The 72,089-nt window shown below is 36.5% G+C and overlaps 1 protein-coding gene across 10 annotated transcripts; it reads left to right on the top strand.

The window, feature by feature from the left end:
- The first annotated feature begins 12,085 nt into the window (after positions 1-12,085).
- Positions 12,086-58,531, top strand: LOC120768333 (Down syndrome cell adhesion molecule-like protein Dscam2). 10 transcript variants are annotated; one of them, XM_040094976.1, is made up of 14 exons: positions 12,086-12,233; positions 22,014-22,598; positions 26,882-27,286; positions 40,854-40,973; positions 43,313-43,504; positions 43,557-44,021; positions 44,083-45,435; positions 46,185-46,463; positions 47,690-47,868; positions 47,922-48,180; positions 48,260-48,349; positions 48,461-48,844; positions 51,092-51,179; positions 55,243-58,531. In XM_040094976.1, exons 2-14 carry the CDS (start codon positions 22,151-22,153, stop codon positions 56,222-56,224), a joined length of 5,244 nt encoding a protein of 1,747 aa, XP_039950910.1. In that variant the 5' UTR covers positions 12,086-12,233; positions 22,014-22,150; the 3' UTR covers positions 56,225-58,531. The 10 variants fall into 10 exon arrangements, with proteins under 10 accessions (XP_039950910.1, XP_039950909.1, XP_039950907.1 ...); XM_040094975.1 differs by having other exon boundaries at positions 48,260-48,844; positions 55,246-58,531; XM_040094973.1 differs by having other exon boundaries at positions 48,260-48,844.
- The last annotated feature ends 13,558 nt before the right edge of the window (positions 58,532-72,089 follow it).

The raw sequence follows: 72,089 nt of genomic DNA, 5'->3' as shown, positions 1-72,089 counted from the left end.
ATTCGGTGAACAGATCCAAAACAAACTGGCCACCGATTTTAAATGGGTATGTTAATCAACAAACTTGTCGCATTTGTCGTGAGTGGAGTGGAGCACATTCTCTCAGTTTCTAAAGGAATTGAAAAATATAGCCGAAAAGTCTCTGTTTGGTATACTCTATGGTTAGAGAGAATCATTAGTTCACATTTCTTAAAAAATTGCATTTAATGGGAAACGGAAATAATCAATTTATTGAAGGAAACTTTTGGTGAGTGCATTATCTCGTACACCATTGAAATATTTTTTGTGAGGTTATGTGAGGTCACCTGTCTACGCAGGTAGGTGCGTGACGATTGACCCCTAGGAAGATAATACTTGGCGCGTTGTTGCTGACATATGACTCCACTTCTACAAAAATTAGGTCTCTCGATAGCAATTTATTCGAATCAGCCGCGGAGGTAACTTTCTAAACTTATTTTTAAAAACTAGCCACTTTGAGTATGACACATTGAAGAGGACTTACTGGTGTTGCACCAACACACTAGCACTTACATACACACACAATTTATGATGAAGTGAGCTTTTCTCTCCTCGTGATGAACAAGAGTTATGTTAAAAACAATAGAAACCACCGTTGGTATGTTCCACACACTTGTGGTGATGTATTGAAACATGGAAATGCATGAAATGTTTTATTTCGAATTTCATTTTATAGTCTCAAAAGACGGTGTTTTGACTAGAATTTCTCAGAGAACAACAAAATGTAAGCCATCTAAGCTGTTTATCCCAGTACTGATAGATGTCCTGTAGGGCTACCGCATACGTTACTCCAAAAGGAAGACTATGAAGCTAAAAATATCTGGTACTGGTAACGATTTTGGTTTTATTCGTTAGTCACTTTTCTATTTTTTTATACCCTGAGTAGGTTATCTTAAATTTGTCATGAAGTTTGTAACACCTAAAAGGAAAAAATTTGACAAGGGCTCTTTTCTATGGCAAATTTCCGAAGAAATTGTTCAGATCGGATCACTACAACGTTTAGCTGTCATACAAACTAAACGGTCGGAATCAACTGTTTGTATGGAAATCATTTTCATTCGACGAGATATTTTTGCGAAATTAAGCACGGGTTAATTATTAGAGAAGGGTGTTGTTTATAAAGGAATTGAAAAATATAGCTGAACTATCAAAATCAAGATAAAGACCTTTTTATACCCTTATAAGTTATAGGAGATGCACCTAAGAACGGTATTATACTTCTGTATGCCAAACATAGTAAGGCTTTTTAATTTAAATTTCGCGCGAAAACCAATTCGTCGAAATATTTATTTTCTAAGTTAGTATGACTGTGTGCGACATCTCTGCCACTTGTCACATCAGGTGTGCTGCACTTCGAATACCTTCCGACTGGCCAAACTGTCAACAAGGAATACTATCTTTATGCGTCGTTTGCGCGTTTGCATTTATTCTTCGTTAGGTTTTCGCCAAATTTTCAAACAATATCGTCCCGCAACCACCGTATTCGCCTGATATAGCAGCGTGTGACTTCTGTCAAACTCAAACTATCGCTAAATGGAAAAACTTTTGAGTCAAGGCATTAAACGTGAATCGCTACGCGTATTGACCGAAATTTCGGAAATTGACTTTAACAACTCTTTCGAAGATTTCAAAAACCATTGCTATTAGAGGATTGAGGCCTAGGGGAACGACATAGATTTTGAAGAATAAATTAAGAATTTTAAGACTATAAAAAAGTCTTACTATTTTTTGCTCATAGCAGTAGCGTCGCTGTCGCCGTAGTTAAAAGTTTTTCTCGTTTTGAACTAACAATAAAACCAAATTTGCAAAATAATTCAGTATTGACATTCCTAGAGATCACACATCGTCTTTGGTATTTGTCATCCATGCGGTAGTGACAGTTTTGTCCTCATCGCTTTTTCTCCATGACTCACTTGCGTGTTAGTGGCTATTTTATGCTCTGGCAACATTTTACTACAGAGTTTTTTTAGTTTTGTTTTTTGGTGACGAAGGGTCATTGCCTTTTAGTTTTGCCGCCATTTTTTCGTGTCTGAATAAATGGATCGAAAATGTTCCTCAGCTATTTTTCTTCGATTTCGGTACGTTAGAAGCAGCGTATCTATCATATTTGATGCTTTTGCTGCATATTGAATAACTGCATCATGCCGTTGAACCCATTTTGTTTCACATAACTGTATAAGTTGTTCGTGAAGTATTTTTCCCAAGGCGGTCGAACGCTTGGGATGCTCTTGAAAAATTTGTCCCCTCTTTTGGTACTGCCTACCATCTCTATTAAACATATCTTAATAGATTTGAAAATACTGCTGTACAGTTTGTGACATTAACATAACTGCAGCATAAAAACACGCCGTAAAAATGCAGAATGGTTTAGCTGTCAGCAGTTGGCTTTTCTATGTTGAAAAACTTGGAACATAAACCGATGAGAATGTATCAATCGAACAGATCACAGATGGAGCTGAATCCGGCATCTATTTTTCCGCGTCGCTTTAAATTCAGCAATTTGAGTTACGGAACTGATTGGATTTGTTAACAATTTAATCTGCATACGTTGCTACACTTCGTAACTTCAGTGGTATCTTAGCATTGTTTATTATACTCAAAAATGGAGACAATCATTAATTTTGTTTCTGAATAAAAATGCCAAATTTCTTTATTATAAAATGTCTCCGATTTCCCCCTATGAAGCCACTGTATATATATAAATGATCAGGACGCAATAATAAAGCAATAAAACAAGATATGGAACTGTAACTTCACACAGAGGAATGCTGTAGCACGAAGCACCAAAGCTACAATAGCAAAATTTGGTCAGGACAATTCTTATGGGAACTGTTACCACTAGTGTGTAAATGAATGAAATCGGATGATAACCCCGCCCATAAAACGGTACTGTTAATGGTTTGATGATTATACAATTATCATGGTTTGGCTTTATACAATTCAAGTTAAAAATGGACGCTGGCGTGGCACCGCTCACTTTTAAGTAAATTTAACCGGAAACCCCCACAGATTCGAACTAACTTCTATACTTAACAGTTTTTTATTTTACACTGCACCCATATAACACAATTTTTAATTCCATCTGTCTCTTTGCTATCCTGTGTACAAAAAAACAAGAAGAACTTAATATAACGGGATAAAGCTTTCCACGAATGCCATCTTATTACCATAAATTGTTCGAGTCTAACAAAAACTATTCTAGCCCCTAGGTACCGAATATTTGGATCCCCGTACCGAAAGCTGACTTTTGACCGAAAATAATGGTCAATGTATAAGATATACAATTGAAATTAATAGAGATATTTTAATAGTAATAGTAAAAGTGTTAAAAATGAGTTGAATCGGATCAATATTTCCATCAGCCTCCATATACCTAATATAAAGATTTTCGAACTTCCGGGCGACTTTATACTGCATATATCTGCCAAAATTTGATAAATCAGTGAAAATTACTGAGCGTGTTTTACTTATAACTGTATGTATATCTTTATACCTTATACCTAAAATGAATAAATATGGAAAACTTGACCTGGCTCACATATAACAAACAAATATATAACATCCGGATGACTTTGACGTTTTGCACCTTAAGGTCCCTTACTTTGATCCTTGTAAGTTGCAAGATTATAAGATGTTCGGTTGCATCAGAACTAAGCTTTCTTACTTGTTAATGCTATAGATTATTGTTGTTGACAGTTTCGTTGTTGCAGTAGTTCCTGGTGGCTGCTGGGCCAAGCGACGAGCGCGTATTTTGCATAAATCGCATTTTGATGTTATGCCCGAGAGGATACGCAAATTAAAGTCATCGTCAGAGTTCTGCGCATTTGAAGTCTCCAATGCATCCGTCTTAAAATGTACGCCCCACAACTTTTTAGTCTGTTAGAGTATTAAGACATACATATGTTTGGCCGTCTGGCCTTCTCTTGCCGGTTGCGATTGTTGTGCTGGTATGTTGCTTTGGTGCTTTGCGTCCATACTCTTTTGGTACTCGTTGCAGCGGCAAAAGTGGTTGACAGCTTGAAAACTGCAACTGGAAAGTTCAATCGATCCTGCTGTTTTTGTGGTTGCAGTTGATGGTTCCATTGTAGTTTTAGTCATATTGCATATGTACGTTCCGATATACATAAGTATGTATGCCATCAACACAACGCAAAAAAATTGAAATCCTAACTTTGGCTTTGAAAAATACGCTCTATTACTTTGAGAATAAAAATCAACTTAAACATATCAGAATTTAAATTCTTGCAAAAAATGGTCAGGAAGAAGCTACTTTGTGTAATTTTGAACTTGTGCCGATTTCACCGATTTTGAGTATGAAGATTATGTTGATGTAAAAACTAGAAAAGAAAACAAGAATTTTCCAAAATGGATACCTCAGTCACACTTAATTATAATTAAACGCTGTAAGAATCCGACAGTTAAAGGTCAGATTGTTATATAGAAATTACATATACATATAAATAGGCAAGTAAATGTATGGGAAATTGGGAAATAAAACTTCGACTTCTTCTCTTCAAATTAACAAGTTAACGCATACACGTGCTGTACTCACAAGTATCAGTTAATAGTCAAAACCGAAACAGTTTCCAAAAAAAGAAATCAGATGGAGTATAATAGTGTATTGAAAACGATATATGCCTAGGTCCAAAAGGGTATATAAGAATAAGAAAGTAAAACGTAGTCCTCTCTTGCTTACAAGAAAATTAAGAAAAACATGAACTTTGGCAAAATCACTTAGGCTAATATTCTGCTAATTTAAAAAAAAGTGTTTGATTAATAGCTTACTACACACTACTTACTTACAGATAAGATGGTTTTCCAACTCGCCAATCAACACGACACGTATAACTGGCCGTGTGTTTTTTTTTTTGTTTCAAATAAAAGAAAGGACTAACAAGCAACTTGAATATGATTTAAACATATAATTACAAAATTACAAAACTACTATGAGAGTATAGGCTAATTTGAAAGATCGCTGGGTTTGAGGCGTTTGAGTCGTCTTGGTGGTCCATCTCTGGAAGTTCACATAGCTACTTCTTCGTTACAATGCTGTAGCAATCTTGCACTATGTGCTTTTGCCTTTTTAAATATTTCTGCATTAACCGAGTTTACGCCTAGATCATGCTCTATATCAGCCCATCTACAATACCAAGGTGCTTTGACAATTAATCCTCGTATTTTGTTTTGAAATTGTTGGATGACTTTCTTATTGTTTGCGTTAGTACATACCCAGAGTTGTGCGCCATAGCTCCATATCGGTCGGAGTATTTGTTTGTAGATAAGTAACTTATTTTCGATGGATAACACTGATTTATACCGATTCTCCAATTATAATTTCTGAGTCGGATGTCCAGCTCCTTACGTTTGTTTTTTACGTGAGCTTTCCACCGTAGCTTAGAGTCAAGCGTCATTCCTAAGTATTTGGCGAATTTAAAGTACGGTATTCGTGCACCGTCTATGAAAAGTGGTAAGTGCTGTATCTTGTTGTATGTGAAAACAATGTGTACAGATTTAGCTTCATTCAGTATTATCTGCCATTTTTTTGCCCATTGTAGGACTTTATTCACAGCTTTTTGAAGATTAGTAGTGGACTCGTGTTCTCTACCAACAGCAAGAAACGCGGTATCAACTGCAAATATGGCTGTTGTATAATTGCAGTCTACTGACAGGTCGTGCGTGAATAGAATATAAAGAAGAGGGCCCAACACACCACCTTGTGGAACTCCTGCTTTTACTTCCCTAAGAATAGAATATTTGTCTCCTTGTTTAACGCGAAAGTAGCGATCTGATAAATACGATTTTGTGATGACATAATGCTGTTTCGGTAAAATCAGTTTCAGTTTCGATAGCAGTACTTTATGACAAAGTTTATCGAAGTTTTTGCAACATCAAAAAACACGGCAGACATTGGTATTTATGTCAGGCATATAAACCGAAGTGGGAATGTGGAGTCCGCAAGATCCATGAACCATATTGGTTTTCATCACATCAGGAATTTCCGCAGAAATGATTTCATCACTTTGGTCCGGTGTAATCACCATCCACCCTCCAAAGAAGAATGTGTGCGTGCGGCAAACCTCTTTTCTGCCCCACAACAGAGTACATCCAGCATCTAACAGCACCTTACATATATACCATACGTTGCTTCAAGATAAAGTCGATCAAACATCGTAGCTGTTGTTTGAAAAGTCGTGCTGTAACATCGTGACGATCGCTTACTGATTGACCGCGATTCATAATTCCACACATATGTCATCGCATCCTGGGAGTACTCGATCATGTGTTTTGTGCTGCCAAGTATTAGGGGTTTTTATTTTGAAACCTTTCCCGATCCACAACGAACAAAACAAACATTCAAGAAAAGGGCTGTAGGGGTTTTCCGGCTATTATTTGAATTTTTCTCACCGTAAAACCATTTTTGAGCTTGAACAAATATTTAAAGAAAAGAATTAACCGAAATGGTCCAGGCATTGTTGAGTAATGCGTTTTTATATTATAGATATATTCTTCACTGCGTGCTGGACGTAGTCTGTCGGTCCTTCCACCTTGTGGAACTTCAGCGGTCGGTCGGTTATTATCCAATAATGAATGCAGGTTCTGCATGTGTGATACTGTTGCGAATAGTACGCTCAGTATACCGATTATGTTGACCATAAGTTGAGTGAAGTACACGAAACACATTCTCTACAGAACTTGAGTTTTCAAATAAGGTTGAACGATTTGTAAACGTTGTTCAGTCTTTCCATGATGAAATGGCAAAAAATACTGAACAGAAATAAAATACGCGTGATCTATCAAAACAAGGCTATTCAAAAAAGTACCTCTACTTGGATCACCTGTTATATACCTGTAACCTTTTAGCGATTGAGACACTTATTAGGAAAGGATTAAGCTTCAAAATTAAAATAATTTCTTTCAATCAAATCATTTTCTATATTACGGGTTACCCACTCGAAGTGTTACCTATTCAAACGACTATAATTTTTTAGTTTGATAATATTTTTATTGATTCCAATGACAAAAATGTATGAAAATAATCAAAAATTTAGAATCCATTCACTTTAGCTCGATATGGCCACCTTTTGACTTGACTATGGCCCTCAAACGGTCAAAAAACGAGTTGCATGCTGCACGAATGTGAGCTTGTGGTATTTTGGCCCATTCACGTACAATCGCTTTCTTGAGCGCATCCATACTGGTGTATTTTTTAGTCCGCACCTTGCTCTCTAAAATGGACCAGATGGAAAAGTCCATCGGATTTGCGTCTGGTGAATTCGAAAGCCATTGTGTCGACGAAATGAAGCGTGGAACATGATTTTTTAACCACTCTTGGTTAATTCTCGCTTTATGTGACGGCGCCGAGTCTTGTTGGAACGTCCATTCTTTCCGGCCGAAGTGTATACGTGCCCACGGCTCTAAAGCACCTTCCAAAATATTTTCACGATAATAAGTCGCATTTACTTTGACACCAGGCTCGATGAAAACGACTGGAGAGCGCCCATCAGCGGTCACGGCAGCCCATACCATCACTTGCGATGGGAAATTACTTCGGGTGGCCATTCGTAGGCTTAAATTCTCGTACGTGCGTTCGGTCAAGTAAACACGGTCATTTTGAGAGTTTATGAATTGCTCAATAGGGAAATTCTTCTCATCAGAAAACACAATGTTCGGAAATTCGCCACGTTCGTGCAAGTGTAACAACTCCTTCGCTCTTTCGAGTCTAACTTTTTTTGCTGCGGTGTAAGATTGTGTCCTTTTTGGAACTTGTAAGGCTTGACCTTTAGCTCATTTTTCAACAGTCGTTGCATTGAACTTTGCGAAATTTTCAGCTCTTTAGCCATTTGATTGCCACTTCGACGTGGATTTCGTTCAAGTCGAGCCTTCACTTTTCGAATCATCTCAGGTGATGTTGCTGTTTACTTATGACCACCTCCATGGCGTTTTGCGATGCTGCCAGTATCATTGTAACGATTTATAGTGCGATACACAAACATTTTGTTCACTTCGAGATGTTTTAGCTGACGAACAATTGCTGCTTGTGATTTTCCAGCCAAATATAAAGCAATCACACTATTACGTTTAAATTCCATCACGTATAACTTTTTTTTCACACGACACAGACTAAAATGTTTTTGTACGCTTGTAAACAATGGAATGATTTGTTATTGGTGTAAATTTAAGCGCGCTGTCATTAATAGTGTGGTAGTTATAGCAGTTTGAATTTGGTAACACTTCGAGTGGGTAACCCATATAGAATATTGTAAATATTAATTTAGGATATTTTTTGTCTTTTTCTGGTTACCTTATTCACGGCGCAAATATTAATTTAATATTTACTTTTGAGTCAACACTTTTTTTTATACTCGATAGCAAATTCTAAAATCTTTAACACCATACTTGGCATTTCCCCATAGAACGACCGTCTCATGATTGGACAATATGTCACAATGTTTGGTGATGTTATAAGCCATGTCAACATATCTGCAGTAAAGTCAGAAGATGGTGGCGAATACGAGTGCAAAGCAATATCACGGGCAGGTGAAGCATCGCATTCGGCACGCTTAAACATCTACGGTGAGTGGAGCTAATACAAATAAAAATATTCACACACAGAAATATTAATAAAACACATATGACTCCCCCAGACCAATTGACAGGATGCTCTAATGTACTTGGAAATTTTGTGAAAATGAACATCGCGCTTTTCGCTGAAGTTCATATATTTCATTTGTTTGCTTAGCTTTTTTACATACCTTACAAGGTTACTCAAATATATATTATTTTTCTCACTCACAGGTATGCCACGTGGGCGCATGATGCCGAAACTATCTGCAGCGGCGGGAAAGACCCTTTTTCTTAAATGCCCTGTGGTAGGATATCCAATCGACAGCATTATCATAGAGAAAGGTAAGCGTGCATGTACGAGTTCATATTTATTAATTTGCAAGCGCACATACAAATATGCACATAACATTCATATAGACTTTGCTGACAGCTCAGCATTTCTACAGTCGGTCGGTTTCAATGTGAAGAATACCTTGCGAACGAAATGCTCCTTCTGCAAGCATTTCCGCTCAACGAGTTTATTGCCTATTGTATAGAGTACGAATGTGGCATGCAGCATGTGGTAAGTGTTGCTTTTGGGGCTTTGAATATTTAGTTGGAACGCATCTGCTAACATTAGGGTGATCCTCAAATACAATTAAAACAAATATTCACTCGAGCATATATCGAAAATCAACTTGTTAATAAACTCAAGCTTTACCAGAGCTTGGTTGTTCCATTGCCGTGGATCTTTGCTTTCACAGTGCTGTCCACTGGTTTTTATAGGTTAGGCTAGGCTAGTCTGACTGAACCCTAAAGATGGTAAGAGACCGACCGCTAAGTAAAGTCCTTTGTAAATCCAGATTAAAAACTCATTTAGTTGGATAACAGTTATCGGCAAAGTGCCTTGAACTTGTCTCATATCTGAATATATGAGAAACGCGGAGTTGTAGCATTGATCTGGCAAATGTGTAACACTCGAGTAGGAAGTGCAGAATTTATTAAAACCAGTTCTCGCTAATATTTATTATGTTAAGATACCCTTGATTTAGCCAAGAATTTTCTCTCAGCCATGCATATCTATGCTATCTAATCACTCGGTAGTGTGAGGTGCCTCTACCCACATTCCACGCATTGCCCCATTCCCCACAGATTGTTTTTCACAATGAAGTTTAAAAATGAGAAGAGAGAAGGTTCTCCATTGGAAGGCCGTTTCTTGGTATACTACCTGTTAAAAATAGATCAATTAGCCTCTCTAACGCTTTCTATAGAGGATACAATGATGGATCTGATCTCCTTGGCGAGGATATAGACTCTCTTGCCGGCTTTCGGCATGAAGAAACCCTAACCTGCATCCCAATCTAAAATCGTTCACTCATCAATTTATTGAAATCTCGACAGCTCGCCGCAGTAACGCTGGTGTTATGCCACCTGTTGCAGAAATTTAAAAAGTTGATTGATCTTATAAATAGAGGAAAAATATTTCTGACTTGCCTTAAGACGCGACAACCGTATTTTGCATACTAATTTTTAACGGTTGATTTCGGTTAACGGTTGATTCCAGCGAAAATAAATATTTTTTTGTTCAATAGGGATGCTGTAGTTTTAGACGTGTGGCAATACTTTTGGTTTTTTGGCAGCTGTTTATTAATATATGCTCAGTTTCGTTTTACATTTCAAAGTAAACAGCCTTCTCCGGAAAAATGCAAATTGTGCAAATATTTGGCCGACATAATCGCCCGACAGACTCGGTAATTCGCTATTGCTGCTATGGATCAGAGTATCGAAGAAAACCCGAATAAGTTCATCCGCCATCACGCTCAATACTTGAGGCTGTGCCCATTCACCTAATGAAGATTTTGCCGAATGATATTGGCTTGTGGCCTTTCTAAAGCCAACTCCCCCAAGATTTGAAGGTGAACTACCATCTTCGCACGGATAGTGTTTTCAAAATAAAATTTAGCTTAGCCATTGAGCTCACTTTGGTTAAGTGGCTATGGAAATAAACAAAATTGTCGCATTAGGAATAATGATATTCTAAAAGCTATTGTTGAGACGCCATCACATCTTCAAAAACCCCGGTATGGTGTGCTCTATAGGCAGAGAAAATCATTGGTTCACATTTCTTCAAAAATGAATCCAGTCATAATGTTACAGTCAATGGATTAGAGGATGTTGATGTAGATGTAATTTGGTACCAACAAGACGGTGCTACATGCCATACAGTCGCTTGTGCACGCAGATAAGTCCGAGACGATTAATGCCTTGGAAGAGAATATTCGTCACGTTATTGCTGACATACGACCCTTATTGCTGCAAAAAGTGGTCGAAAATTTGGCATCTCGCCTTAAATTTATTATAGCCAGCCGCGGCCGCCTCTTGCCAGAAATCATAAAAAAAAATTATGATTCAGGGGTTTTCAATAGAGCACTACAAAAGTAGACCGATAGGGACTGCAAACGAAGCTATATATTTTCCCGCTCTTTTGACATTTCTCTTCAGTAAGGTTTACCATTTTATCACGGAAAGGCATACGATGAAACAACAAGTCGAAATTATCAAAATTTACTATCGAAATTCGGAGTCAGCGGCCACAACTTTTAAAGTGGGCTTTTCAATAAGAGCTTTCCAACTTTTTTTTTAATAAAACAAATCCGGTCAGAGATATCAATGTAATTTTTTATTCCTGTGAAAGTATTTGGGCCGGCGGCGTCATTCGGCCGTACTTCTTCTGTGATGATCAAGACCGGCACGTTACTCTGAATGGGAATCGCTACCGCTCAATGATAAACGAATATTTTGGGCAGAATTGGTTGATATGAACTTAGACAATATATGGTTCTAACAAGAAGGCGGCATAAGTCGAATTGCACAATCAATTTATTGAAAACCAAGTTTGGTGAACGTTTTCTCTCACGAAATGGCCCAGTCAATTGGCCGCCTCGGTCGTGCGATTTGACGCCGTTAGACTATTTTCTGTAGGGCTACGTCAAGTCTATGGTATATGTCAACAAGCCAAGCCGCGGTGGCCGTGCAAAAGAAATCGAGTTCCATAATAATAATTCCACCCAAATAAAGAATTTCATTAATATAGCAAACCGTTTTTGTTTTATTTAAAAAACTGTTTTAGAGCTCTTACTTAAAAACGTTATTTCTAACAAAGAAAATAATTTGACCACAATATTAAAATATAAGCGTTATATTTCCTCTTGAAAACTAAATAGCTAAAAACATATGCTTTAAAACTCTCTCTTTAAGTCTCTCAGACCGTCGGAAGTTGTTAAAAATATTCGAACTAGAGCATTTTAAGGTGCTTTATTCGCCCAGAGACGAATTGACTAGCAATATTTTATATAACTAGGTTAACTTTTATGATTAACGTCACTAAACAATTATAGGAAATTTTTTATAAAACAAACTACCCTAATGCTTCATTAAAAATCAAAAAATTCACGTAATTGTTTTGTTTTCCGCTACTCACTCACACATGTACGTGCACATTTCCATTGTAGATGGCGTCAGATTGCCAACGAATATATGACAGCGTGTTCAGAACGGCACCCTACTCATCGAGAATGTGCAACGCACCGCCGATCAGGGAACCTACACTTGCATCGCCCGCAACAAGCACAACTACACGGCGCAACGGACGGTGGAGGTGAAAGTTTTGGGTGAGTTAAGGTTGAAGTTGAGGTTGCAGTTGATGAGGCGAAATTTTCGTTGATAACATTGGTAGTGGTGCTCCGATGTGCTGCCCATGTTGGGTGGCTGCAAATTTGGAAATTTCACCAGACTAATTTTAATTTGTCTGGAGTAGTTAATGAAAAACCGCAAAATGATGAAATGTTTGCGCCTAGCTCCATATGAGTTTTGGTAAATATTGAAATTTGTATTTGAAACAATACGAAAATAGCTACGAAAAAAATACAATAAAACCCGCAAGTGGTGAACTCATTATTAATCGCCGAATTTTATTGTTGTTGGTTTTACGTATTCGGAAAAGTTATTGCGAAATCACTTATGTTTAGCATAACTAAATTTGAGCATATATTCGGAGAGTTGTGGCCAGAGGTTTAGAAACTTAGAAAGCGTTTTTAATTTTATTATATCATTTACAAAAGAAAAAGTTTTCTAAAAAAATAAATAAGTATTTCCTGAATGGGCAATATTAAGCTTGCCACGAAGTTTGTAAAAGCCAAACAACGTCGGAGACACTGAAAAGAAAAGAATCGTATATCTACAGGGTTTGTCCGGAAATTAATAGGACTGATTTTCTTCTGTCGCGACTGTACAGCGTAGCTTGCGCGCACCGACTGGATTCGGTGGAGGCCGTTCCAAACTAACGAGCGAGCGGCTGGTGAGTTGTCTCCGAGGATCTAGAGAGTCAGAACAAACATTTTCGCGCGACGTGTTTCTGTGAGTGGAGCAAGCCGAAGAGGCAGCGTTCGTTAGAGCAAAGATACGCGATTAAATTCTATGTGAAACTCGGTAAATCTGCGACAGAGACGTTTGATATGATCAAGCAGGCTTACCCAGATGCTGCTTTAGCAAGAAGTGGTGTGTTTCGGTGGCACCAAGCCTTTGTGGAGGGCCGGGAAGAGGTCGCTGATGAAGGACGTGCTGGGAGTGTGACTCGTCTCCGCAAAGTTTTGAACTCAGACCGTCGACTAATTAATAGTTTAATTACACAGATGTTAAATTTATTGACATTGTAATAGAGAACTTGTGCGCGAAGGAAATGCTCAGTGACGACCAGAAATTACGGCGAGTGTAAGTGTGCTAAGAAGATTTGAATATGTGTGAAAGTGGCCCCCAATTTTTGAATAACGTAATCACAAGTGACGAGTCATGGATCTTTGAGTATGATCCCGAGACGAAGTGGCACTTTGAGACGACAGAGGGGATCCATGCATGCACCTCGGCTCTCAAGGCCATTCCGGAGAATAGTAATAGACGAAGAAAGCATTAAAGAATTGTTACTATTAGTTTAAAAGTTTTTTGTTAAGGGGTCCCTGTGGTCTAAAACCCTGAAACTAAGGGTTTTTTCTGGATTTATTTTTAAGGTTTAAAAAAAGAGCAATCAATTTAAAATATTTACAGTTTATTTATACACTTATGAGAAGTACAAAAATATTTTTTTGTTAAACAAAAAAATTTCTTAACAATATTAAAAATGGCGTCCAAAAAAAGCTATCTTAAAAGATGACTCCCGATGCCGTTGTTGATTTTGACTCTTCAGAACATCTGAAACATAAAAACCAAATAAATTATTAATCAGTCGGAGTGCAGCTATCGCTGGAACTACAACCAAAAAAAATTTTAAATTAAAATAATTTCGAACTTTTGAAGTTTAGATTCTGAAAACAGCTATTTTTGGACCAGTTTCAGATCGAAAAAAATTAAAAAATTAAAATTAAAATTTGATCGTAATCCCAGTGATAGATATTGATCCTATAAACACCATATTAAAATTTCAAGTGATTCGGATGAATAGTTTTTTTTTTTCATCAACGGCACAGCAAAAAAAGTGAAATTATTTTAAAGTTTAGAGTGCCTATATATATATGTACATAGCCGCTACCTGCTAAAAGAGCTGTAGAAGCTAAAATAATGTGAGTCTCCTTCCAAAAATTATACAGTATATTCTCCAAGCACTATACTTTCGAACTATCAACCGGGACCCCTTAAATCGACTCAGTTCTATTACTTTCCGGACAAACCCTGTAAGTTGCGCAGAACTGATTATTCTTAAGCGTCATTTATATAACTTTGGCCACACTCTCTCCACTAAAGCCATACAAAGCGGTTCTAAATGCTTTTGGAAACAGCATCTCTATTACATGAAGTGGTATTTAAAAATAAAAATATAATTTGAAAGTACTTTAAAAGGTATTGACTATTTTTGAACACCACATTTAAGCGCTAATGTATCATATGCACATTTTAATAACAATTAATTTGAAAAATTTTCAGCAAACGATACACAATAAAAGCCAATAGTAATTGCACATGCCAAAACTATGAAAATTAAGAAAATAAAATAAAACAAATATTTAAAAAAGGTGTAATACAAATAATAATATAAAAGTGAATTTGCACGCTACTCACAATAACAAAATATTTTAATTTGCACTGAGTAATTCGCAACTCGTAAAAAATATTTTCGCATTTAAACTTCACGCTATTTCAACTACCTATTAAAATGCATTTTTTTCAAGCCTGCTAAAAAATAAAATGCACTAAACTAACACTTACATGCACACACACAAACAGTTTTACAAAAGCACATGCACATGCTGGCGTTTCCGCTTTCGCCCACTAAAATGAAATGAATACACGAAAATATGATGCAGTTTAGCGGTGTTGAACTGAAAGAAGAACAACACGGCTCAAGCACTACACACACACACTCATACTGCACTCACACACTAAAACTATTTTAATTGTTCACCTGCGTTTTTCCATACTTTGCTCTGCTACTACTCTTCTTCTTCTTTACCTTTTTCCACTTTATTCATAATTTTCACTGCTGCTGTTTTTATGCTATACCTGTATTTTTTACCGTTATCTCTTTGTCCTACCTCTGTGTGTTTGCATTTGGTGCGCATTTTGTTGTTGTTGTTGCTTAAATTTTCCCTTTATTGGCCTGCATACGAAATCTTTTTGCATTCACTGTTACACACACAAAGATACGCACACAAACATACAGACAGCACAATATTTTCGAACAATGTTGCGTTCGCTTTGACATGTCGCTCTGGAGAGACATTGATGAAATGCAAAAATGCAATGATAAATGTTAATTAAGAATTTTTACGCATACTCACACACATTCACGCAACTATGATATTCATAAATAAAATAACAACAAACAAAAACGTTCTGGGCAAATAAATTAAGTTCAAAAAGTTCATATCAAAATGAAGCTATAAAAACACCGCAATTTTACCGCACATCAAAACGCAATAAAATTCCTATCGTCAGCCGGTAACGATTGTTTAAGTGCTTACACTCGCTTCTTATACATACGCACATACACATTTGCACTTGAATGAACAAATACATACATTCACTATTGCAGCTTTGCATTCGTATCCAATTCCGGTCGAAGTTATTATTTCTTACGTCAGCTGCACCCACAGCTTTATGTTTTGATTCCGAAAAACCTAAATAGGCAAAAAAATCTACACCTTCACATCATCGCTTCATTCAATCCAAGTTTCTTTGTTTTAGGTTCTTTGATCGTTAAAACTCCCACGTAGCTTCGTATTTTACGCGGGTTGCTGAATAAGTTTCTTCCCTAAATTTTTTTAGCTTAAGATCACTAAGAGAATATTATCACTTCGCCAGTAATAAAAATTAGATCAGTTTTAGGTCCGGTAATACTTAAATATTAGGTCATGATAGAAAAGGTTTCATGGTTAATCCCTGAGTTAAGATCGCAGATGGATTTCCGAAAGCAGTTTTTGTGAAGAAAAATTTCTTTGGTTGTAACTCAAGCATCACAAAGCCTCTTGAACTCAGCCTATCCGTTTATGGGAAATAAGTAGGTCATGTTTGAAGACATGAGGTCAACGTTGTATTTGTCATAAGTTTGCAAAAGCGGGACACGAAAAAATGTTGATTGTAGTGTGATCTTTCCCTGTTTTGGACACCATACTATCACTATGTTTTGGGCTCCAATCAGAAATTATTTCGGAAACTCATAACGTTTTCAGTATTATTCCTTCCTCAGTGTTTCTTAATAGTTCATAGTTTAGTCAACGAAATTCAGGTTTTTCATTCCTAAAAATACTAGTACACACAGTTCCAGATTGGAACTCTAATCGTGAAACCACCTGATATCGCAATCATCTGCATTTTCGTTAAATATTCCGACATTACGTATGTATTCTTCCATCAGCACAACAGATCAGAAACATTATTACGGTTGCTTTAGTTGTTGCTATTATCGGTGGTTTAATCCCTGTTTAAGTGACAAGGCGTTATTTAGGTGGAATATTGCTGTTTCGACGAGTGTTTTGAGTTGAATTCGTTGAGCATGCGAAGAGGTGCTTAGAGTCACACTGCCACTCTCCTCTAGTGCCTTCTTCCTAACCACACCTTCCTCGTAGGTTTGATGGCAAAAAAAGGAGAAAAGACTACCAGAGATTGGTTCAACAATGATGCCTATGATACAAATGAACTGCTACGAAAACAAAGCGTGCGAGGATTTCGAAGTGTTCAGAGACATTTTCATTTCGATACCCAGCTTCAATGAAGCTAATAGCAATATTTTCAGCCAAACTCCTTTTTGTTATGTCGAGGGGTGCTACGTACAAAACAATATTAAGTACCATGGATACCGTGCTACTTAGTACACTAAACTAACTGATGAGCGATGATGATAAGCATAACTTAAAAAAACATTTATGTTGTATTACAACAATACCAATCCGAGTTTTGAAACCCAACAAAATCTATCATATTATATTATAGAATATTGTGAAAAACTGGAATAGTGTATTCATGTTTTTTTTTATGAGCTCATACTACACTGTAATTAATAACAATATTTTCAAAATGGATTGTTCCCAACCAAAAACAAAAATTTCTCCGAAAAGTGTTCCAAAATAAAATTCATTGCAAGTTCATCCAAGTGATTACGTTAAACATTTGTTTCACTTACATACATACTTACAATACATTAATAACAGAAATGTTAATAAAATACTCGAAATCGCAAGTAATAACAATTTCCAAAACCCGTCCTCCACTTCAACCACCCTTTCCTTTTATACTTCCTCAGTGTATTTGGCACTTGATCAACACGCCTGCTTGCTTGCAATGAAAATTTATGCGAATGATGAGCATGCAGCACACGCACCACGAATTTTGCACAACATTAAGCACCTTATAACTCACCAACAAGCACCGCAGACGTTCACCATACATACCCAGCGCACTTTAAGCTCTCACTTCTACTGCATCCACTTTTTATCTAAATATTTATTGTTTGAATTTCAGCAAAGCATATGCGCCCGCTCTCTCAAATAACTATTAAAATCACGTCCGTTGAAATGCACCGATTTATTACGCACATTTTTTTGATTTTTTTAAACCTTTTTCACTGCTATACTCCAGCGCTCTCTTTTTGGTTATACTTTCTTTGAAATCTAGTACTATTTTTTACTTTTTTCTGTTCGTCCTCTTCTTCGTCCTTTTTTTGGTTTTCACCATTTATGTTGTGTGCACATCACGATTTGCATTTTGCACCATTTTGCATTTCTGAATTTCTGCACTTCTGCATCTGAACCTGCATTTGCATCTGCATCAGCATTGCGCATTCGCGACGCGACGTCATGGTGCGGCGCTCAAATGGCGCTCACCACACAGTTGTGTGTTTTGTCAACATCCAACGCCTGAACGTCCGATCCGCGCGCCGATAGCCGTCGACAGTCAGCAGTCAGCCATTAATTCCTCAACCAGAATTACCTATAGATCATACATACATACATATATATATATATACATACATATATATATATACATATATATATATATATATATATATATATATATATATATATATATACATACAAATGTATATATATTTGATTTTGTTGTGTCTGCTCGCTGTTCTCGGTTGACTGCGTGCGCTGGACGTTTGGGTGTACGAGCAAGACAGAATCCTCATTATGGGGCATTGTGTTGTGTGGCATGCGGTCGTCCTTGGCTAAACAATGTTTATGGGTAATGGTTAAGTGGTTTGCGGTCAAATGATTTATACCGGAGTTTACATCGTACATATGTATGCATATTAATATCGGTTATACAAAGGTGTGCTCGGCCGAATGATGGTTTCTGCCAGCGGTGAAAGTTCCATACAAATACTTTATCTAAGTACAGGGTTCATTGAGATATTAAAGAGCCGTGAAGAAGGTGAATGCCATAATAACTCCTAGGAGTACGATTTCCTCGTATATGTGCAAGTAAAATGTAGTTGAGAATATTACCGAAAGGCTGTCTTTGAAAAGGAACCATATTTCGATTTATATGAATTACACCCACAGTTTTCTATTTGAAAGAAAGGTTAAGAGATTATTAAATTAGATTGGATCAGAAGTATTGTCTTTGAAAAAATACATATTTCCAATTAGATTTAATTGCATGCAAAGGCTTGTCATTGAAAGGCACCACATTTTTTAACCTACTTAAGGAATTTTGTCGAGGTAAATTTTAACTACCGACAATTCCATGGATTTCGTTAGTAATTCTTGTATTCGTCATATCAAGAATGTCTGTCATTCTATATTCAACGTGTACCATGGGACCCAATTCCAAAAGCATATTTACTAGTAAGTGAGATCGTTACATCTTTGACATGGCTCAGATAAAACTGTAATTCTAGAGAAAACTATATTTTCATTCATAAAATCTCAGTAGTTATGTAATTCTTGCTAACCTTTCCATGCATTAAAATGAATGTATGTAGTCTTCGTAAGTGATCAGTAAAGATCACAAACAGCATTTTGTGACCAAATGACCATAATATTTGAACAGACCGTTGCATAAATTTGTTAAGGTTCTTCTCCAAAACGTAAGTGAAATCTAGTTAACAACTTAGTTAGTCTATTTTATATCTATTATGGTCCATTTACCTAATTCTCAATCTTTCCAAAAATCACATACATACATACATACATTACAGCTTAAAACTTCAGCTTCCGAAGGGAAATTGAACAAAAAGAATCAATTTGGTTCTACCATGATCTGTATTACATTCGTAATTGGAACGAGATTTTACAATATTCATTGCTACGAAATGGTATTTCATTTCGAGCATATTTCCGTAGGCTTAACGAAATCCGCTTTGAAAAGTCAGATATTGCACCTCTGTTACCTTGAAATCAAAAAGCTTCTAGCTATAATTCTATTAGCTCGTAATTATCGAGGTTTTAGAAAGCTTATTTGTCGGATCTGACGAATAGATAATGACAGCGAACTATCTAAATTCCAAATAATTAATATGACTATATATGTTGGCTTTTTCTGAACACTTTTAAAATCGAATCAGTATGAAATTGTAGAAATTACGGAGTTTTATATAGGGAGTATAATACAACTTCTTTTGATAATAATCAATCCTTCAGCTATTTACAGATTTCAGTAAGGGTCAAATGAATTTAAATAACGCTAATTTATAACTTCCGTCCACCATCCGTCGACTTGTTATTTCTTTCTTCTTAGACCCTTTGAAAGAAATTAAATATTTAAATTATTTTATTAAATAATTGAGAGTAGAAACCTTTGCGACTTCAGTATTGAAGGTTCTTGTTATCCAAATATTCCTCAAATAGTATTTGAGGAATGTCGAAGCCATTCATGGTCGAATTGACGACCGGCTCTGGTTACGTAGACCCAACATTATCGGAAATTACAGACGGTAGTCCTTTCTCATAAAAAAGTTTTTAAATATTTTTTAGTACAATACAATTTTCTAAGGTTCAAAATCGATTAAAAGTTTCGCCACCCTGTATATATATATATCTACAAGTACTCCCTTAATTATGGAATGTTTAGCCGCATAGCCGCACATTCTTAATTATTACGAAACATGCTGTAAACCCTTTGATTTAGGTCAAATTAATGTAACAATACGCCGACACACATAAATGTTTACATAGCTTCCTATACTTACGCGCATACCGTACATACATACATATGTATTTGCATGAATAAGTAAGAACAAATAGCTTCAGATCTATCAAGAATGGGAATTTGTTGAATGACATAGCGGCAAAACAGAGCTAAGTACATACATACAGCTATGTTTACTTTTAGTTAGAGGCAAACTTTGCGTTCTTGAATTTGAAAAACACACAAAATGGAACTCAACCACATTTCAAACAAAACTATTGTTAATTAATGCAAACCACGAAACCGCAACTCAAATCAAAATGGCCAAATTAGAAAAAATATCGCACAGACACACATACAAAAATGTATATGTATATATGTATGTGCGTGAGGGAAGACCGCATCGGGCTCACACACGTTCACTGCGAAGGAAAATTGAAAGTGCCACGCCCCCTAACCATCTAAATGTGTGGGCATTTGGCGCAACTGCTAGGAAATACATACACAGATGGAAAACAAAAACAATAGAAACAAATAGAATTGAGCTTTGCATAAGCCTATTGATTTAGCAATCTGCCGCAGACTGTATAACTGTATATATCTACTTATGAATACATCAATGACTATGGGAAACTTCAATTGGTTAGGCGTTAAACTAAACGAAGGGATAATGCATTGCCGGTCGTTTCCTCGTTATGTAGAGAAGCAGATACGATACTTTAGAACAGCGGTGCGATAGAAAACATTATCCAACTAGTTTTAAGAAAAATTAAGATACGTTTCAGCTTAAGTTAAAATGCTGACTCGATCCTTTCCTGAGAGTAACAAAGATTCTAGTCTAAATATATACATAAAAGCCGAATAAATATTGTTCTATTTAATCATACCTAAGTAGATAAATCAAAATAGAACACAGGTGGATCTGTGGTGAAACTGCATAAATTTCTCAGAGAAGGAAACGGGAAAAATTTTAAAGGGAGCATTAGCTTCCTTGGATATAGCCCCAACGAATTGCCTGAAACTTGATACACGTTATTTCTTTCTCCAAAAGCTTTATGAGCTTATATTAGTAAAGTTATTTTATATAATTATCGCCTAAAGTGATATTTTGCGCTTTTAAGAAGCTTTCTCTTTTAAGGTGGGACAAGGAACCTTTGGGTATTCCCGCCAGTCGCCAGGAATGTGGTTCGCAGTAAAATATATGTACCTATTTCTTCGATATGGGTAATGGAGTTTAAAATTAAATGAAAATCAAGTATTCTAAAGTCTATTGAACCGTTTGTTCACCGGTACTCGAGACCTTCCTTTTATGAATCTACCTTTAGCGAACTATATTTTCGCTTTAGCTCATAATTTCGCGTACTGAGATTCCTAAACGCCCATTTGAAATTCTCAGTGAAAAAAATCGTTGTTTTCCTCAACTAAAAGTACCAAGTCATCTTTCTTTCTTATATCTACCAGCAGAGTCTAGAGAGCTCATGGCTGTATTCTCTCGCTCAACCACTACCGAACACACGCTAGTATAATTTATCGAATACAATTTAAAAACTTTCTTTCTGCTTCATTAGTTCCCAAATACATGGCGATCTCAAGTAAATAAAATAAGAAAAGTATAGGTTGAATTTCCCAAAGTGCATTGATGTTAATTGAAAGCTTCTTCTTCTTTTACTACCGCTTTAATTGACTTTTTAAACAATTCAAATACACCGAATATTTCTTTACAAACAACAATAAATAGACATTTTATTTAACTTGCTTAAACGTAACACTAAATAAACAAAGCTAACGCGTTCAATTTCATGCGTTCCACTAATCACTTACGATACCAAAAGTTCCACCCAAGATTACACCATTCTCATTCGCACGCGATCTGAATGTCGGCGACCGCACGAGCATACAATGTGTCATTGGCACCGGTGACCTACCGCTCACATTCACCTGGCTTAAGGACGGACAGCCGCTGCAGCAAATGGCCACATCCATCACAACCTCAGCAGCGGCCGCCTCTGGGCATAATCGCCTACTTATGGGCGGCGTTGGTGTTGGTGTCGGTGTGAATTATGTATTGCGCGATGGTGGTGGTGCTGGTGGTGGTGGCAGCGTTGGCGGCGGCGGCGGTGTTAGCGGTGGGCATCATAGCGGTACCGGTGGCGTTGCTGCATCAGGTCCATCAGGTCATACAAATCACGACGATTCAGCCGCCACAGCGGCTGCGGCAGCATCAATGTCAACGAATGCGGATGGTAGTAGCGGTGGTGTAGATGGTGGCGCTGGCCAAGTGACAATTCGCCAAAATGATGATTTCACCAGCGCCCTCAGCATCACAAGTGTGACGCGAGCACAGAGCGGCACCTATACGTGTCGCGTACAAAACGATGCCGCCACTGTATCGCACTCTGCACAGCTAAGAGTCAATGGTATTATTATTATGCGTGTTGTTGTTGTCAACATTATAAATATTATTATGTTTGTCGTTGTAGTTGTTGCATGCAACTTCGTTGAAATATTTGCATTTATTTTCCTTTTTTATTTCGCTTGTTTCTAATAAGCTGGCGCCTGCTGTCACGGTTGCCTAACGTTCATGTCGCCTTGCATGGTTGCATTTGCATGTTTGTTTCAGCATGTTTACTTTACAATTTTATTACAAATAAATTTTTTGTGTTGTTGTTGGCATTTTTTTGCGAATTTTTGGCAAACTCCGCTGCCAAATGCATGTTATTGCACACAAAAGCACATGAACGCACACATATATGTATACCCTTAGTTATATAAGTATACACATTTATTTATGTAACTTTTTATCAGCACAATCATATAGTATGTATCTCACGTATTGTTGTTGCTTGTTAATGGATTTATTGGCGCACATCTAATTGATGCGAATATATGCTAAGTGTCAATATAAAATGGTTATTTTTCTCCACACATACACACAAAGGCGCACAAGAATGTTATTTGCCAACAGTTGTTGCACACATTATTTTTGGTAAATCCGTTAGGTTCTGTTGTTTTTGTTCTCAATTTCAGCTGTAGACTAGCGTATATAACTATACATATAATCGATTTTTGCCACAAATACTTGTACATTCAGAGCGAACGTTACAAATGAAAATAAATGGGCAGGCATAAGCGCAGAGCTCGTAAAGGTATATACGTGTGTATATTTATATTTGGTACTACGGCGGCCATACGTACATCGACATATATCAATTAGCCAATATGCAGATTGCAACTTTCTCACATATTAACATATTGACTGCTTTTTGTTTGGCATAGTAGTAATATACTACCTTCCGAACAATTTCTCTATATTCTGATCTAATTTTGTTACTAGATAAGTCAAGGATTATTCATCCTAATGAGTCTACCACGAGCCCGATACAGAAACTAACCTATGTTTCCTTCAATAACAGTTTTTATTTTAAAATTTCTAAACCACCAATGGCAATCATTCTTTTCTTTTATAAATTTTATGAATAAGAACGACCATAAGACTAAAAATTTCCTATCACGCAGAGATATGTTGCTATCAATTAAGTCAAGGGGTGTAGGGGTTAAAACACCACCATTTACAAAAATAACAAAAATAGCAGTACGTGATGAAAAACTTTTTAATTCAAATTCGTGATTAGGACACCTCAAATACCCCACCGAGCTCTTAGAACATCAGTCTCAAAGTTTTTCCTTCAGATTAATTGAGTATTCTAATCAGTGTGATACCAATTTTATAATAACTATGTATAACTATAAATGCGTGATATTAACAGATGACAAGCTTTATAAAATAAATTTCATTGATAAACATTCCTAAGTCTCTTCAGCTTGATCGACAATTTGTAACTTTCTTTTTGTGACCGAATTTTAGTTGGGACAATATGAGGCATATATGTCACCTGGTCTACGGAAAGGGGACTTAGGTGTCAAAAAATCAATTTTCACTTTTTAGTGTATTCGGATGGAAGATGAGATGCTTTTTCACGTGATAGAATCCAAAAAGTCATAACTTGTTTGAAAGTTCCCTAAAAAGAAAGAAGACATCTCTAAACAATTGTTCCGTGTACTCTCGATCATTTCCCGTGGTATCAGTGTATGACATTTCTTATTACAAAAATCTTTTGACAGAAATTTTGTTACTAGCTCCTCCTCCTTTACTTCAACAACAGACAGGTTAATCTTAACAAAAGTTTGTTCGGCATCATCTTCTGCCTGAGAAACACATACTTCGTCTTCATCATAATCGCTCTCTTCATTGTTTTCATCATCCTTTTCATGGAAATATTGTCCGTATACGGCACTGAACTCATGTTTCATTTCATGCGAAATGCAAAGACGATAATCAACAGAAACACTTACACAAATGTGATAACAGAACATCCAGAAAAAGAGACTAATGAAAATTAGACAACAGCAGCTGCGCGGTATTAGAGTAAACGTCACTTCTTCAGTGTTACTTTTTTAAATGTTCCACACTAGCAACTTACACGATGAACTATAATAACATTCCGACCAAAAACAACACTTACTGGACGTCCTTGAAGCCTCTGGAAAGGAGAACAATTATGAGATAACGAGAAACTGACGAAACGAGTTGTTTATTTTTAACAGCTGTTTCCCAGGAAACTAGTTTTCGCACGTTAGCTCCCTTTTCGTAGACCAGGTCACATATTAAAATCAACTCTCCTCTCACAAGCCCAGTTCTCGCATTGCGAAATTTCACTCAAAGAAGGTTTGTTCTCACAAGTTGATGGCTTTTTATAGTCATTGTGACCGATTTACATACATACAGCTTTGGTTGACAATTTCTACTTTAACAAGAGAGCCAAGGAAAGGTCAAAATAAGAGCTTTGCTTTCTGTACTTATCTCTAAAAAAATGGCGACTGTTGCACAATATTTTTGCTTCACTTTGCGTTGCCTCGATGTGAGCGAACTCATAACGAAAGCATACATCCAACTTTTCTATCAAATCAAAGCGAAGCAAAAGTATGTGAATCAGTCATTAGGGTCGCTCAGGGATAGTGACTCCGGTTTTCACATTAAGCTATGTATATGAAAGAACAACATCCGACCGCCACTAAAAAATAGACAAAAAGTTAATACGAGTGTATGTTTTTTGTAGGCATTTTTATTAGGGATAGTGAGTAAATATCTACGAAGAAAGATGTCTTCGATTCCCAATATCTCTGCCCTTTACCTTGAGTGCTGATCTTTTGTCAAATAATTTTCATATAAAAGCACCAACAAAGCTATTAAGTTTAATGCAACTCGAGAATATGAGCATACCTTCATAAGGTGGTATAACTTCTATCTTCAATGCAACCAAATTTTATTTAAAAAATTTTAGACCAGTTTTCTCTTTGTGAATGGCATAAATAAATTATAGGTTTTTATGGAAAAAAATGATCTACTACCCCACTCCTCCACAGCCTGAAATATAATGTAGAGGTCTGGCAACTTAAAAAGAGTTAAGCATATTCTGGACAGTAAATTACCGCACCAACCCCTTCGTCCAATTTTGAGGCATCCGTATAGATGTTTAGAGAGTTGCGCGTAGCTATCCTACCTTTATCAGGCATATGTTCCTATTATTACATTAAACCTTCCTTCCCAGTTGAAAAGTACGGTCATATAGTCGGTGTTTGCCCAAACGCCATTACCCATCGAACTATGCCCGAAGCTTCCGTATGTCAATCCTCCTGCAGCCAGTATTCGTTCCACCGATTTTTCTGCGCAGTTTTCAGCGAAGAGGCCTATAGCTGCCAGATTTATTAACAGTTCAAGAGCCGCCGTTAGAGTTGTTCTAAAAACTCCCGTTATGCACAGCGCTGACCTACCCACTTTTGGGGTCAATATATTAAGCATACAGGTAGAAACCGCAACATATCTAGTGTTATATTTTTCCACAAAATGAGCCACAAATATATTTCAATTCAAGTAGGTGTGTAGTAATGCCTCTATCAACATATCAGTAAAATTAATTAGACGTTTAATATCGTCGGTGAATGCCCGTCAGCTTATTAACACATATGTACATATAAGTAAAATATTATACTCGTATCTACTATTGAAGGCAGATTCCTAAACATACAAGTACATACATATGATACTATTCGCTTATGCCGCAACACAAGCCACTGGCTGGAAAATTAGCGCTCTAAGCCCCGTAAAATTTGAAAATTGAAATGTGCCAAATATAATAATTAAAAGTAAATTTAAATATTCGCCAGTTCGCTATGAATGTACATATGTGAGCAATTAACTACAGTTATATGGCTAAGATGTGGGTAAAATGGGTTGAAAAAGTTAATTTATAAGTTGTACTTAATAACACATTAATAGCTTAAAATATTAAGCTTTATTTTTTTTTTTTAATAAAAATCAAAATGATATTTTCTTCTGTGAAAATATACACACATTCATAAATATATAACACTATTTAGATTTTATTATTTATGAAAAATATTCGAAAATTTTTTTTTGGAAGAAAAGTATACAACAATTTTGTCTATATACAATACATATAAATGTTTGTAATTTACACAAAATTTCAGACAACCACTAGCATATACTATATTTTTAAGATACAGGTTTTCATTTGTCACTCCTCGCTTTAATCTCTCTACACATTTCAGCTATCTATTTAATTTCAAAACTTACCTATATTTATGAAAAAAAAAATTCAATTTAAATCTACACATTTAGTTCCTCCACGCATTTCGCCGTTCAACTTCGAAGAGGAAATCACCGAGGGTATGCGCACGCAACTAATGTGTTCAAGTAGTCAGGGTGATCAGCCGTTCAATATCACCTGGCTAAAGGATGGCACACCGATTTTGGGTAATACCGCACAACAACAAATACCCGTTGCTAATTTACCCAGCGATTTATCAGTTGGTCACTTACAAAATGGCGGTGGATCGCTTGGTGGTGGTGCCGGTGGGAAGAGTTATAGTCCAATGGATAGCTCGCTCACCATTAACGAGTACACACCGTTTTCCAGCATTATTTCCATACACAATGTGACGTCACGTCATAACGGCAATTACACGTGTCGTGTCAGCAATCGCGCGGGATCCGTTGAGTATACGGCGGTACTGTCCGTTTCGGGTAAATTTGTGAATGTGTTCAAAATACTGTTAATCGCACCAATTGCAAGAGCGCAACACCAATTGTATGCAAATCACGAAAATTTACAAAAAAAAACAAAAAAGAAAATTAAATCAAATCAAGCACTTGCTTCAAGCTAGTCATGCACTTTACAACAATAATATATCGTATCTGGCACTGCAAGTACTTACTAACTACTACATACATGCATATCTACATATATGTTGCAGCACTGAATATAATAAGTAGTTTGGCACAAAAATATTTGAAAACAATTTTATTGAAAATTATTTGTGTTTGTGCTGTACTTTAATACGATGAAGTGAAGGATAAAATTGAATGTAGAATTTGGAAAAAAGTTCAATAACAAAAACTTTTAGTTTTTTATAAATTAAAAAAATTTAAATCCTTTTTATATTTTAAAAAATAAAATTGAATGTAGAATTTGGAAAAAAGTTCAATAACATGCACAAAAACTTTTAGTTTTTTATAAATTAAAAAAATGTAAATCCTTTTAATATTTTAAAAAGGAGTAATCTATTATATTAATCCCTTGAATTCTAATTTTTTCTATTTTGAAAAATAATTTTCATTTCAACCGACATCTCAGCTTCGTGATCAATGATATTCCCAGGGAAGCCTTACCTCCTTAAACTGTTTGTTCTTCTACATGAATAGAACATAGATGGACTAATTATGAATAACATCAAGTCCCAGTAAGTTCTACTACCATCAATTTGGTATATTTTCCACAAAGACATTAATTAATTATCTTGTTGATGGAAAAAAATTTGCCGGCCTAAGCTTACACGTAAGTGAAAGTTTGTAATATTTCGTAAAGAACTGGATGCCACTAGGCTGCCATCAACTTCAGCAAGTTGTGTGATGCTGACTTGGATATTCTTTTTTATAGAAATAAATCATTAAACCCCTACTTCATGTGAACTGTTTTGGATTAGTTTTCGTATACGAAGAAAAAAGATATTTTTCAAGAATTCATGGCACATACTTGTAATAACAAAGGATTGTTATAAAAGCGCCAGCCACTCAGATTTAACTCAAAGGGCTAGTATCACAGACAGGTAACGCTTAGTGAAGTCATGTGTTTTCCATAAAGTTGGACCACACCGAAGTACTGTATATAATCTTTGGCTTGAATTTCATAGAATTTTGCCTCTTAAGTGGGTTTGATTGCTTGTCAAACTGTTTCCAATAATAGATCCGGCATAACCACAAACGGCACATGACACAAAAAAGACTGAGAGATTGATCTACATTCATCTAATTTAGTATTAGTACTTGAAGAAATTGGTTGCTCTTTTCTCTGATTACTCGGTATTGCACAGGCTACGTACTACGTCGTGAGATCCTATCAAATACTAAAGCAAAAATATTATTTTACTAAACAAATCTGAACTGAGTTTTAAGCAACTTATCGCATCAAAAATCCTACAAAGTGAGTTAGGCGCTATGGATTCCTGAGATTACGGATAGGACTGAAGTGGGAGTTCGAGAATCGTTGAGCTTTCTCTTATTTCATTTATTTGAAAAATATGCCAACGAAATCAATATTACATTTCATTAAATTCTCTTTTTTTAGTGGCAACCATATCGATTTTTATAATCTGAATAGAGTGAATTAATTTTGCCACAAAGTTTATGATAGATAAAAAGAAACTTAAGACACCCTATAAAGTATGTTATATTCGATTTTAGCATGTCTGACTGTCCATTGGTCTATCTGTTTATATGCGAACAAGCGCATCAGCTATTTAGTTAGCAATCGGAAATTTTATTGACGTTCTTTTCTCCTAAAAAGCTGCTCTTTTATGGGAACTACTGATAGCGGACCACTGTAAGATATATCGGTCAAAACTAAGCCTTTGTATAGAAAGCTTTTTTATATCGCAAATTGTCTTGACAAAATTTAGCACGGCTTATTGTTTAACACTATTCTACAGTCTCCGAACATAATGTTGAAATCGCTCAGAAGAAACTTCGGAGACCCATTAAGCATGAGGAACTGAATGGCTTCAGCCATGTCCGTTTGTCTGCACGTCCGTCTGTCTGCATACACACGAATATGTCCGTCAGATTTATGATAATTATCTCTTGAACATGTCTTTTTTTCGGATTTGTCTATATCAGAATATGCCATAGTGCAGTAGCTAATAAACAAACCAACGATAAAAATTGTGTTCTTGTATGAAAAGCTTTCTGATTTGACAATTTAATTTCACAAAATTTGGCGTGATTTATTTGTAAAAGGTACGAAATCTGAAAAATTTCCACATCGGATCACTTTGTAGGATTTTTGATGAAATGCACACTGAATGATTAAAATTTAATTTTTATATGGAAATGAAGAAGTTATTTGTTTGGTGCAATCGAATTTCAAGCTTTTTGGTTTCGAAAACAAATTTTTCTGAATTCCAAAAAGGTGGTTACCGTATTCCAAAATTATTATATTTATTTATTTTATTATTTTATTTATTATTATTATATTTGTTAAATGCCAATATTTCATCATTGGTCTAAAGATTTTTCAACAGAATATTTTGTTTAAAGATTTTTAAAAATATATATGTATATTTATAAAATGTGTAAATGTCTAAAAATTAGTTTTAAATAAGTTCACAAAACTTCTTCCTTTTTATATGAGATTAAGCTTTATGAAACTTCTCTTTTTACCGTCATTTCAACCAACTGTGCGCAATGATACATTGTTCAAAGATAATTCAATATTTTCCGAGAATACTCGTACTAAATTTCATTTTTTAATTTATTGCAATTCGTATCAAAGTACAACACAGCACAAATATAGCACTGTATGGGCACAACGAAAGCACGCGTAGAAGGGGTAAACGGGGTGGGGGTGGTCATGTGTAACAATGTACATAAGTAAATACATAGTATATGCTTTCTGTGTGTGGCACATAAAATGTATTCAGTAGCAACCACAAAAGCTAACCATAAAATCAACAATTGACAAGTACAAAGTACGCAAGTAAGTACGTAAATACAAAGAAAAAACCCAAAAGAAAGAAAATCAAATGGCGCACAACTACAACGGTAACTTTGTGGAGCTTCGCAGCACATGAAACGCATGGCAATAACGGCACTCAGAATGCAACGCATCAAGCCTCTTTTTCAAGCAATAAATATGGCACCAAAAAAATAACATAAAACGAAATTCCAAAATGTATAAAGAAACATAAAATGGTATTACCAAAGCAAAACTGCGCAATAAAATTCACAAAGCAATCAAGCAAGTAAAATAAATTGATGACTGAGATAACAAAAATATTTACAACGCCACAATTCAATAGCTGAAGTGGCACTGTTACGCACCAACTAACAAAACATAAGATAATAAAAATTTAAAAAAAGTTGCATTTTGCATCACTACTAACACCAGCAAGCGCACCCATATCAGATCAGTTACGAGCACCCTGGTCTGGTCCAACGACCAGACTCACAAAGCTTGACACAATCATTATTTCTAATACCCGCACACACACATGTACTACATATATATTGTAATGTTAATTTCAATTTTAATTTATTTTCCATTTTCACATTAATTTGCATACCTTTAACGGCGATTTTCCAAATATTTTCGCGCATTTATCCAATTATTAGCTTTGTGTACTTACTTTATTTATTTACTTTATTACAAAGCTTTTATCAACATTGGTACTTGTACAAAGCGGCATTAGCGAAGCGGATTGGTTCTCACCACAATCCATGTAGGATGATATTTATTATTTACATAATAGGGTGGTCCATTCACACTTTTTTGTTTTTTGTAGTCTTTATTTAATGTATATTTATTGCCACCGTTGGATTTTAAAAATGTTTCTCTCAAAGAGATATTGTTTTTAACAGCTTCAATTAATTTTATGTAATTTTGAAAAGTATACTTTCAGAGTTGATATAATACAAACTGACTATTTTTTTGATTTTTATAGACTATTAATATTATATGATGCGTTATTGGAAGCCTAACATTTGCTAACTAAATCAAGTTTACTGGCTTTATAAACGAGTATCTACTATCTATAAAAAACAGCTTTCTTTTCAACACCCTCTCTTCTGTCAACTTCTATTTTCCATAACTAGAAATAGTAGAAACGCTGAATGTTGTCCCAAATATCTTCCTTCTTCAAGTCGCAAACTAGAAATGATGCCAGAGGTTATATTTTATAGTTCAATTTGTATCTTCGAAAGATACCTACATATATGACCTTATAATTCATTGCGCTTCATGGCTAAGAGCCTGAAGAAACTTTATTGAAAATGATAGCTTAACAGGCATAATAAAAGACATGGGTGAAGACTTATAATCAACTTCCAATTTCAACAATTCCGTGACTTATAATCTTCATAAAATGCAAAGATGTGAGGACTAGAGTGTCGCAAGAGCTTTAATAAATTTCCACGCCGTTATTTGTTATAGCTCTGAACAGGCTCTAAGCGACCTTAAGAGACCCGAATTTTAAGTATTTTTGGAAATTGAAACAAAAAACATTTGGTATTTTTAGTATTAACTTTTTTATTATTTGCTTATTTATATTTGAAGTTTACACAAAATTAACTAAAAAATTGTTCCATATAAGTTAAGAATCCTTGAATTAGAAGAACGAAGTAACAAAGCTGAAAAAATTTTTCAAAGAATGCCGGCTACTCAAAAATAAGGATCTATGTTTAGTGCAATTTCTTAACTTTGTCGAATAACAAGAATCTTTTTAAAATATTACAAAATCCAATTTGTGTTGCTTCATATGATAGAGCGGTATTTATAGAATAGTCATGTTACATCAACTGAATCAACAAAAGTAGTTTTGAGAAAAACGCCTTTAAAGGTTTACGTTTAAGTTTCAGGCAGCGTAGGTATCCAGTAGTCTATTGTTGCATTGGTTCGATAAACCAGTCCAACTAACAAGCCACTAAAACGGCTATAACTACAGAAATTACTTGAGTTTTGAAAAATCCTTTTAGGGAGTATTATGAAAAAAAGTTCGCTTTTCAAATTCCTATACTAGACTACCCCTTAATAGACACGAAAATAGTTAGTTATGTTAATTACTATATGTTATGTTAAATTATATAAATACTGAGCAAGAAATATCAAAACTTTGTTAATAATTTTAAAATTCTTAATTTATTCTTCAAAATCTATATGTGACCTGGTCTACGGAAAGGGGCCCCAATACACCTGTGCCATCGTTTTCTTCAATCCTCGGTGCAGTTATTAAATAAAGCCAGTTCAATGTGCGTAGCAATTTAATATCTTCAATTGACTCAAAATGGTTTTTCTGAAGCGGTACTTTGAGTTTACTGTGGCTACGGCACGATATTGGTTGAAAATTTAGAGAAAAGCTTACGGAGAAGCAATGCAATTTCCGATTATCGTGGTGCAAAAACTAAGATTTGTCGACCCATAATTCCGGAATTCGGAGGGCACAACGCGCCGACAATGAAAGAAAACTAACAACATAACCATGATTTATGACCTGCTAGTATTTTCGAATTCAGCTCATCTTTGCCATGATATTCGGCCGATTAATCAATTGTTTCCGGGTCGTAACCATGAGTTCAAGACTTAATGCCACTAATAATGCGTTTTATGATATCATGGTTGTCGGAAAGCATAATTTGACAGACATTGACGTTAACGAGACGTTGTTTTTTCGAAAATATTGAGTGATTTTGGAACCAAACGTGCGCTTATTTTTTTTTGGGCCAAATGATCTTTCAGAATGATTTTACCGGTCTGATAATCCTCAAGCACTAATTCCTTTATTTTATTGACGTCTTGGTCATCAGTTGATGTCAATGACCGTCCTGGACGTGGTTCATCGTCAACGAGCTCTCGGCTATCATTGATCAATCAAAACCACTTACTAGCGACAAACAATTATTAACGAAACTTTTCTAACATTGTGAACGTTTCGGCATCTAAAATTTGATTCCACACACAAAATTTAAAGGAACTTTTTTGTTGAAAAATTTCACTCATCGTAAAAATCGTCGAATGCACTTTATGTACCTCAGAAAGGCATGCGAATACTAAACACTAATGATTATTTTGATGTGACATTTGGCACAGATGTTACTGACAGTCATACCAACTTAGAAAAAAAATATTTTGACAAACGGGTTTTCGCGCGAAATTAAAATTATTATGCCCTAATATTTTTGCCCAAAGCAGTACATAGCCTGAACATAAATTGTTTCTGAAAACTATCTACTTATAGAATTCTGAGTATCTCTATTATATATGAGAGGGCTTAGCTGTAGTCTTCAAATCGAAATTAACCTTTAGAAGAGAAACAAACGATGCTGAAAATTACTTTTTATAGTCATCCACATTTCCTTCTTTGTTAGAAGACTCGACAAAATGATTTTATTAAGATAATAATGAAGTTATGAATTGTAGTTGTTGTTGTCGTTTATTGATTTTTTTTTAGGTTCATTAATTAATAGGAGAATGGATTGTTCTTTGAAAAGAGTTTAATGAAAAATTTTACTTTAGAGGCAAAATGGAGTTTAGTAAAGAAGTTCTTGACTTTGCAATTGTTATTTAAATTTCTTTAACATTTTAGAAATCGGTTAGGTCATTTAGATTAGATTAGATATTCAGTTATGGACTGACCGAATATACTTTTTGTAGTTTCCGAGCAAATTCACCAAGGCATAATATGTCAAGCCGCTACTCTTTTTCAATTAAGCTACATAAGTAGATTGTTCTAAAGAGAAAAAGTGATCGTTGTGCGTGCACAGTATTTATTTGTGAAGTACAATTTAATGTTCCCTGCTGGGAAGCGTCATAACAACTTTACTTATTTTACTCTCCAGAACACTACATAATTCTTGTCGAAACCAGATATATGCTAAGGCTAAGAAAGAAGGTATTTATCGCAGGGCGAGTACCCATATAGCTATTTCGACTATAAGACTTGGTAAAATATTAACTAAAACTTCGGTAGCATAAGTAAGGACTTAGCCTGGTTTCGAGATTACAAAAGACTTATAATAAGGTTTTCAATAAGAGTGTTACAAAAGTTTAGGATATTTTTCTTTATTCATCGCTGAAGACAATTTTTCCATGAAAATACGGATCTTTTTCAAGTTTTTGCTCAGCCCAATTTACTAACATACATCTGCTTGTCTAGCGGCTTCAGTTCTTGCGTCAATTTCATCTTGTAAGGATGTAGGCCAAGATCTTTTCACAAAATTCTCCACAACAACGACACAGAGACGCTCAATGCTTGAGAACGACGTGTGGGAGACTGACTTGCGTCTTCCTTAATTGATGCGCTGGCGGCAGCAATATTCTCGTCACTTCGGACACTTCTTTGTCTCACTTTCGCGGGAACATTTTGTGCTGTGGATTTAAAATTTTCCACTAGATGAATTGTTGATCTGATGAATTGTTAATCTGATAAATTGGACGTAGCACTCTGAACTCTCGACGTTTTTGGATATATATATATTTTTATATTTTTCCATGATGAAAGGACAAACTTTACTGAAGAGAAATGTCAAAAAAGCGGGAATAATATGGCGTCGTTTGCTGTCCCTATCGGTCTACTTTTGTTTCGTCCTTATTAAAAAAACCGTTATTAAATCTCCGAAAATCATTAAACCGACATACTTTGTACTAACCTCCAGAACGTTCAACTATTGGCTTATCTAAAAATATACTATTCGCAAGCTCTACGAATGTTTTCATCACACACTTTATAGCGAAGCCAAAAAAATAAACATATATTACATATTTATATACATATGTTCCTCATGAACAGCTATGCGTACATACATTCCCAAAAGGAATGACAGATATCAACAAATTTGTTGCAATTTGATTAAATCGAAATGAAATTTGTCGTATGGAAAACAACAATAAAAAATTCCACTTGCGCATTGGGAAAAATAACGGTATTACGTATGCAGGAACAGTGAGTGCCAAAAATAAACGGACTCTTTGCTATAAACTGGAACAAAAAATTCGATAAATATTAAGCCTATTCCAAGGAAAGCAGCGAATGAATATGATATAAGATATATATATATAGTATTTTCTGCCACACAAAATTAAGAAATTGCTTATGTAATTAAGACAAAGTTTCAGTGAATCTTGTTGTAATTATTGGAACTAGTGACATTATTTAATAAATATACTCTCAGGTTCTAAGATCTTTGAAGAAATCTCGTACGTATGTATATGAACTCTCCAGTAATCAGAGTACCACGGAACTTAGAAACTTAGCTTTTACGACAAATATTAACTATTAGTTTCACTCGTCAATATACAATTATATATATGTGATTTAGGAGGCATGAGGGTCGCATAAATTGGAAGGCAGACATTTTTAATGTGATCTGTATTCAGTTAAATATTTCCACATATTTACAGGATTGAAAGTAATGGCTTAGCGAGACGTACTTACATATCAAATTTTACCTAAATTAGCTCTCAATCAGCTTTAAACTTTACCGTTTGACTTCTTTAGAGAAATATTTCTGGGGGTTAAGTTGTAATTTGGAAAAATGGCGGTCCTGAGTTTTCAGAAGGTACATAGATCCAAAGAGATCTGCTGAAATTCTCGTAAAGACGGAAATTTTAGAGACATTCCCAATGATAACTACTTTGGAAAAAATGAAAGAGTTCATTAACAAATACCAAGTCGATTTTTTTGCTCTTTGTGTTGAGAAGTCTGGAAAGTATAACGATATTATCTATAAATTTTTAATGGATAATCTTATTGCATTTTTTTTTTTTTTCAAATTTTAGTATCTGTCATCGAAGTTTAAAACGAAACATTTTGGAGATATTTCTTATCTAAGTTTATCCGAAAATATTCGTATTCACTGTGCCGCCGTTATAAGCATTAATTCCATCAATGTGGACAATCACAAAAACACCTACTACAGCAGAGGCAATACAATAAAAATGAAACCTTACAAATTACGTGCTCAATGAAAGGCGTCGAAAACGATAATTGCGTGAAAAAATTTCCATGCAAATTACAAATCGGCAACGTGGGCCAATAAATGAAGTGTGTGTAATAAACGTGTGTACATAGCAGAGCACACCATAACATAGCATCACATAGCATAGTGGTGGTACATTGTAAAAGCAAACTTTGTGCTTTTACCTGGAATGGTTACATGGAATGTGCGTCACAGCAGCAGGAGTGAGGCGGCAAGCAGAAGTGAGAGCAAGTGAATGTACGGCACTTGCCTACGTCTGACTGGATCTGAAAATTGCAGAGGCAAAAACCAAAAATAACACCTTGTCCAAGCAAAGAGCACTGGACAGCAAACATATTGCGGTTGACGAGGGAAACGACGTGCAGAGCCGAAAGAAATATTTGGCGAATGAAAATTGTAAGGGGTCAGGTGACATTTTTAAATTACCATGTCAGCACTTGTCGGACAGCGTCGACAGGCGAATTATGAATGTAAAAAAGCCAGTTGATGAAGGAAGTTGTGTAGAGCGGGAGGGAAGTTAGGACGACAAAGAAGTGCATTGTATGCGTTGCTGGTCGAACGTACGGGCGTTGAGTCCAACGTTTGGCAACCGGTAACAGGGCAACTGGCAAATGGCAATGAATTACTTACACTGGCAGGTGCATGCTTGAATTTTTAACCATTTGCAAGTGTGTGCGCTGGCGCATATGTTTCTATGTATAATGCTCGTGTTGCACCTTATCAGTCGAATTTCCTGCATCAGCCCGCAAGCTGGTGAATGATGGCTGCAACACCTGCTCTTCGCTACGCAAGCAAGTCAGTGGTCGATGACCAGAGCTGGTACTGCAGTGCTTGCGTCATGTGCGCGTGTGATGCTATTGTAGCGTGCAAATTGCAACAGCAGGGACGCTGTTCGCCTCAAATACCGTTGGTGGTATATTCGGAATTTATGTCATTTACATTTCTCTGGCATAAGGCAATTTTCTGATGAACGATCTTTTTACTTGCTTTCTCATGCATGCACTCTACGTCAGCAAAGGCGCGCACACCATCACATCCCTTCACAATGACACACTCATAGTGTGCAGTCATGTAGGGCTTCGCTTACGTACGTCTCGCACGTAAGTGTGTGTGTTGAAAATGAAAAATGGTTGCAACTATTTTATATGCAGCATTCCTGTGGCTACCAAATTGCACTCAATATAATTTTATTAAAGAAAACTTCGAAGTGACAGCAATTTATATTAATATAAGCGGTGTACAGTACCAGTCAGTGGTGACACCATTGTGTTGGACAATTTCAGATATGAATTTTATAATACATTATGTTCACATTTTATACATTATTTTATTTTACATTTCGTAGATTTATCCTGGTAGTGTAAGAAATCATTTAAATTTTGAACTCTGTATCGAAGTGGTGAAGATATTTCAAGAGACAAAGTTTGTTCTAAAGCGATACAGCGATTCAGGTAGATCACGAAACTGAATACTTTATAGCTAACCACAAAGGTAAATATTACGAAAAAGTTGTATAAGAATAACTTTTACCTCAACAACCAACCAAGTATGGTACATCTTACTAGAAAATATTTTTCACATGGATTAGCGTTCCATTTCTCCTGCAAAAAGAAGACTTTCACGCTTAGAAGAAAATCAAAAATCTTATAAATTATGTCTGCCTGTTAGACAAATTCAACTTTGCTCAACAGCATCCGTCCACAAAATTGTGTTAATGCTTGAATTATGTACGGGTTTGATAAGCTAAACAAATATCAAGAGACTGATTGACAACAAAAAAATACTTTACATTTTATTATCCAAATAGTTTTTAACCGTTTTTGCCACATGATACCGATTGCAGTCAGTAAGAAAAGTTAGTACCCTGTATCTATTCGCAAAAATGGGTGTCTTTCGGTAATCGCTCACTTCAATTTGATGAGCTTGTGCTAGCGTTCCCTGGTTTAAGAAGCTTATATTCAGCACGCCTTTCTGATCGCACCAATTGTAAAGTATTATAATATTTGCATTGGGCTTTGTCGTTAATCTGAGTTTTTGGCCAAGTATCATAAATGAGTTTTTGAGTTTGGGTTGTCCCCTTTTCATCACCAGCCACAATCCGATGCAAAAATTACTTCTTTTTGTAGGGTTTATACAGCATTTCTGACATGCAAACTCGTCTTCATAGCAAACCAATGCCTAAATATATAATAGTAAATACGATGTCTTTCGGTTGAGGGTTTCTTAATATTGAAGTAATAAAGTAGAAATCCACGCAAAAACATTTTTACAAGCATGCAGTTCGATTTTGTCATAAAGCTAATGTTTATTGGCAATATTCAAGACTTTGTACCTCAGAGGTGATGTCAGTTCAACCTTTATCTATAACTCCGAACAGCCTTCTATAAAAAACGAATTAATGTAATATAGGCTTTCCTTTGTTCTCGTCTTTTACGTGGCGAATAAAGTATATACTCGCCATTTTAAATTAAAATTCGATTGCGTTTGGTTTAAAAAAAACCGAATATCTTAAAAACAACTAGACAGTTAACCAACGCCTAGATTAGAATATGGTCAATCGGAAAATATCCATTAATTTGAAAGTTATTTGGTTTCTTGTGCACATTTGTAGAATCATACTATCCACTATCACAATTTACTCTCAAACCGTCCGCAATTCTCAAGTAAACTTCTCCAAAAACTCGTGAGAGATTTTGCGTTATGCTTCCGGTCAGATTTGGTTTTTACCTATGCTTTAATATTAATATAGGGTGCGTTACAAGATCTTACTATCTGTAGCATTTAACTACTTCCCTATTAAGAGGCTGACCTCAGAGGAATCGTCGGAACCTCTAGAGCACATGAGCTTCCAAAACAGGGCTTAAAATTCCATTAGGGTAAGAAGTAGCAAGTGTTCCCCGTCTTTGTGCAAGCGCTGGAACTTTGAACCTGGCGCGAGCTCAGTAAACTTTGGTCAGTAACCAGCATTTGCAGGATTGCAAAAATCATCTGACCCACAGTGAAACATAAAAGTCCTGTGGAACTACTAGCTTTAAACAAAGTTAAAATGACCGCAAGGATAAGTGTTCTCTATCCCAATGGCCCTCACGCGGTGAGATTGAATGTTTTGAAACATCTTGGTTGCCTTACTCTCTACAAACCCAGCAATTTGGCTGAAGTACTAGTAAGTAGGTATTGGACGGCTAAAGAAATTTGTTTGCTTGCTCTAAGCGCTTTTTAGATATGCGACGGTCTTTTGAACCATACCTAGGAGTTCGTAGAGTATTTGTAGCCTTACGAAAAATCGGACTATTTATGTAACCTAACCTAACCTAGGGTGTTATTCACTGTTTATTCACTAAGACGAGATGTATATTTATAGCCTCGTTCAATCTGCCGGCACACTGGGCCGCTGAAGATCTCGATATGCCGAAGGTTTTTAGCAAATTTTCATAAAATGTTTAGAGTACAGACGTTTTTATTGGCCTAATGTAATAACATAGGTAGGGTAAAATTAAGGAATATTTCGCCGTTTTTTAATTGTCTTCTTTGGTGTATTTGCTTCCTCAAATAAACGCTGGCAAGCTTTTGTTAATATTTTCTCTACTTTTTCTTTTTTTTTATAGATATGTTTCTAATACAAAAATACAAATACAAGTTCGTGTAAAATTGTCTCTTATCTACTGGCATATTGGCATACACGGCGCTCTAAATGTTAATATTTAAAATGACTATTGCATTTTGTGCATTACTCAAAAGTATACTGAAATCGTCAGGGTGCTCAGCTTATGTGATTCGATGCGACTGAGCACAATAGACCTAAGGTCGCATTACATATCTAAATTTATTTCTTTCTATCTATCCCATATGACTTGGGTCCTCAGTTAATATTTAGACTTAAATTTAATCCATTTTTAATACTATCCGTATTGCCACGTTACTTATAATGACCTCGAATAAAACTATTGATCTGCCTTCACAGATTTGGAGTACCGCTACGAACAAGGAATAATCTTTATATAAGAATATGGGAATATTTTCCGGACAAAGAGAATGTATTTTTAATTAAATTATACTTATTTTTATTATTTTTATTTGCTATATTTTTATTTTGGAAAAAATGCAAATGAAAAATTTACAATTTCCATATTTTATTACGTTATGCGTAATAATTAAAGTCTAGCGAAGCTGTATTCTGGCAACAATTTTATAATTTTTCCCATCTTTCAGACAAAAAATATTTAACATTACAATTCTTTGCTATAAGTTTTTTTCATAATTTTAAAAGGTAAAACATATTGCAAATGTTTGTTTTTAGAAATTCCAGGTGAGTACTAAATTTCTGATATATATACATTTTTATATTACCACACGAAGCTACACAACATATATAAACACATACCTATTCATAGTGGTTAGTCTGTAAGCTGAACCATGCATGACACTTGGATTTAGTTAGTTTGCACGTCTTTAGCACCAAACCTCACCTGGTTTCAGTTTCACTTCACTTGAGTCATTCAAAACTCCTAATTCAAAATATAATAATAAAACTGACAAATATTATTTTAATTAAACCTGAAATGTGCAGTTCCACCACGTTGGATACTAAAGCCCACCGATCAGGATGCCATACTCGGTAATCCAGTGGCCATTACCTGCAAAGCCGATGGATTTCCAATACCCACCGTACAATGGAAGCAGTCGATTGGTAAATTACTGTGAGGCGATTATTATATTTTTATTTGTTTTATATTAAGTCGGAGACATAATAATTTATAGATATAAATGATTGGCGTGACGAAATCAGTCGTCTGCATATTGCCTGTATGTATGAACGCGAAGTAATCCCTCAATTTTTTTGATATCGTTCTGAAATATTTCACACACACTTTTCTCCCGAAGGATCTGCTCATTTGTCGAAACCGCCGATATCGGACTACTGTAGCACATAGCGGTGATACAAATTGATCGCTCAAAACCAATATAGGTATATGGAAAACTAGTTGACAATTGATCTTCACGAAATTGGCTATAGGTACAATCTACGAAGATACCGATTTTTGTTGTTTAAATTTTCTTCAGAATGTTACAAATGTTTTCATCTCTAGTTGTTTAGTTTTAGATGCCTCACTAGGTTATTCCTTTTTCTGTAAATAATGGTCAATAAAACAGATACCATATTGTTAAAGTTGGATTCACTGTAATGAGAAAAAATTGTTCAAGAATAAGTCAGAGAAGATTTAAATCTCAGTCAGCATGCTTTTATCTGACCATATTCTACAAGGGAGTTGACGCTTAACAATTTCCAGTCCTCTGTTAGTCCGACTCTATTGGTTTTATTGCATATTAAACTTCAATTATCGGACTGTCTGTTAGAGGGGTAATGTCATACCATGTTCAAACCGACACTTAATCACACGATTTCGGCTGTTGAGTGGTTTATCCTAATAATCTTATAAATTTCTCAAGATTTCGCCATACAAAAATGACAGTTCAAAATCACTTCATCGAAGTGATTTGAAACTGATCCACGCTAAATCTCTCGGGGCGACTCTGATTTTGCGCCATCTATTCGTCAGCATTGGAAATCTATTACACTATGACAGCTGATTTAGACACTACAAAGAGAAAAAAATGTAAACAATATAATTTTTTTTAAAGCAATGAATCTATTTTCACCCGAAAATCGACTTAACAAATGAAAAAATGCGTCCATTATTTCCATCATATGAAAAATATTTAAAAGAAGACGGCTTTTATTACAAAATACTATATGACATTGTTTTTTTAAACCCTGAACAGGGTATACACCCAGAAGGAAGCGTCGGAGACCCTATAAAGTGTACATATAAATCATCAGTATGTTGAGCTGAGTCGATTTAGCCATGTCCGTCTGTCTGTCTGTCTGCATATATACGAACTAGTCCCTGAGTTTTTAAGATATCGTTTTGAAATTTTGCAAGTGCCATTTTCTCTTTAAGAAGCTGCTCATTTGTCGGAACTGCCGATATCGGACAACTATAACATATAGCTGCCATACAAACTGAATCGGAATCAAGTTCTTGTATGGAAAACTTTTGCATTTGACAAGATATATTCACAAAAGTTGGCACAGGTTATTTTCTAAGATAATAATGTAATATACGAAGAAATTGTTCAGATCGGTTAACTATAGCATTTAGCTACCATACAAACTGAATGATCGGAATCAAATACTTGCATGGGAAACTTCCTCATTTGACGATGTATCTTAACGAAATTTCGCATGAGTTATAGTTTATAGAAATAATGTTATCTCCGAGGAAATTGTTCAGATCGGTTAACTATAGCATTTAGTTGTCATACATACCGAACGATCGGAATCAAGGGCTTGTATGGAAAACTTTCGTATTTGAGGTGGTATCTTCGCGAAATTTTAAATGGATTACTGCTTAAGACAATAACATAATCTCCGAAAAAATTGTTTCGATCGGATTACTATAGCATATAGCTTCCATACAAACTGGACACATAGTTACTAAAAGAAGTGCACCTGTGAAGGGTATTTTAGCTTCGGTGCAGACGAAGTTAACGTTTTTTCTTGTTTTATATAAATGTTAAACGATGTGAATTCTTGAATGGCAAAAGCAGCTGTTTTTTCATCTTTTCAACGGCATTGAGAACGGGCTGATTAGTGAAAGGGCTTAAATGTAACCTAATTCCTTTAAATTTTCGGTCTGAATACGGTATAACGTCAACGCTAACGCTTACTTCAATTTATAAAAACTTGAACTTCAATATTTCTAATTAGTTCCTGTACCCTTTTTATCTCGTTTTGTTTAAAAATCGAATACGAGGCTTCATTTCCGGATAATAAAAAGCGATATAAACAAGTATATGTATATGTACATACTTATGTTTATATAATTGAGGTTTATTGATATTATTATATTGTTTGATAAGTTTCTAAGGCCAGAAAAAATGTATTCGTATAAAGTAAAGTATTATCATTCAAAACTTTTCCAATATTTAAATTTTGTTATGATTAACTCTCTTTTTCAACCCCAGGTGACTCAGGCGAATATCGTGAGCTTAGTTATGGCATTGGTAACGGTAACTCACAATCCGTTATCGAAACGTATAACAACGGATCACTGATCATACCAAAAGTTGGGCGAGAGCATGAAGGCAGTTATTTGTGCCAAGCAAGTAACGGCATCGGCGCGGGACTGAGTACACTAATCAAATTAACTGTGCATGGTGGGTGTAATTTTCCTGTATTTATGATATTTACTAATCACTGTTTTTGCAGTTGGCCCCTCTGTAACGGTTTCGAAGAAACAAGTTTCCGTCCGCCGTGGTGACCGTGTCACATTGCGCTGCGAAGCTGATGGCGATCAACCGCTGAATATAACATGGCGCGCCAAGGCAAATCACATTGATCCATCTTATGATATACGTTATCATATCAAAGATTCACCGTTAAGTCGTGGCACAGTCTCAGAAATGACCATACTACAGACCATACTTAACGATCGTGGTGAATACACGTGCATTGCCACTAATAACTATGGACATGATCGCGCTGTAATTCATCTGCAAGTGCAGGAGCCACCGAACTTTCCCGTAAATTTGCATGTCACCGATTTGGGTAGCCGTTCTGTTACGCTGGCTTGGTCGCCAAATGATCAAGATTCGATTTTCATGAATAACGGTGGTAACAATCGCGATTCGCAACCGATATCGAATTACATTTTGCAATATAAGAAAGCAGGCGGTATTTACATATATATTTTCTCAAACGAACCGAGTCGTATTAAACATTATTTATATTTCAGATGTCTGGCATGAGCACAATAACCAAAAATTATTGCCCGGTGATAAGACCACCGCACAAATTGGTTCACTACGTCCGGCGCAAGCATATCACTTCCGCCTTTACGCCGAAAATCATCTGGGTACCAGTGCCCCCAGCGATATATTGCTCGTGCAAACCGATGCAGAGGTGCCAAGTGGTCGTCCGCAAGATGTTTCTGCTGAGCCACTAGGGCCACAACAATTACTCATCACTTGGCGGCCACCAGAACGTGACACATGGAATGGCGAACTTTTGGGTTACACAATCGCGTACCAAAAACACGGTGCGCCAGATAGCGTACAAAACTTCACTAAAGTTAGCAGCCTAGGTGGTGAAGGTCTTAATGATTTTCGTCTTACTGGGCTGGAGAAATACACACAGTATGCCATATCTGTGTCTGCATTCAATGTGAAAGGTGATGGACCACCAAGCGAGGTCACCATGGGTCACACTTTGGAGGATGTACCCTCTGCGCCGCCACAGGGCGTCACTTGCATTGCGCTGACTGCACAAAATATACAGATCTCTTGGCAGGCGCCACCAAAAGAATCCAACCATGGAATCATACAAGGCTATAAACTATTATACGAGCCCGGCAATATCGAATCAGAGTACGGCACGCGTGAAACAAAGATCACTTCAGCGTTAAGTACAGTGTTACATGGTCTGCAGCCTTTTACGAACTACAGCGTTCAGGTTTTGGCATTTACACGTGCTGGCGAGGGTGTGCTCAGCCCGACAGTATCGTGTACCACTGAAGAGGCGGTACCAGATGCACCGGAGCGTGTTAAGTCTGTTGTAAGTAGTGAATCTTCAGTTATCATTAGCTGGTTACCACCGCGCCGCCCCAATGGTATTGTTACCAAATACAATGTCTACATCCGTATACTAGACAAAGGGCAAGAGTTGAAAATTCTCAAAGAAGTGTTGCCCGCAAACAATCGTCATTTTGAAGCTAAGGACTTAATGGTGCGCGAAACTTATGAGGCTTGGGTAACGGCTTCGACACGTGTGGGACAGGGACCGAGCACACCGGTGATCAAATTAATACCAAGCCCCTCTGTGCCCGCAGCCATCATATCATTTAGCCAAACTTTAAGTGTCAGCTGGCGAGTTGATCTCAAACTAGCATGCGTCTTCGTTGGTAACCCGAAACCGAACTCGGAATGGAAAGTGTTAAATGCACGTTCTAAAAAACATTTTCGCTTGGAGGTGAGCAATGATAATACGCTGACATTGCGCAATATACAGCGTACTCACGAAGGAAACTATTCGTGTGTGGTACGAAATTCGATTGGTTCCGATCACATTGTCTATCAGGTATACGTACAAGGTGAGTGGAAACTTAAATTAGTTGTAGAGATTGTGATATGTTTTGGTAAGCTAATTGAGGAGCTGCGAACACTCGGCTTCAAGGCATATTCACTATTAAAAGTCAAAATAATTAAAATCTTGTGTGAGACTGTTTCTTAATTTTGTTTAAGATATCCCGAATATAAACTAGACGGAGCGTGTTTTTCAGATACTGCTCTGAGTCAACTCAGTAAGATATTCTTCTTCTTCTTAATTGTCGTAGACACCGCTTACGCGATTATAGCCGAGTTAACAACAGCGCGCCAGTCGTTTCTTTCTTTCGCCACGTGGCGCCAATTGGATATTCGAAGCATAGCCAGGTCTTTCAGACAGAGTGGAAGTTTTCCTCTTCCTCTGCTTCCCCCGGCGGGTTCAGCGTCGAATACTTTCAGAGCTGGAGTGTTTTCGTCCATAGGACAACATGACCTAGCCAGGAGTATGTCATATATCATCTTAATTTATGAAGTCGTTAATGATTATACGCCGCTAAACTATATCCACTCTAATGTCAAACAACAGATTTTTGGTAGAACGAATTAGAATCATTAAAAGGAATAATCCTTTGACCTTATCTGGGTTTGTGTTTTCTAAATATTTCGTTACCTAGAGCCCCTAATTAGTTTTTACCTCACGGGAATATTTTTTTGGTATTTTTGAAAACTTTTATTGTAGCTACCTTTATTACTTGTATTCCATACTCAAATTTGATTTCATGTCATCTCATTTTAGTACCACCATCTGCTCCAGTGCTTTCCGTCATCGGCAGTACCACTAACTCCGTGTCGCTGCAGTGGCGAGTAGACGACATTGGTGGTGCACCGCTGCGTGGATTTACAATGACCTTCCGTAAGGAATTCGGCGACTGGGAAGAAATTGAATTGGATCGACGTGTTAACTCTCATTTAATAGAGAATTTGGATTGCGGCACGCGATACCAGTTTAATATGGTGACTTTTAATAAAATTGGAACGAGTGAAACAAGTGCCATCGAAACAGCCAAAACGAAAGGTGGGAACGTAAAATTTCATTACTTAATGATAAGAAGAAATAGGTGTGGTTCCACTGCAGTTAACAATTTTGAAGCAGCTTAGCAATTGAGAAATTAAGTCTTTAAAATGTGAATAGCTTTTAAGACAACTGGTAGCCGACCACTATAGGGACACAATTTGAAATCATCGTACTTAATTGATCCTCTTGTCCTCCTTCTTCGAACCAATTTAGAAATTAGTTAGTAAAATAGCTGAATCATCAGAGCCTCAGCATATTTCCAGTGGGATTATTTGTGACCGTGCTAACCGAATGGTTGAGAGTTTGGTCGTGAGTTCCATTTCAAAGTTTATGAATACATCAATTTGAGGGATATAACGTACATATATGTTTCTTAGTTAACTCGAGTTTATCGTTCGTTGTGGTATTTATCATTAAACACTGAGACATTGAGTTTTCTATTCAAGTATTTCACTTTAACAAGCCTTAAAACCACTTTTACACTTCTCAATGCTTAGTTTCACCATCCAATGTTGTCACTATCGCAAGAGAATCCGCAGTTATGACCGTCTGTAACACAGTACAACAGCTAATCTGGGGGGTGAGAAATTCCAAGTCAGGGTGATGGTACTAGGTCAGTATAGTAAAACCCTCAAAGGGTTTGACGTTCGTATGTGTCAGTTTTTTTATGACCTTTTAAATTTTTTCCTTATCTTGATGTTTTTTCGCTTAGTTTATAACCGTCGAAAATAGGTTTGAAAAGTTTCCACGCCATTTCCAGATACCCCGATAAGGGCCTACCACTGTATCTCAAAAGACCTTATGGATTATAAGCCTAATTTAATATTGTATAAGAAAACTATAGGCTTAATGATGGTCGAATTGCATTACGAACTGCTGAACCATATTCTGTATTATCCAAAGGGTTCCTTTTTGATTTGAAAAACTCAATATTCGAGACGATATCTTTAGGGTAAAGAGGACGTTACTGTCAGCATAGAGGCCTACTTTGCAGTGGATAATCACTTAATGAATCGCCTTTTTTTACCTTTGCTAACTGATTCGGATTTCTTGTATACCATATAGCTTAATAATAGGTCATAAACACCAAACTCTAAAGTCGAGTTTATGACTCAAGGTATAAATGCCTTAGGGGGATTTAAAATTTGATCCAGATAACACAATAACAGACACGGTTAACAAAAACAAACGTTTTTTATTATATTGTAACCGAGTGTTTTTTGTAGGCAATAAACCGATTGCGCCGCATAAACAAAGCTTGATACGCTCGAATATCACTTCCGCTTTGTTGGAGTTATCGTCATGGCAAGATGGCGGCTGTCCAGTGCAATACTTCAGCATTGAGTTCAGACGCTATGGTATTTCAAGTGACTGGATTATCGTCTCTAGCCGTATAGAGACACACGTATGTATCTTTTTTGTGGAATAAATCTTAGATATCACTATCTCTACTTGCAGACACGCTATACAATTGGCGATTTGGAGCCTGGAACTGCATATAATTTGCGTGTGGCGGCGCACAACAATGCTGGATCCACAATTAAGGAGTACTACTTTGAGACATTGCATTTTAACGGACTTTCAGCTGAGTTGGACCACGGCGACTTACCCGAGGTGCGGACACTCTTTCGCGATGTACATCTCATAGCGGTGATTATCACATCGGTGTTTGGCACGATCTTGGCTATAATCGGCGCTTGCATATGCTTCAAAAACTGTTAGTATAATGTAAAATATATATAGCAAAAACACTTGTATTAATTATGTGAATGTCATATTTTGTATATTTGCTGTAGATCCACGTCAACTATTTGCACGGAATGTCGACTCGATGCGGCCGCATGGTGCTGATGGCAAGGATATACAACATCGTGAACAATACTACGGTACGGTACGCAAATCATGCCAGCAATCACCACGTGAATCGGTTGCTGGGCTTGAACGCATACCTGAATACTCTGAAGATATCTATCCTTACGCTACATTCCATTTACCAGAACATGAAAATCAATCGGCTAACATACCGCTCAGCCGCAAGGGAGGCCTGCCGGCAATGTACGATCCGCGTGGCGGTGGTGTTGCAGACGACAATACCCTCTCCAGCACGGGTGCCAAGGTGAAGCGTTCGGTCTCGGCGGGCATTGGCAGCAGCGCTTCAAATGCAAATTTAAGCGGTGGACCTGGCCCGGCGTCGGGCGAATGTAGTCACACGAATACTGAAAAACGACATAAGCGACGTTCGAAAGCAATCAAATCGGAGTCGGAGGAATACGATAGCTTGAATAGCGATAGCGATTTGAGTGGTGAACGTATGCGTGAACGTGAAGAAAGTCGCAGCGGACGTGAGTCCTCTTCACATCTAGACGATAGCGGCTATAATCGTAAGTATATTAATTGTAAAGTACAAGTACTCCAAAATTACTTATTTAATATTATCTAAAGAATGTTTACTTTCAAATTTTACTTTCACTTGTATCTCAAATACAATACAAAATATTTATGACGTGTACCTAGGATTTTAATGCTTGAAACTTAATTTCCTGTAGGAATTAAATCAAGCTGTTTGACAATATCTATGGAGGGATTCTCCAAACTCCCCACGGTTCTTGCTTTTTTCGTAGACAATTAAACTTTTTTACTCTCTGACTGAAAGAAAGTAAATTTGAAATTACCATTTTGACCGAGTGCAATAATTATCGGCGCCAATATTTGCTTCTCTTGAATTTTTTAAGCCGGATATACCGAATAGATTTGTAGCATTTTTAAAAGATTATTCTCTTGGAAACTAGGTTTCCCAACTTAAACTCAGCAGTATCTCTTAGTCTCAGTGGTGCTGACTTTTACGATGCCACGTTAGACATTTGTTGGCCTTTGGGCGAATTGAGTTTCTGCAAGTTTTAAATTACTCGAGGAGTTCTTAATCAGTAAAGACTTTTATGAACGTCATCACATATAACATACGACTACACCTTGAAAGTGGAACCCCACACATGACGCTAACAAACCAATGAGTTTCTAGACTGTGTAAGCATAAAATATAATTACTGTTTTAGTTAGAATGGTTTCAAAGCAACTGCATTATATAAACTTATCTTATCGGTGGTTTCCCGCTTTATTTCAAGCCGATGTTAAAGCTCTTTTTTTTGGCCCCCTTAGAGGAAATAGTCTTAAAATAGTTCTATAAATTTATTTATTTGGTTTATATAAAGTGTAGTCGTTCTTTTCGCAAGGTGGCGCCAACTGGAGATTTCAAGCAAAACCAGGTTTTTTTCCACCTGATCTTTCCAACAGAATGGAAGTCCTCCTCTTTCTCTGCTTCCCGCGGCATCGAATACTTTCAGATCTGGTGTGTTTTCATCCATTCGGACGACATGACCTAGCCAGCGTAACCGCTGTCTTTTAATTTGCTGAACAATGTCAATGTCGTCGAATATCTCTTACAGCTCATCGTTCCATCGAATGCGATATTCGCCGTGGCCAACGCGTGAAGGACCTTAAATCTTTCGCAGAACTTTTATCTCGAAAAATTGTAACGTCAACTTATCAGATGTTGTCATCGTCCATGCCTCTGCACCATATAGCAGAACGGGAATAATGAGTGGCTTACAGAGTTTGGTTTTTGTTCGTCGAGAGATGACTTTCTTCTCAATTTCCTACTCAGTCCGAAGTAGCACCTATCATTACGAGGTTGACGTTGTTGTTGATGTTAATGCTGGTTTCAAAATAAACGAAATTATCTACAACGAGGATGGAGTTTAGTGTAGAAGTTCACACAAGTGAGGAAAGCTCTCTGATTGCCATTCACTTGGGAGTGCCATTCACTTGTTAGTGGCTAGAAGCAACTCTATAACATATGGCTCAAGCAGTTCACAACTTCCGGCCTTAATAAGTATCCTCTGGGTAGCCAAAGAACATCCATTTGAAAGCGAGCTAAAGTAAGAAGGCGAACCATTACTCCTTAGGGTTGTACGCTGGGTTTGAGAGCCGCCACGTAAAACACGCTCCCAAATAAAACGAAAAAGAAAACATTTTTTTTTGTATTAAATTGAAGGTTTTAGCTTGCACTGTTAGAATAAACCAAATGCCAGGTCGGCACTATTTGTGTATTTATAAGAATCTTCTAACCAAGCTCCTGGCCTTAATGGCAAGCTTCTATCGATATGTGTGAGTTACTACATCACTCACTGCCAATACCACCAAACGCAAAACCTTTCTGAGTCTCAATCATGGATTGTCTTCTGTCTGCCTTAGCTCACCGCACCCACGACAAATTTGATATGACGTTGTCGTAAGTGACCACTTTTTATCGCCAGTAACCTTCTGCTTCAGAAACGGATAGATTTTCTGCGACTCAGCATCGATTTACTGATAAAAATTCGGTAACGTAATTTCTCTTTTCTGGGGTTCATCTGAGTCAAATCATCATAAACTGTCTAAATAGTTTTTTTTGGTACAAAATCTTAGATTTCGAACGCTTAATAGCGCAACCCGATCGCAATTATACAACGCGAAATAAAGTTACTTCTGCTGTCTATTGGAAATATTATATATTTTTTTTTAGAACCTAAAATATAAGTTTAGAACAATTAACTAATTATAAATTGAAATACTTTCCTTAATACTTACAGCTCACGGTCATAGTCCTTGCAGTGGTGGCAATGCCGGAGGCAACAAGGAGCGTCTTTCAGTATTCAGTAGGCCTCAACTTCATAGTAAGTTAGTACCTATTTTAACTAATTAACACATTTTGAGATTTTGCAAGCATTACCAACACTCGTACTAACCCCCTCACCGACCTGTAGTACCTACAACCACCATGGCCCAACGTCAGCAAAATCATCAAACCACCACCACAACCCATCTTAATTACTAACCACTTTTACGCGCATTAAACACGTCAAACACCAAACACAGCACACCCTAACATTTACTAACTCGCAAGCCAAAAGTTAAGACACAACAACCGTTCGACAATTTTGTGTCTTACAGTATTTTCTTTAAGTAATTTTGCATAAATATACCTACGTATATGTATATATATATATATATGTATGTTCAGAAAATATTTTGCCGATTCACAAGAAAGACTCCAAGAAAGAGAACTCACGCACTTCTAAATCACCGAAACCTTCAATCAACACAGCAACTAAAACAACAACTGCAACGCCAACTGCACTCAAATCCACACGCACCTTTTTCCAAGCCATAATACCCACACGCATCATATCCAGCGCCCTGCATGCACCCGAACGTCAAGCACCTCCCCCAAACCCTTCCGCCCACTCTCAGTACGTGCAAACACCCATCACAGCCAAGCAGTGCAGTTCAATGGCAGCCGCAGCAGCAGCAGCCGCCGCAGCCAAAGCGGGCAATAAAAAGTCGAAGTTGCTTAGTCAGGCCGCACAACCCCATCAGCTGCAGCAAATGTTGCCACAACGTCCATCAGTCACGTCACCCGCACAGCTGCAACTACAGCAGCAGCAACATCAACAACAACGTCAACCGCAAGCACGTAGTAATACGCAGCTGATCAGCGCCACGCCGGCCGCACGGCCATTATCACCATCACCGCCATATCGTTTCGCTTCGTCCACATCATCAACATCGACTTCATCCAAACATGAGCGTGTCGCCAACATCAATACCAACATAACGACAACAACAACCCCCCCAATCACCAACATTTTGAGCAACAACCACGAGACAATCATTTGCAGCAATCCATCATCACGTACAAGTCCCCAAGCATTGGTTAGCACCATCACCAACACCACCACCAATAACATATCCAATAATACCCCAACAACCACCCATGTCGTCAACAACTGCGCAAAACCGTCGAATTCGCGTAGCGGCAGTAGTAGTAGCGATAGCATCGGATATCACAAGCGCTCGCTTTCCAATAGGCAAGCCATTAGTGTTGTAGTCGATGTGTTTTCCAACACTGAATACTTTTAAACTCTAATATGCACTCGCCTACACGCAAACATATATACAGCATATATTCATGAATGTTAATCAATCAGTTCTAATATTTTATTCATTTTAATGTTCAGTTCATATTGAAATGTGAAAGTATTCCGTGAAAGTTAGAGAATCCATTCAAACATTTGAGTTCGATCCCCTAACTCTTCATACACTGTGTGCTGAGCGCTTCTCTTGAAGTTCAATATGCAATACGAATGCACAATGTTGCCAATATTCCACATAACGATATTATCTTATTTCCTAACGTTTTTGGCTGAGGTCGAATCACGTTACCATAACAATTAGAAAAAAGACCAACGTAATTGTTTTTTTAATAAAAGGTAATATCTGCTTTTACTGTTTTTCGCTCTCTCCACAACTTCATAAGGAAAATTCAATTACATTTTAATAGAATCGCTAGTTTGGAAAGTCGCTTGGTACCAAAATAATGTCTATTTAGAGCTGTAGCCCTTGGAAGCTTCGTACACTTTGGACAAAAAATAGTACGACTTTTTAATTTAAATTTCGCGTCAAAATATTTTTTTCAAGGTTGATATGACTGTCTGTGACATCTGCGCCAAGGTCATATCAAAATAATCATTCGTGTTTAATATAGCTTATCTTTCTAAAGTACATAAAGTGTATTCAGCAGGATGAGTAAATTTATTGAACAGAAAAGTTCCATTAAATGTTGTGTGCGGAATAAAATTTCTGGTGCAGAAACGTTCAGAATGTTGCAAAAGGCCTTCGATGATAATTGTTCGTCGCGAGCAAGTATTTTGATAGATACAAATTATTCAAAGAGGGTCGAGACATTGTTAACGACAAACCACGTCCAAAACGGCCATCAACACCAACTGATAATCAACACGTCAATAAAATAAAGGAATCGGTGCTTGAAGATCGACGATTAATAGTCAGAGATCTCACCTGCACCCTAGGAATATCGGAAAGGTCAGTGAAAACCATTTTAAAAGAACATTTGGGGCTAAGGAAACTGAAAGCACGATTGGATCCACAATCACCATATTTTTTTTTTTAAAACAGCATCGCGTTAATGTCCGTGAAATCATTCTTTCCGACTACCAGGATGTCATTAAACGTATTATTACTGGCGATAAATTTTAAACCTATGTCAATCGGCTGAATATCGTAGCGAAGGTTAGCCGTGCCGAAAAATCATGTCAAAGCAGGTCAAAAGTCAAGCTTTTGTTTACAGTTTTGTTCGATTATCGAGGTGTGGGGCATTCCGAATTACCTCCGACCGGCCAATCTATCTATAAGGAGTACTATTTGAGAGTTATGGGTCATTTGCGCTAAGCTATTCGTAAAAATATGTCAGAATTATGGACCGGCAACTCTTGGCTTTTGCACCACGATAATGCACCGTAGCTTACTGCATTGATTTTTCTTAAGTTTTTCGCCATTTTTGAACCAATATCGTGCCGCAATCACCGTATTCGCCTGATTTAGCTCTGTGTAATTTCTGACTATTCAGCAAACTCAAACGACCGCTCTGAGGAAACCGTTTTGAGTCAATTGAAGACATTTAATTTCCAGGAATTGACTTTAATAACTGTTTGGAGGATTGGAAAAAACGGTAGCGTAAGTGTATTGGGGCCAAGAGGGATAACTTTGAGGGGCGACATAGTTTTTGGATAATAAATTAGTATAATGAACAAAGTCTTACTATTTTTTGCTCATAGTAGTATGTTCAACGTAAGGCTTCTTAAAACCGAAATATTTAAAATGAGTGTATTCCCGAAATAAGTGGCGTGTTTGACTGAAGTTGAGTCAAAAATGATCTCATTAATATTTGTAATAAAAAAGAAATTCTACTTTTTACACAATCCGCGACTCGGACATGTAACGAGCCGATTCCTTTCGAGAATAACATTGGTTGAAATTTAAAGTTCAATTCCTTTCAACTTAAGGCTTTCGCAAAATCAAATATAATATATTACATGCACTGAAGGCTTCTATAATTAAGTTGTGCCCATGGTAGATAAATACTTTTCAATAAATAATAAATTATGTCCTCTTTGAGTAATCTCACACTACACAAAGAGAACAAATGTACAAGGTATGAGATTTCAAAAGCGTCAATTTATATAATAAGCCCGTTCGTTTTCTTTTTTATAAGGCTAGTTTCTTAGGCAAAGTAATCGAAAAATTTACCAAGGAATGTTAGAAAGAAAGAAGAGGAAGGCAATACTGCGAAAGTTTGACAGTTCGAAATAAAAGCAATTAAAGGTTAATATTATTTTTTAATTATTACAGATAGTTGTTGGCTACCATTCTATGGTTCAGGTTCCGATGGTACGCAGATCTTACTTCAATAGAGTTCTCACGAACTCTTGTCACGGTATCTGCCACCTATCGTTCACGACCCGAAAATCCACAAATCTTAATTAAGAAGATTTCTTACGACTTATAGTTTTCCCCTCACAAAAACTGTAACTTCTTCCTTCCCGGCCTACATATGAACCCGACCTCATAGTCCTGCAGGTCTTTCATTTAATACTCAAGCATTCGTGAACCATCAAGAAATTTTGTGCCAAAATGCGCACATCATCAATAAAATATTGTATTGCCCAAATTTCGGTTAAATGTTATGAAATTAATCCATACAGTTTATGTTATTTAAACTCACTTACTATTTGCATGCTGTCCCGCATTCATTTGCATGTTTTACTAAATACTAATCAGCACACTTCTAATAATCACCAAATCTTTAGTTCCTAATTGTTCTAATGCCTGCCGATAACTCATATTGATGCAGCTAATCGTATTTGTACATTATCTTCAACAGCAGCATGGACCCCGTGCCCTTCGACTACCGGCTCTTTGACCCGCCACCAAAACAACCGAAACCAACAATTGCCTGTGGTGCACAGTCACAATCGCATCACCATCACCAGCGACAAACATCATCCACATCAACATCCACATCAGCATCCACATCCACATCTGCCCAAAATTCAACCAACAATACAAATATGCCCAGCAGTCTATCCGGTGGCAAAGTACGATCAAAAGCTACCGATACTAATTCCAACAGCGGCAGTAACTTCCTCCTCGCCGGCGAGTTCCAATGCACAACTAACAGCATCCCCGCCCCGCATATTGTCCAGTCGGGTTCATATGTCGAAATTCTGAAGCATGCCGCACCGCAACCCCCCAACAACCAAACAAACAACCAACAAACAATCATGCAAGCGCCAAATGCAAAACGTCCAAGCGGCGTTGGCGCTGGCGGTGGCGCAAACAGCGGTAGTAATAGTGTTGTCAGCGGTGCAGCATTGGCTTGTCACAACAAAAGCTATGGTGACTTTCTAACAATTACACCACGCCGCAAAGGCAAACTGCTTTCTTCTGGCTATGGTGATAAACACGGTGGCGCTGGTGGTGGTGGTGTTGGCGCCTTGGATGGCAATAACCAAGACAATTATCGCCATCATTTGCCCACCAGCATCGAACCATTACATCTACTTGGCATACCCAATGACAATATGTCTACATTCTTTGATTATCGCGCCATGGAGACGCTCAGCAATAGCGATACGCTCGCAATCGGCAGCAGTCTCTCTGGACATGCACACAACAGTAAAAGCAACAAAGCATACGACACGAGTACCACTTGCTTGAATGCAAACAATTATGGTGAATCACCACAGAGCAATAGCAATTCAGGCATACCTGATGAGTTCCATAATATAATTAGCGAGAAGAATCTCAGCCCACCCTCGGCCTTCAGCGACAACAACAGCTGTCTGCCAAAGGGTAAGGTCTAAACTTTAAAGTCTGGTAGTAGGACATCAAGGAAGATCATATCAAAATTGTGGATTTTACGACATAATTAACCTAAAAGAACTGAAGAATTCTGCATATCAAGTACGCGAATCTCTCTAACGGTTATACTAGAATTACTTCACACATATTCATGAGAAAACGAAACAGCGGATAAAACATAAAAAGGATTATTATTATTGGTTTAAGGGTAACAAACGATCGAAACGAAGACGCAACCGAAGACTTTACTGCAGCATTTAATCACAAGCGACAAATATAAAGTAAATATGTATATTTAGAATTAAAGGAGTGGTGTGTTCTTAAGTTCACCGAAATTCACAAAAAGCAAATCTTCCAAAAAGTATCGCTTTTGTATATCGCAAAAGCCACAAGACACAAAGCTCTACACATCTCCAAAAAATAGCATACGTTTAGATATGTGTTACGTTTGTATGTACTAGACTATATGCTAATCTATGTAAATTTATAAAATTGCAGTTTTTATGGCGAATGACGCCTAGTTAAATGAATTAGAGGTAGAAACTTTCATTTCGTTCTCACAGTTGAGTGCTCGAAACCGTTAACATGAACTTAGAAATGAGTGACAAACGATGATTTCTACAGATAATCGCCAGCGCTAACGATCAGATCCATTTCATCGACACTGTTTCATAAGACCCATCCATAACCTATTTTCAGAATTAGTATCAGTAGATCAAATAAATAGAAATACTTGTATGATAATATTAGCTTGTTTTGTCTAAGAGAGGAATTTGACTTTTATTTTACTTTTCTTAAACTGTTTAGAAGATGAGTTTAGTCCGTAATTTTGCTTCCCAAAAAGCCGAAACTATATTCAATTATTCGAAGTGTATCATGACGTTAGAGATAGGACAGGACCGAAACCTCGCTTTTGTCTTGTTATGAAGTAATATTTTCAATTATTTCGACAAAATTCCCGGACTTCTGCAGCTATGGTACACTTTTCCTGAACTAGTATAATGTAGAACTTAATTTTCGGGTCTTTTCCCAACCATACTGTCTTTTCTAGAATGTAGAACATCTTTTTCGTTTGAAGTCGCTAAGACCGCCTTTCTTCTTGTATGGTAAATAGAAGAATCGGGAACATTAAAACATCTCTGCATTCAGCATAGAATCGGTTGTGCTTGATCTCTTTCATAATAAAGCGAATGAAATCGAGTTTTTGTGGCAATTCCAAGAAATAATGCTATATATATAACGATGTCTTTTTCAACATTGCCGCTTCATAATCGGAATAGTGTAGGAGGTAGTTATGGGTGATTTGTAGATCTGTTGGTCAAATACTTTACAAATTTATCTGTAAACGTATAAGTATTAAATTCTCGATCAAATATCCTTTTAAATACTATTTCAATTTATCAAACAAGTTCGGTAGGTTCTCACTTTCCACACATATATCTAAGTGGAATAAAGTTTTGAGTATTTATTTCTTTGGAAAGTTTCCACTAAAATGCTTTGCTCTGGAGAAAAATATTTTGATAATATTTCTAGTCCAACTGCAAAAAAATATAAATGTTGCCACTGTTAAGCTCTATGCTATGCTGGGAATATCAGAATTGATTAGTTATTTTTTAGTGAAATATACTAGCTGGATGTTTTTAACAAAAAGAAAAATGATATAACCAAATAGGACGTTATGTTATTAATTAAACAGGTGTCTTTGAGGGCAAACTAGTACTACAGATCCTTCTTTGCGAACATACTGAAATCTTGTATGAAAAGCTAGTTTATTTAAAATTAATTTTTTTATATGATTAATTAATTCTATATAAATTCTACCCCAATTGACTAAGTTTTTAGTTAGTTTATGGAATTGACTTCAATTTCAGCGATTCGTGGCGAGGAACGATTAAAAATAAGAACAGAATTGTGTAGAAAAAGAGCAAAAGACATTGCATTAGATAAGTTGATTATTACATATACCATACATATTTATAAGCATAAGCAACACACTGTTAATTAGTTAAATCTACAAATGAAGAATTAATTATCATAAATATAAACGAACGAAACACCCTTTTTTTAATATTGTGTACATATATACTATAACAAAATCAAGTATTTAAAAGCATTTAAATATATGCATTTAAAGCTCAAATATCGAACACGAAACCAAATATCAATATTAGAAACTGAACATACTGACAAGTTACATAGTTATCTTAACGACTGTATGTGTGTACATATATAGAAATAAACATTATAATCGTTTATTTTAATCAATAAGGTAACGAAGTCAATAAATCATTAACAATTATTATTAATAATTATAACGGTATAAGCCCCTGCAAGCCAATAGACAACAAAATTAGACAGTTTGGTGGCAGCAGAAACCGTCAATTTGCGATTAACCCTCGATATCAATTTTAAAGCGTCAATTTTTTTACAAAAATTTGCAAACTTTTGAACTAACTATATATTTAAGCAGAAATTAAAAATTTAGGCGACACAAATTTTAGAACAAATTTGAAAATAAAAGAATTTTAAGAAATTATTACAACGCGCATATGCTGTATTTAAGTGAAATTATAAGTTTGAAACAAAAAATTAATTAAATGTTATCAATTAAACGAAGGTTAGAAAATAAGATGAAATCAGCAAGCAGGAAGGAAGAATTAATAAATAAAAAATTGAAAAGGAAAACCGCAAATTAAAAAATTACTTGAATAAAATAAATTTAATGAAATTGTGCGTCACTTATATTTCCAAAAATATTTAGATTTACATAAAATTAACCAAAAATCATATGACATATATACATATATATACACACATACAATTTAGCCCTAAAACTGCGAAAACCAAGAAATAAGCACTTATACCAATTACATAAGGTCTTTTTTAAAGGAAGCTCAATTATTTTGGCATTTGTTCGTCGTGTGTATTTCCAAAAACCAAAACAGTAAGCATTTCTAGAGCATAAGTCCAACATGCCACAAAAAACAACAAGCTGTAACAATAAATATAAAATAAAAAGCGCATAGTTGTAGTATCTAATACATGAACTAATTGAAAATTCAAAAACAAAAAAAAATAATAATAATGATAAAAATTCAATAAATATTGATAAAGTTCCGGTTTGGATACTTTTAAAAGTAATTAATCCTCACCAAAAATTATTTTTATTGTAGTGATAAAGGCAGCACAGAGGCCACATAACGGTAAGCTAGGTTATACTAAGATATATTTGAAGCGGTGAAATGCTCTCGCTGAGCAAAGGGAGTGAAGGGAAGTTTACGACGTCAAATATTGCTGCTGAAATAGAGGGGAATGACGTTTCTTGCGCTTGCTCTATATAAATAAGGAATGAAGCGCTAATATTATGACTGTTCTAATAATAATTTTTCGACTTTCTAACAACATTTAGGACTTCCTCGTCGTATCTATTATCTGGGGTAATATTAAAGATCGATGTATATGTTGAAGCAGTCTACCGACTATTATTGGCCCATACCACTGGTTGTTAAAAGACCAAAACCGATATATGGGTTACTTTTCTATAACCTAATACTATAACAACGCCGAAGAAGAAAAACTTCTTAAAAAGATGAATTTGTCGGCGGTAGAAATTAGCGATTTTTGTTAATACTTTCTGGCCATACAGGATATAATTGCAAAAACTGTTAACACGCCATTCATTGATCTGATAACTGGTCCATCTAAACTATCTATATTATGTTCGTGTGAAGCTTGATCTGCTTATGTCAGTTATTGTGTGTGGCACCCGTTGGTTTTTGAACAAAACTTGAAGAATGTGTTGACTTGAGTCGTAAAATCATCGAAAACTTGTCTCTTGCGAAAAATAGGTGAAATCGGATGATAACCACACCATATCCACACATAAAGATTTTTTAAACTACTAAAACTGTGATAAATCAATAAATAAATGCGCCAGAGGCATTAAATTTCATTTAAAATTTTAGCGAGTGATGCAGTATGAGATGGTGTATTATCGCACATTTTTGTTCAATAAATTCAGACACAGTAAAAATCGAAAAAATCGAAGAATTCACCTTAGAGCCTTACAAAACGACGCGTATATCAAATACTAATGAATTTTTTGACGTGAAATTTAGCATAGATGTCACTAACAGTACCAATTTACAGAAAAAATTGACCAATTCGAAAAACACGCGAAATATAGTCGTTTCAAGCTGTTATGCTGATTTTGTTCAGTTTTGTTTGGCATTTCATCATGGAAAGACTTACACCTGAACAACGTTTACAAATCGTTCAAAATAAAGGAAATATAGCAGCCGCAGCTGAAAGTGTACACTAAGACTGTGGATAGTGGATTCCGCGCCGTTCGCAGCAACTCGGACTGACGTATGGAATGACTTGGCACATTTTGCTTCGAGATCTTAAATTGAAAGCATACATAATACAACTTACATTACAAAAACTGAAGCAGTGAAGTTTTGGGATGGTCGATCGGCCACCAAGATCGTGTGATATCACACCGTTAGACTTTTTCTTGTAGGGTAATGTAAAATTTAAAATCTATGCGTACAATCCCGCTTCGATTCAAGTCTTGGAACAAACATCACTCTTGTCATTCGCCAGATACCAGTCGAACGGCTCACCGAAAATTGGACTCAACGAATGGACCATATGAGAAGCGGCCAATATTGGATCACTCTTTATTAATGATTTAGCGCTGAACATGAATCAATTTTAATATTTTTCCGGTTTTCTGTTCAACGTGATGCAAATCAGCTCAGTATATCTCGGAGAATGACTTTAATATAATTTTCTCTGATAGGAAGTAACATATGGCTTTTGAAACCAATTGAGTCCATTACCTAAAATTTAACTTAATAAAATACTAAATTTGATTGTAATTCATCCAAAATTACGTCGAACACTGAATGTTGAATTCTTTCGCAACATTTTGGAATGTAAAGATTTTCCCAGACCTGAAGGTATTTTTCCGGCTTTGATCTTTATAAACTTCAAGAGATTTATAAATATAAGGGTTTGTCATTATGTTATTAAAATAATTCTGGGTAAGTTACCGCCCCGGCCGGCTCGAATAAATTTTAATCTGGAGGCACAATTTTCGACCACTTTTTGTAGGAATTGAGGCCGTATATTAGCAATGAAGCGCCTACAATTGTGTCTATAGCGTACTTATTCGAACAAGAATTAGCTTCGCCGCTGAATAAATTTTTTTTGTAAAATAAGGTATCGGTGTTCATCTGTGGCGGCATGTTGCAAGAGTTTACAAATAGGGTATCGGTGGCCATCTCGTTTTGATCCCATTCACCCCACGCGCTACGCAGTTTGTAAGTCCGAAAAACATGATCCTTCACAAAAAATATTCCATAAAAGGGATGGGCTCAGCTCCAACTGTTGTGCGTGCTATAGTTATTAAAGATATGCATTTTGAATAAAAACAAAGATTTTTAATTTTGACTAAAAAACACTTTTTGTTCGTTCAAGTTGGTCCGAAGACTGCCTTACTTAAAATTTAGAATTAATGACAATACTCAAAAAATAGTAAAAGTAAACAACACTAAGCATAAACGATATTAAAACAATAAGCAACAACAATTATTGTTTATGCTGTAATTTATGGTAGTTTTCGTGCATTGACATTTTCAGTTATCAAGGTTAAGCCTGAACTGTGATTTGTGGGTGTAAGTGTATTTATTATGAAATAGCAAACGAAGCTGGATGTATGTATGTATGTCAGGTAACAGCTGTCAAAAGTCCAAGTATCGAAAAATATTGAAACCCATTAGCATAAAAAGACACCCGTAATTCACACTCGCATCGCTCCAAGTGAACAATTAAGCATATTCGTTAAAATTCCCTCCAAATTTTTAAATTAAATATTATGCATGTACAATTTTTTCGTACCACATACATATGTACATATGCTAATAAAAGATTCGTATTTTTTTGCGAGTATAAAGAACCATGAATATTTGAATGCTCAAGGTCAGATTGGAATATTAATATTTGTGTACTTACATATGTATGTATGTGAATATTTGTATTGTGTTATTCATATTATGTATGTATATTAATTTAACTACATACATGTATTCTTATTGCACACAAAGTTTCAATTCTACATACATAAATGTATAGTATACCTAACTTCATGCTCAAGGGTTTAAGCTGAAACATCGTGTTATACTGTTATACAGCTTTTGTTATCGTGAATAAGTTCAGTATATACATTTCCCTCGAAGTGCATAAAGCTTTTGCGCATGAAGCTCTCAAATTTCCGGTGACTTTTATTTAAACAAAGCTTTCCAAATGGCCCCCAGTAGCGTCGTTATATCGCCAGTAGTCCTACTGGGACTATTACTCTTGGAATGCAAACTGATTACAGAGGAGTGAATTGGAGTGCTTTAGACTATTTAATCAATAAATCTTAATATACCAATGTTGACTACTACAAGATTGGGATCCAAATCGATATTATGTCTTCTTAAATAATTGAAAGGTATAACATTAGCTGAACTGCTTGAACTTGGAGCTGAAAACAGGGACATTCGCATCTTTAAAATTTGTATTCATACACATCTTAATAAAGGCTTACCAGCATTGAATTCTATATTTATGTAGTATACCTATATATGTATGTATGTGCCCCAAAAAACAGACGTCAGTCCAAATAAAACATAACTACAACCTTAAACTTATTCGCTTTCTCTTACATATTTTCTGGTATTTTGCGTTGAAAATTTCACAAACATCCTCATCACGACTAGTCTGGTTTAGAGAAAGAAGAATGAATGTGGAAGGTAAAGAAGCAATAAAGTATGCCTGGTAGAAAGCGCAAATTGTTTTGTAAGAAAAACTACCAACGTTAAGTTTCAAAAATTCTTCGGTTGATACACGAAAGTCAAGTTCACAGGAGCAAATAATATTAAACAACCTATTGCAAGTTATGAAAACTACGAAACATTATATATAAGAGAGAAAAATTAAAGAAAGTCTCTTAATATTTAAAATTGGCATGTTAGAGCTTCTATTTAGTTCAAATATCGGGAGTGAACCTCAATTTTATTAGCTAAAGCTCAGTATCCCGGCTGACTGCTTTCTACTCAGAAATTATTATAAATGTTAAGCGTTGTTGTGCAGGCTCTGCCGATCTCCGTCGTGACTCCCCTATACGTATAGACAAAACTTCTTTATTTTATATATAGTACTCTTTATTTACCATATACCATCCGGTTCCTATAATTCTTCTTCGGCTTGTGTATATCTGCTTATGGAAATATGTAATTCTATCTCATTTATATTGCTCACTGCATATAGCTTTTTTTTCATAAACCGCTTTACAAGCTATTGTGCAGCCTCACCGTGTTTCGGGTTGAGTTGCATGACTCTATTTTTTTTGGTGCTTTTGCATGTTTGCAGTGGGAACATTTTTTACTACCAATGTGGTGGTCGGTGTTTTCCGTGCCCATTTTTTACAAGCACTTTACGACGAGTTTTTATTTCACGAATTCACAAAGTGTCAAGTTTCTCCATACTTGATGCAGCCCTGCTAACCCTATCATCTGGATTCTTGCCAAAACACCGCTTGAGATTTTGCTTTGCCTTTACTCTGCACTCAACCTATTTTGATCTTATGCAAATCCTTGCCATGGCAGTTTGAGTTCATTAGTACGCCGCTCTGATCCTCTTAATCGAGTTTTTATTAATAGAGCGAACAGCCTCAGCAATGTTCTCTTTAGTTGTGATTTGGACGATATCAAGTATTTCCACCATCTCCTCGAGGTAAGGGCTTTATCTACGCTTTGTTTGCCAACACTTTACGTATTTAGGTCTGGAATTCACCCGTGCTCTACATTTGTGGCTTTTCAGCTCTAATATATTATGACCTTTGGCCGCATTTCTGATCTTGAATACATTTTTCCTTTACTTCTGTGAAACTTAATTCTCCTGGCATTCCTTAGGACGTCGGTATATGACATGTCACCGGTTTTTTCTGATTATATCATCGCGTTGCGGTGGCGGCTATTTGGTGGCTTACATTTGATCGCAATCTGACCATCTTGTTTTCCCATTTCTTTCTTTTTATCTTTAACGTCGTTATCGCACTTTACTTCCTTGTTTCGGAGGGCTTCAGTTTTATTCGGCCCTTCTTTATGTTTAATGTATTCTTCTTAAGCGGTGTCTTCTCTTTGACTTTACTTCATCGCGATATTTGGTGTATTCTTTGCAGAAGTTGGAATTACGAGAAAAGTTCGTCCTACTTCCTTATTCTTCCTGAACACTGACGCATAGCTTTGATATCACACCAAGGATATTTCGCATGGTGATATTGATGAACCGCTGTGGTGCCGCATTGTTTCGATCAACTTCTTAATGATATCCCTTAATTCAACCATACAGTCTCCACTTGGTTATATCGCCTTCAATAGGGATGTGATGTCGCCAAACGCTGATGTTGACTACCTCGTTCTCAAAGGTTTGTCGACACCAAGGTTTTTGGTCGAGGATGTACCCAGTTTCGGGATCTTTTTAAAGAGGTCTGTTTTCGCAATTGGCGTTTTGGCGTTGCTGATGTTGTTGTTATTGGTTTTATTTTTTGTACTTTTCACCATGTATTGATTTTCTAGCAACGCTTCATGTGCAGGGGAGTGGGCCGAAATAGACAGGAATGCTTGTAACCTCGTGAACATTGCCCCTACTCCTGAGATCTGTCCTTCGCTTTACCATTTTCGAAAAACACGGACTGCTACTCCCGCGTCCAATGCACATTCCTTGACCAGGGACCATGAATGGTGAGGGGGATATGTATAGTATTTCCATTAGGCGGTGTCGACTCGCCATAATCACATGAGCTTCAGCGGATCAGCTATATTTTTAAATATACTACCGTTGGTCTGCACAAAAAACGTGATCTCCAACACTGGAACAGACACCGTGACCATTTGGGCAATCCCAACCGGGCAGTATACCATTTGTATGTATGTATGCAAATATGTTTGTAACTTTTTCTAGTCCGTCTGTAACTTAAGTAAAAATTGAGATATCTTGATGAAACTCGATATTGCAGACGAGCGTAAGCGGACATCTGGTGTGCCCACAAACGCCATTAAACAAAAACCTGTAAAGTACCAGAGAGCTGCAATGAATATGATAAAATCAGAACACACAGAGGTGCCAAAAAAACAAGCAAATCAATTCAGTTCATCATAGACAACATTGTTGATCAATTTGAGTACCAACCAGCGTCAACTGATATGATGCGACATGAACAATCTTATCTACGGCAATCCCGATCACGTAAACCGAATGGCTGTCTTCGGTTCAAATCGTATCAGTAGCAGTTAATAACGTTGCTACGATTGCTTGAATTGAACGAATATGTAACTATGGGTAAGCTACGGGTACAGCAAATTTTCTGCTGGATTGATTTGAATCATGTGTGGCAAAACATACATACATATATGAGCAAATTTTCGATGGGTAAAACTTCTGTCAGCATATGATCTATTCTATTTCAAATACATACATATGTACCTATGCATATACATGCACGAGTAAATCAGTGTATAGGGGATGATATACAACCCGAACTCTATCGGACATTTCAATCATTGAAGTATGGGTATGAATCATACGTATTTTCTGCTAATGAAAATGTTCATAAACAAATCATGTATAAGCTGATTGCTAGTGCTTCAAAGTTGTTCTCTATTGATAATTTGAAGACAAACGGTTCGATTTGTGTACATGAATCAAGCTGACACAATCAGACAGAAAACGGATCAACACTCGATTATGAACAAAAATGTATTACTCGTTGCAGTTCTCTGTAAAGTACCATAATTAAAGTTAAGCACTGAATTTGTTTTTAAGTTTGAGTAGCTCCGCCCTAAAAATGGTTTAACATAAATATCTTCTAACCGAACTAAATTTGCTGGGAGGGAGTCCTTTTAGCAGTTTTTCATACACTATGAAAATGGGTAAAATCAGATAATAACCACGCCCACTACCCATATAACGATTATGTTGAAAACTACTGCAAAGGCGACAACTCACTGACTAAATACACCACAAGCATTAAACTTCACAAACAAGATGGTGGGAAAGAGCTTTATAGTTACAGGTTTTATATTGGACACTGGGCGTGGCGCCGCCCAATTTTAGGTGAAATCATATGTCACAAGGAGTACACGACTAATTTGAACCAAATATGTGAGTGTTTTTCAGACAATATTACTGTCAGTTTTTATTAGGAAATATTTTTCAAGAAACGTTAATATATTAAAATATTAATAATATATTTTATTTTATAAAAACATTTTTTCCATCCAGATATAGACTCGACGGGTTAACATTACCAGACGAAAGATAAGCGCCAGCTTAAATTCCTTTTCCATTAAATGTTCGATTTTGTCCGAGCTGATTTGGGAGCCTTTTCAGTCATAGAGACAATTTAAATCATTGGCCACTATAGTTATTTTCTACAAAGGCACATACAGTATGTTTCATGGAATGTGTGCCGATCATTTACATACCTAACCTAACACCGGTCGTACCACCAGGGATTCTTCAATACATGACACAAAACATATCCACCTCCAGATTTAGGTTAAGATAAGTTTAATGACCGATCTTTAAAATTTGGATAGCTCGTGGACTACTATATTCAGTCCTCTGTGAAACTACATAATATAGTTAATGTAATCGGACCGGGAGGATGGAGTCATGTGTAGAAGTTCACGCAAGTGAGGAAAGTTCTCTAATCGCCATTCACTTGGAAGTGGCCAGAAACGATTTTTTACACATGGCTCAAGCAGCTCACAAAAGACAGCCGATCGATTTTCTACTGGCTTGCACTCCTGCTCCCTGAGAGCTCTCGTCAACAACTCGGTATAAGTGAACTGTGGGACGGCATTTCAAACTCCTTACGCTGCAACCGAAACCATTGGTTTTCGGAAAGTGCAAAAGAAGAGCTGGTACGACGAGGAGTGCCGTGTCGCAGCGGAAAGAAAACAGACTGCCTACCTCGCAACGTTACGATCGACCACAACACGTGTGGGATGGGATAGATACCGAGAATTGAAGAGGGAAGCGAGACGCATTTCCAGACAGAAAAAGAAAGAGGCCGAAATGCGTGAGTACGAAGAGCTCGATAAGCTGGCCGGCAGGGATAATGCTCGAAAATTCTACAAAAAATGCGACGGCTTACACAAGGTTTCAAGACCGGAACTTACTCTTGTAGAACCCCAAATGGTGATCTAGTCAGCGATGCCCAGAGCATACTTAAATTATGGAGGGAACACTTCTCCAGCCTGCTGAATGGCAGTGAACGTACAACACCAGGATAAGGCGAACCCGATCCCCCAATCGATGACGATGGAGCAGACGTTCAATTCCCCGACCATGAAGAAGTTCGAATAGCAATTACCCGCCTGAAGAACAACAAAGCGGCGGAGGCCGATGGATTGTCGACCGAGCTATTCAAACAAGGCGGCGAAGAAAGCACGGACGAAAGCATACTTAGCGATTGGAATTTAAGCGTGCTCTGCCCAATCCACAATATGGGAGACTACAAAGTCTGCGCCAACTACCGTGGGATAAGCCTACTCAACATCGCGTATAAGGTTCTATCGATCGTATTGTGTGAAATATTAAAGCCCACCGTCAACAAACTGATTGGACCTTATCAGTTTGGCTTTAGACCTGGCAATTTAACAAACGACCAGATATTCACCATCCGCCAAATCTTGGAAAGACCCGTGAAAGGAGAATCGACAGACACCATACTTCGTCGATTTCAAAGCTGCTTTCGGCAACACGAAAAGGAGCAGCCTCTATGCCGCGATGTCTGAATTTGGTATCCCCGCAAAACTAATACGGCTGTGTAAACTGACGTTGAGCAACACCAAAAGCTCTGACAGGATCGGAAAGGACCTCTCCGAGCTGTTTGATACCAAACGAGGACAAGGAGACTCCCTATTCGGGCGTAATTTTAAAGTTGTAGATAGTTTCGTATATTTGGGAACCTGCTTAAAGACCACTAACAATGTCGGCCTGGAAATCCAACGCAGGATAACTCTTGCCAACAGGAGGTACTTCGGACTGAGTAGGCAATTGAAACGTAAAGTCGACGAACCAAAGCCAAATTCTATAAGTCACTCATAATTCCCGTCCTGCTATATGGTGGAGAGGCTTAGACGATGGCATCAACTGATGAGTCGGCGTTGAGAGTTTTCGGGAGAAATGTTCTGCGAAAGATTTATGGTCTTTTCGCATTGGCCACGGCGACTATCGCATTCGATGGAACGAGGAACTGTACGAGATATACGAAGACATTGACATAGTTCAGCGAATTAAAAGACAGCGGCTACGCTGGCTAGGTCATGTTGTCCGGATGGACGAAAACACTCCAGCTCTGAAAATATTCGACGCCGTACCCGCCGGGGGAAGCTGAGGAAGAGGAAAACCTCCACTCCGTTGGAAGGACCAAGTGGAGAAGGACCTGGCTTCGCTTGGAATATCCAATTGGCGCGAAGTAGCGAAAAGAAGGAACGACTGGCGCGCTGTTGTTAACTTGGCTATAATCGCGTAAGCCAGTAAAGAAGAAGAAAGAAGAATCGGACCTTTTAAGTCGACAAAGTGCTTTAAGGTCATATCTACATAAGCGTTTTATTTATACCAGGTGGGGGGAAAAGCTCACTACACCTCAGTGGATTCTCCTAGGGCCAAACGGATCTTGCGATAGAGCAAGAATTTATGGTAACCCGGCGCTTGTCAAGCTAACGCTGGTTAAGCTATCCAGCAGTAGAACGCACGAAGAGAGCGAAGTAGACACCCAGCGCTTTTTCTTATTAGCTCGTAAGCTTTGCAGTTATGCGCTTATCACAAAGCGACTCTATATCATTGATAGATAGGTTCATTTTAACTCTCTCCACTTTCCTTCTAGATTTGTAGATTTGTCAATGATGGTTCTAATTGCTTTCAATTGCCTAATGATTTGCTTTGAAGATAACGAATCAAGTGTTCGTTCATATCACTGTGAAAGACTGCAGGTATATTATGTTCTAGATAAACTACATTTTTAGTGACGAATTTATGGAGATACATATACAAGTCCAGAAGTTTTGAAGAGGTGGCTGATATAAATCATCTAAACTTTAGCATTCCTAACGATTGCCTTTAACTTTAAAAAATATTTCAATTCAACGATAATCTCAATGTCAAACACCGAACAACCATCCTTATTTATTATCTTTTATTAGTTGTTACTGGCGAAAGTAGGCAACTGAAATATCATGTGTAGAAGTGATAAACAATGCAAACAAAGCAAAATGTTGGCTCTACCACGACGAAGAGGATAAGGTGTATGCCAGTATGTGTGTCTTTTCGTCAATTTGACAGGTATAAAGTGCAAGTAGCGGTGGAAGGGGTCTTCGTTGCATACGATGAATGAGATCAAATATTGCGGATAAACTTCAGTGTTGCACACAAAAATGAATTTCTTCTTCTGTGTAGTCATAATTCACGTTTGTGTGCAACAGCGTTATGTCTGTGGGCACTCAACTGCACGGACATGCAATAACTATGAGATATGTACATACATATATATACATACATACATATGTATGTGAATATTATTCAAGTATTTCAGTAAATATGTATGTATTAAGGTAATTGGATTTTTAGTAGGTCTTTGCCAAGTTTTTGTATACTCAAAATAGGTTTTCCTCAAAATCAACAAATAGGGAAAAATTTGGCACGAGCGATGGATGAATGATGTTATGTATGGCTATGGATTTACATACGTACGCAAAATTATCAACAAGTGAACGAAGTGGAAAGAAATGAATGAGAGCTCCGCGGATATAATAGACCCTTCCCCTAAAACCTAAATTAAAACAGCCTGTCTTAGCTAAAAGTGCGCCGACATGGAGCTTCATCTATTTTAAAAAAGTTGAATTCACTAAAGTTATGCCTAAAAATAACATGTTCTTCGAAATAATAAAGTATATTAAAGTTCAAAACTTTGGTTTACAAAAAACAAATAATTTTAATTTAATTTTACTAGAAACAAATAAGGAAACGCTAAGTTTGGGTGCAACCGAATATATTAGACTTTTGCAACTTACAAGAATTAAAGCCAGGGAAATACTTTATGGTGTAAAACGTCAAAACGAGGATCTAATTCTATGCATTCTTATAATAATAATAATACCCAACGATTACCCTCCTTCCGTCTAACCGACGAGAAGAATTAGCCGAGTCATAAAAGGCAAGAGAGTTTTAAGCGTTGCGATCTTAAGCTGCTCAGGTACAGAAACAAAAATTTCAACAGCCGAAATTAAGAATTAGATTAAAGTTTATAATTTTTAAATGTTAATTGTTAAGAGTAGATAAAATAATTTTTTTAAGGTAAAGAATGAATCTGTTAAATCAAATGTGCTGGAATGAGAATTGAAATCGTGACATATACGGCGGAATGGTTCATTTAACTCAAAACTTTGTTCTAGAAAATTTTAAAATTAAAAATCTAAACTGCCTGGTTGAGCGAGCGGAAACGTTAAAATTAATATCAGATAAGAGAAATGAACTACAGACTGACACATTCATGAGTTTTACAAGAAATATTATACCAAGCGTCTGCCTACGACTAGCGAGTGTATGGAGATTTATAAGTTTTAAACAGTTGGTGTAAGGGGGAAGATTTAACCTGGAATCCCAATGCAAATGATTTAAGGCAAAAAGTAAAAATTGTTTTTGAACGGACTCTAACTTCTCCGAATGGACTTGATACTTGTTCACTTGTTCCAACCTTAAGTTTTGTAATACGTATGAAGTAGGGTCTGCAAATCTACGTAAAAAGCACATTGTTTTACATGTTTTAAGGTTCAATAGCGTATCATTTCTAACACACCAAGAAACTAGGTTGTTTAAGTTTGTTTGCAACTGACATCCTTTTCTATTTAAAGTATATGATTTAAAAAGTTTTACACCGTCAGCATATAATAAAACTCTTAAATACTTAATAACAGATAATAAGTTATATATACATATACTATATAAATCCTATACTGACGGACTCATAAGGTTTGTTAGAAAAACGAAAACCTTATATGTAGTATAGTATGGCATTTGGGGTAGTACCGACCAGATTTTATCTATTTTTCCCAATACCACATACTATTAACATGTCACATACTAAAAAACTAATTATATAGAGTAAAGTCATGATCGAAAATCCTGATATTAGTTATATGGGGTATGTCAAGTTTTCGCTCAAATTTATCTATTTTTGGCACAAAGATACACTGTTATGAGTAAAACACGCTAGCTTATTTTCATATGTGAGTTATATTGTCCGATATATGCGGAACAAAGTTCAATTATGTTTATATTAAGTGGAATTTAAAATTGTGCTGTATGGGAAGTAAGTAAGTGTGGTTATTGTCTGATTTTGCTCATTTTCACAAGGTGATATAGGAATATGAAAATAATGCCACGTACTAACGAAAGCTAAAGTGATGTTCCGAGATATGGGATTTCACCCAAATGTGGGTAGTGTCACGCCCATAGCTAGATTTCTACTCCGATCTCTATAAAACCTTATCATACCATCTTCGAGGCAAACTTTTACGTCTCTGGCGCATTTGGTTATTGATTTATTGCCCTTTTAGTAGTTTTGAACAGTACCGTTATATTGGGAGTGAACGGGGTTTTCATCCACTTTCACACTTTCGGTAGGAGTTCTTGTAATATTCGTGGTAGGCAAATTTAGTTATTGTAGCTCTAGTGGTTTAGGAGATATACATATACATTAAACTTATTTTTTAAAAAATTTTTGCTCATTTGCCCCCTACTGCGATCCCC

Source organism: Bactrocera tryoni, chromosome 2, assembly GCF_016617805.1.
Source record: "Bactrocera tryoni isolate S06 chromosome 2, CSIRO_BtryS06_freeze2, whole genome shotgun sequence".
In the NCBI taxonomy this organism is placed as follows: Eukaryota; Metazoa; Arthropoda; class Insecta; order Diptera; family Tephritidae; genus Bactrocera; species Bactrocera tryoni.
The sequence above is the reverse complement of the archived record's forward strand: the minus strand, read 5'-3'. Positions and strand labels throughout refer to the sequence as shown.

Bases quoted from the DNA above. Each gene is read 5' to 3' on its own strand.
- LOC120768333 (XM_040094973.1), top strand. From the start codon at position 22,151: ATGGCCACATCCATCACAACCTCAGCAGCGGCCGCCTCTGGGCATAAT. The intron at 40,974-43,312 runs GTAAATTACTGT...TTTCAACCCCAG, and splicing joins ACAATGGAAGCAGTCGATTG to GTGACTCAGGCGAATATCGT. The intron at 44,022-44,082 runs GTATTTACATAT...TTTATATTTCAG, and splicing joins GCAATATAAGAAAGCAGGCG to ATGTCTGGCATGAGCACAAT.